At 38.0% G+C, this 63,406-nt stretch overlaps 7 protein-coding genes across 9 annotated transcripts in view; 2 read left to right on the plus strand and 5 right to left on the minus strand.

Annotated features, from left to right (window-relative positions):
• The window catches only part of LOC137179847 (calcium uniporter protein, mitochondrial-like), a 17,654-nt gene extending 17,156 nt beyond the window's left edge, over positions 1-498 (plus strand). Inside the window, exon 8 of the mRNA XM_067584854.1 lies at positions 230-498. Within this exon, the coding sequence (XP_067440955.1) occupies positions 230-307 (78 nt within the window). The 3' untranslated portion in view covers positions 308-498. The remainder of the gene's footprint in view (positions 1-229) is intronic.
• A 200-nt stretch (positions 499-698) lies between these two features.
• On the minus strand, positions 699-5,592 carry LOC137179848 (caspase-6-like). Of its 2 annotated transcripts, none has more exons than XM_067584856.1 (8): positions 5,487-5,592; positions 5,201-5,242; positions 4,046-4,085; positions 3,793-3,945; positions 3,553-3,629; positions 3,173-3,348; positions 2,930-3,083; positions 699-2,811 (listed from the first exon to the last, which is right to left on the minus strand). In XM_067584856.1, the coding sequence occupies exons 1-8, from the start codon at positions 5,515-5,517 to the stop codon at positions 2,576-2,578; spliced, it is 909 nt and encodes a 302-aa protein (XP_067440957.1). In that variant the 5' UTR covers positions 5,518-5,592; the 3' UTR covers positions 699-2,575. The 2 variants fall into 2 exon arrangements, with proteins under 2 accessions (XP_067440957.1, XP_067440956.1); XM_067584855.1 differs by having other exon boundaries at positions 4,046-4,088.
• Positions 5,593-5,993: 401 nt separating this feature from the next.
• On the minus strand, positions 5,994-10,803 carry pla2g12a (phospholipase A2, group XIIA). The gene is made up of 4 exons (XM_067584858.1): positions 10,350-10,803; positions 10,009-10,085; positions 8,595-8,760; positions 5,994-6,898 (listed from the first exon to the last, which is right to left on the minus strand). Exons 1-4 carry the CDS (start codon positions 10,612-10,614, stop codon positions 6,780-6,782), a joined length of 627 nt encoding a protein of 208 aa, XP_067440959.1. The 5' UTR covers positions 10,615-10,803; the 3' UTR covers positions 5,994-6,779.
• A 974-nt stretch (positions 10,804-11,777) lies between these two features.
• On the minus strand, positions 11,778-23,255 carry dnajb14 (DnaJ heat shock protein family (Hsp40) member B14). The gene is made up of 8 exons (XM_067584857.1): positions 23,061-23,255; positions 17,615-17,789; positions 15,982-16,127; positions 15,680-15,868; positions 14,343-14,428; positions 14,070-14,179; positions 13,710-13,882; positions 11,778-13,518 (listed from the first exon to the last, which is right to left on the minus strand). Exons 1-8 carry the CDS (start codon positions 23,191-23,193, stop codon positions 13,394-13,396), a joined length of 1,137 nt encoding a protein of 378 aa, XP_067440958.1. The 5' UTR covers positions 23,194-23,255; the 3' UTR covers positions 11,778-13,393.
• A 1,908-nt stretch (positions 23,256-25,163) lies between these two features.
• LOC137179851 (tetratricopeptide repeat protein 39B-like) lies at positions 25,164-35,036 on the minus strand. Its single transcript, XM_067584859.1, has 18 exons — positions 34,715-35,036; positions 34,184-34,215; positions 31,697-31,801; positions 31,369-31,500; positions 31,113-31,189; positions 30,188-30,317; positions 29,963-30,068; positions 29,716-29,781; positions 29,474-29,582; positions 29,240-29,307; positions 28,848-28,907; positions 28,569-28,730; positions 28,356-28,447; positions 28,147-28,267; positions 27,936-28,047; positions 27,738-27,855; positions 26,373-26,489; positions 25,164-25,744 (listed from the first exon to the last, which is right to left on the minus strand). The coding sequence occupies exons 1-18, from the start codon at positions 34,742-34,744 to the stop codon at positions 25,630-25,632; spliced, it is 1,752 nt and encodes a 583-aa protein (XP_067440960.1). The 5' UTR covers positions 34,745-35,036; the 3' UTR covers positions 25,164-25,629.
• A 3,772-nt stretch (positions 35,037-38,808) lies between these two features.
• snapc3 (small nuclear RNA activating complex, polypeptide 3) lies at positions 38,809-45,884 on the plus strand. Its single transcript, XM_067584861.1, has 9 exons — positions 38,809-39,072; positions 40,031-40,114; positions 40,216-40,294; positions 40,398-40,502; positions 40,619-40,768; positions 41,015-41,097; positions 43,216-43,374; positions 45,392-45,499; positions 45,591-45,884. The coding sequence occupies exons 1-9, from the start codon at positions 38,840-38,842 to the stop codon at positions 45,736-45,738; spliced, it is 1,149 nt and encodes a 382-aa protein (XP_067440962.1). The 5' UTR covers positions 38,809-38,839; the 3' UTR covers positions 45,739-45,884.
• Positions 45,885-46,807: 923 nt separating this feature from the next.
• Positions 46,808-60,063, minus strand: psip1a (PC4 and SFRS1 interacting protein 1a). Of its 2 annotated transcripts, XM_067584862.1 has the most exons (17): positions 59,906-60,063; positions 59,416-59,505; positions 58,049-58,125; positions 57,486-57,624; positions 56,728-56,817; positions 56,246-56,371; positions 54,619-54,678; positions 54,455-54,515; positions 54,273-54,366; positions 53,868-54,051; positions 53,689-53,768; positions 53,076-53,131; positions 51,789-51,859; positions 50,082-50,183; positions 49,764-49,965; positions 48,349-48,445; positions 46,808-47,628 (listed from the first exon to the last, which is right to left on the minus strand). In XM_067584862.1, exons 2-17 carry the CDS (start codon positions 59,485-59,487, stop codon positions 47,598-47,600), a joined length of 1,542 nt encoding a protein of 513 aa, XP_067440963.1. In that variant the 5' UTR covers positions 59,488-59,505; positions 59,906-60,063; the 3' UTR covers positions 46,808-47,597. The 2 variants fall into 2 exon arrangements, with proteins under 2 accessions (XP_067440963.1, XP_067440964.1); XM_067584863.1 differs by lacking the exon at positions 56,246-56,371 and having other exon boundaries at positions 59,906-60,058.
• Positions 60,064-63,406: the final 3,343 nt, after the last annotated feature.

Below are 63,406 nucleotides of genomic sequence, written 5' to 3' on the forward strand. Positions count from 1 at the left end.
AGTGACTCACTTTCCAGCATTCATATCCAGTAATGTGGAAACTTTCTCAAGATAAGAGCTATGTATAAGCAAAAAACAAGTTCTAATGAAACGAGAAGTGTTTTAAAAAAGTGCACCTTCATTCATTCATCATTAAAAGAGGCTATAACAATTATGATCCACCGCCTTCTTGAAATCCTAGTGGATTATTTGTTAATAATGGAGTTCTGTGTGACTGTCTTTCTGTCAGGTGGAGGACGACCTGAAACGTCTGAGGTATCCAACTCAACTTCAGCTACCACTGGAACAGATCCAGCCAAAGCCATGAACGAAGCCAAGCCATGAACACGTCGTCACTCACACGTAGATCTCCAGAGCAAAAACACTTTTTCTGCTTTATTTTAATAATGGCACATTTTTAAACAGGAATCCATATCATTTGGTGTTTTGTTTACAATCTTGATAATGTTGCCAGGTGTATAACACTGAGAACTATTGAAATAAAAAGTATTTCCTGAACACTGGGAGACTCTCCCGTCTGCTTGTCTTATTATGGAAATATCAAAAGGTGTTTTGACTTTACCCTAAGCTGACTGAGAATGATTGAGGTTTGTATCCAGTTTCAAAGCACAATTGAAGTAAAAACATCACATAAATATGTTTGCCAGAAAGAGAATTTTTTTTTTATTTTTAAAAATCACTCCACAGAGAGCAAAACAGGCACTCAAATATCACAAAGATTTTATTGTACAAAGACACAACAGTATGACTACAAAAATACAGGATCAGTGTATGCTGGTAGCTTTGTTTTTCCTGAGTCATGGATCATGTGACACAGTTTACAAGTGTTTTAGGTCCACAGTACATGTTTAAAAAAAAAAGGACACCCCTCCTCCCTGAGGTACTTTCCATACTGGTGTTTGTTGCTGTTTTGGGTGCAAATACGCATTTTTAAATTTAGTACTGTAAACTGCTACATCACAAAGAACAGCACAAACATGAATTCCCTTTTTGATGGAGCCTGAAGACAAACAGCATGTGTGGTGCCTACATTATCTGTTGTGAGAGATGCCTGATCATTGGTGTATTAAACCCTGATGTAAACAAAATCGTTACCTGGTCATCATGCTGTTATGTCACCTGCCTCGCAAAGTACATTGGAAAGTATTTGTCTGGTTTATAAACATACAACTGACTTTAAGACAGACTGGCCTGACAAGGCTACCGGGAAATGTCAAGTTCTATTGTCTTCTTGGCTTGTTAAGGAAAAAGAAAATCAGCTACAGAACAAGAGAACATTTGTGATTTGTGTGGTACCACTGTAGTTTTAACTGGATTAAAAATGACAAAAGGTAATGAAAAGTAGCAAACACAGAATGTGGTCCATGATAATTCTTCAGTTTAAAAGCAATTGCATGAAAGTGCAAAATGTGTACTGATCATCAGTGGTTGAACAAAATAACAGGAACACCTCACAACATAATGTAATCCAATCCAATAACGTAAATTACAGTCAACACCTCTCTGGCACAATTAACAAACATTATACACTATTGTCTTTACAAAGACAGTATTTCATTTTTGGGGGCCAATTCTGGTTATTTAGGAAATTTTAAAAAATGGTAAATATTGGTCTGTTTATTTAAATATGTAGTGTGCATTAACTGTTTAACTGGAGTCCTAAACCACCCAGATCCTGCGTTTCCTCTCATGATCAATTTAGTCAGTAGATGGCTTAAACAATAGTTTATATATTTAACGCTCATTAAATACATGGAATTTGCTGTGTGAAATGGCCCCGCTGCACATTTCCCTTTAAGGGTAATGGCTGACTTAATAAGTAAAGTAACTTTTATGATGTTGCTGAGGTGACTTTTGTTTGTCTTTGGAAAATCTTTTAATGTTCTTGCTATACTACAAATGCTTTGTACCATATTTCATATATCAGTCAATTCATACATATAGATGTAATGAGCTGATACTGACCCTCCACTACACTGGCCTAACTTTGAATTATTGCTGGGCTGTTGTATTGAATTGCATTATAACTTCTGTGCTTACATTCATACATGAAACAGAGTGATTGTGAGAAATCAGGTTGAGGCAGCTAACAGATAAGATAACATGTTAACATGCAGATGGATAGTTATCAGAGTTCCCCTATACCTTTTACTAATTCCAGTCAACTTTCACTGTCCTGATTCTCTGTCATGCAAAAATGCCCAACCGTTAATAAAAAAAAGACTATAAAACATAATTAAGATATTGCTTGGCCAAGAAATCTGGTTTCTCCAGAAGAAACTTACCATGACAAATGAAAACAGGGTTTCGGATTACATTAAGTTTCAGAGAGAAACTGCCTGAAGCCAGAAATAGTCACATTTCCACAACTGCATGTGAATACAGGTTGTCCCTGTTATTTTATAACCACAGACTTTCTGCAAACATTAAGGCTGCCAATTAGCTGATTGTTCAGTGCACATGTAAATTTCTGTTCATGAGCAACAAACTTTTTTTCAAAATCTCCCTTGAACAGCACCAGTTTCCCAAGTATTAATATAAAACCAGCTCATTTAATGACTGAGGTCTGAAACGGTTACTTTTTTTGTCGGAAGTATAGTTTTTTGGTCAGCATTGAAGCAAAGCAAGGTACTTGCTTCTTGCCAATTGCACTCGGGTCCTTACAGTTCCCAACGCTCCTCATTGACACTTTCCTATTGACCAGCGTGAGCAATTCTGTGAATTCAAGGGAATTCCCATACTTTTGAAGCAGCTCACACAGATCCTGGATGTACCAGGAGCCATTGAGGGTCTCCCGGTGGGAATAGTAGCCTTAAGAAACGACACAGGACAGGACAGTTAATATGGACGTGGAGTGTGCAGCAAAAAGGACAATCACAGAGATTAATATATCTGGAATAAAATAGTTTAAACATCCCGGCCGGCTCACCTTCAGCCACAGAGTAGCACATGATGAAATCAGCTCCGGCGGGGAGGGTGTGGATGGCGCTGGCATCCACCACCACCTCATTCGTCTTCAACTCACTGTCCACAGCATCAAAAGCAGCTGTCACTGGGTCATCATGCTTGTCTCCACGGCATGCCTTGTGATGGACATGTCGACAACTACATTTTTAAGAACTATGGATTTCCAAGTAAAGCATTTGACAGGGTTTGAATTTTTTGCACATACCTGTAATACAAAGATCTTCGGTTTTCCTACAAGGCTCTTGCACTTGTCTCCTTTGAACAGAGACGTGATGTCCGGGATGCTGATCTTGCCATCGTAGGTGAAAACGTGGTCATTCTCACCGTGGCTCAGGAAGATGAGCAAAAAGCAGTCCGCATCTGAATGGTCGGCTTCTGCGGCTGGTGGGATATCAGATATTGTTGAATGAGTCAGATTGGACTATACTACAGCATATCATTTGTTGGATCTGGCACAGTTATCTTTGCATATGCAGGACAAAGAAAATATGCAAGAATTTAAACTGTAGTAACGATTCTGTAGTGCTGCTTCCTAAACATACATTTAGTGATTTGAGTGTTGTAGGTGATCATGAATGTGCTTACCTTCACTGATTTTCTCCCAGACTTCCACCTGTTTGTAGTTTTCATACACCCTCACGTCAAAGTTTAGCTCCCTCAGCCTAAAAGAGAGGTGAAATGAGTTGTAATAAAATGTAAATAGAGGAGGATTGAAGCACTGGAAATTCTTAGAAAAGGTTACCAGTCATCGCACAAGTTCTTGAGCTGAGTACATTTATTCCTAATCAAGTGTTGCTCCTAAAGCACCTGAATGGGAGGTGATACCTTTTCTCCAAGTTGTAGCGGTCAGCATTGGTCCCATGCCTGTCGCTCATCCCCAGGCGCCAGAAGAAGCGCTCCTGATTAAAGATGAGAGCAAGACCTCTACGTTTGTTGTTCATCTTGTACTCCTCTGCAGGATCCAAAGATAAATGGCTGCTTTACGGTGAAAAAAAAAGAGCACAGAAACACAGAAGAGAATATTAGCAGGAAGCGAGAATTTCAAACTGATAACCACACAAACAGCACAAAAGCTTACCCTATGAAGGCATCAGTCTCTGTTAGGTTCTCACTGCATTCTACTGAAAAGAAACACATGCATGTACATGAATAACCCATGCAACCTGCAGAATATAATTACTAAATGATAGTAATTGGCAAGTGACTTCACAGGTTTTTTAAAGATCACAAACACTGCCGAAAGGACATAGAAGGATTGAGCTTTTCAGGCCTTTGCTTCTTTGTTAAGCAGTACAACTACAGGTGCATGAGTGGCTCCAACACTGCTAGTAAGAGGTCAAGCAGCCATTGTCCCCTAAGCTTAGAGTCCTCGTGGCCTTCAATAGCTGGTTGACAGCTGGAGAAAGATGGCAAAGGTTGCTAAAAGAACAGAGGCCAAAAGTGACACATCCATGCCCCACCCTACAGATATGTAGGTTAGACTCTGTGCGCTAAGGTAGCGCGATAGCAGGTCAGGGTTTGTCGGCTTGGAAGGTTTTATCTGACTTTTTAAAACTGTTAATCAGTGTGCAAATATATCCTGTGGTGATTTTTTTTGTTTATATACTCAGTTGACAACAGCCCTGTAACAACTTTATGGAGGTTGGAAGGTTCAATTTTTGTTGAAACTGTCTTAGAGAGGTGTTGATTTCACTGTATGGTCATTTTGGAGGCTGTATGTAGTCTATTCTTTTACGTTGGATGGATAAAATGATGGAGACACCTCTCAATAAATTACCACAAAGTTCAATCAACATCTTAAAAAAACAGTTCAAACAAAAATGGAACATTATAATCTTCATGTTGGTAGGATTTCTTGCAGGGTTGCTATATTAGACTGCATTTGTTTTAACTAGTTGCATCTAATAAACTGAATACCTCAGTTTTTACTCAACCTGAAAGCACTGTTATACAGTTCAAAGCTGATAAGTTTCTAAATGACAAAGGATGAGAGGAAATATATCCTGTCTGCATGATACACAGTAACAGTCAAAGCCATTTGAGTTGATGATTAATGTGACCCTGTCTGAGGAACTGACTTCACTGCCATAAAACATAACGTTACAGCTTCATCATTGTTTCACTTTTGCTCTGATGTTAGCTCATATTTTTGCTCCCATTTTCATAAACAACGTTTATAATATTAAACAAGCTTCTTTGAAAAATAGTATTCAACTTAATGTAAAGCACTTACCTGCCCTGTCTGTGGCTGTCATGGTGCGTTTAGCAACACTTTCTGTGAAGGTAAAAGGAAGAGCACTTGAGTCCTGACATTGAAAATAGTTTTAAAAACATTACAAAGCTGCCTCACATCTTATTCTAACTCGGTGACTGACTGAAGAGACAGAAAAGTTCAAGAAAAGGCGTGACAGCTTTCAAATCAGACCATAGTAAACAATAGTAAACATCTCTTTTTTTCATTTAAAATACCATGACTTACAAGTCTGCTTTAAATTAAAACAAACATGTAAACTTGTTACCTGCACAGCTGTCTTCTGCCGTGTTAGACATGTCTACAGGTTGTCTTTACTTCGACCAACACCTCTGAAAAATGAATCTGCTTTGTCAAACCAACAGATATGTCAGGATCTAGCTACGCCCCCTCCTCAATGTCATTGGTTAAATCGTACAACAGGAGCACACGATTGGCTATCCCGTCTGACAATCAAAAGTCAACAATCTGGACTTCCGTGTTTGCCATATTGCAACAGCGGTACGTAAAAACATCGACGTATTCTGATAATTTAAGTCATGAGCAATAAAAGCAAAATACAGCCGAAGAAAAGGCGCATTAAACGTCGGTTTTAGGGGCCTTTTCTTGTGCCGTTAACTTCAAAACACATAATAGAGAAATATGTTTCATGTTTTAGATGAGGGATAACTTTAAGTCCAGTCACAGCTCACTCTGAGGGCTTCTGTGTTAGCACCACTCACAAAAAATACAGTTTGTCCAAAAATGTCTGATGACGACACCAAACGCACAGGTGTACCAATGAATCCATGTTTATTTTTAATGACATTTCAATACAGATTTTCTCCACATTCTTATCACATTTGTATCACTTGAGTATACCAATACATTTTTTTAAATTAAGGATTTACAAAACCAAGACCTGCATCAGGTGCTGTAGAAACAGACAGTATTTACTTGCTTATTGATTTTTCACATATATAGACACAGGGTAGTAATTTTTGGCTTTACTGTTCAAAATTTCCCAATTATTTCCTGGAAAGACTGTAATTTGCTGCTAATTAAGGGAAAATAAAGGCTAAGGTCCCTTTGTTAGTTGTGATGAGTTAGTGGAGTTTCTCTGATTCTCGGGGGAACTTCCTTGGAAGGGAAACTCCATTTCAGCCTAACGTATTTTTATTAGTATTAGTAATTGTAGTGTTGGAAATGCCATGCTTTCTCTTTCAGCTGACTTGTAGTACAAAGGAAACGTTCAGGAAAATGATTAGGAATTTACACTCATAAATCAAAGCATCACAGACTGGATCCTGTCCATGTATGCAAAAGCTGAACACCCTGTTTCCTCTCCTCCACAAACACATCAAAAAATATTAACAAATTCACACATTCACTTTGTCTAACAGATGGATACAGTTCAAAATGTCAATAAATGTGAGATGAGCAGCACAGATTAGTGTCAAACAAGCTCTATTCCTGAGAAAATCTACAAGACTGAACCAAGGAGTTTATTGCTGGCGTCCGTTTGTCAGTTGTGCTTTTAAATTAGTGCAGTCCACAAGTTGGCTTCCTGTGGTGGTGGGTGTCACAGTTCCCTCTTAAGTTCATACTGACACACACAGGAGTCTCGCTGGCTGTCCAGGTATGGCTTACATCCCAAGTGCATGACAGCGTCGAAGAGCAGAGTCACCGCTGACTCACATGCTGACAAGATGGAAAGAAAAGGGAAAAACATGAGCAAACATCTGGCAAGGGAAAGCTAAGTTGGTTTAAAAACAAGTACCTGCAAGAACCTGTTTTTATCATCTTCCTTAAAGTGAATCTAAAATGTTTTGTGTGCAATCACATACATAGTGTACAGTTTTGATAGGCAGGTTTAATAATGCACTTAAAACTTCAAATTTGCACTTAAATACAAATATCTAAGCATTTTCAAAACCTTAATCATGATCAGACTTAAACAGATCTTCTAATCCCTTTTATGAACAAGATTTTTTTTTGAGTCTGTAATTTAAAATAATTTATCAATCTGATCAAGATACCGCAGACTACAAATTCAGATTTTCAGTTTTTAAAATAAAGGTCTATTGCACCCTCTGCTGGATATATCAGCTCTTACACTCATTCAGCTGCCTGCATGAACACACAGGAAACGTCACATATTACCCTTGACCCATGGCAAAAATGTATTATTTCATTTTAGAAGATATAAGTCTAATTTCTTTTTTTTTACAAAGGCCTATGACTGAAACATAGCGTCGTTCATAAATTTTGCTAATTAGATTAGGATTATAAACTACTTTACATGAGTGTAAATGTATTACGTATTATTTGTAAGTACCCAATTAAATCTTGTTCTGATACTGGTAAATTACTGCATATAAATAATGCTATTATCCAAAGTGCTGTAAAATATGCGTCTATTTCACCCACACACACAAACACACACACATACACCCTAAGGGCAGGCACTGGCATAACCCCCCGAGGGAAAACTGAGGATTAGTATCTTGCTCAAGGACACTTCGACATGTCAGACAGGAGAAGTCAGGGATCAAACTGCCAACCCTGCCATTAATGACTAACCCACTCTGACCCCTGGGCCACACTGAAATACACTCAATACAGACCTAAAGTGTACTGTCATGTTTCTGGTTGTCTATATAAATAATTTTAAGCAAATGAGCTGCTGGTGGACTTTTTTTCTCAGCAGACATTTTAACTTGTCATAGTAGGAAAAGCACGGGTGTCGCTAAGAACATTAAGGGTGTTTTATTGACGTTTCCCAGGCTACGTTCACATTACAGGCATTAATGCTCAAGATTTTTTAGTCAGACCTGTTCTTTTTGTGTTTTGGTTCACGTTCATGTTTGTAAGTGACGTGTTTGAGGTCCTCAACTGCCACACATGCACAGATTTAACAGAAATGTGAGTCGCATGCATAAAAGAAAATCTAATATGAAAAAAAATCAGATTTTTTTTGTTCACACTTCTGTGAAAAAATCTGATCTGAGTAATTTGGAGGCAAAATATTTGGTGGATTTGGGCCAGCATGTAATGTGAACGTAACCCCAGTAAGTCATGACAGTGTGAATGTTGAACCGCATGCACAATACCAGGACCCTGAAACTGAGGCAGCTAAATGTATGTCAGCCATGATTAATTTCATTATTTACGCCTGTGCTTTTGCTGCAATGATGTGTTAAAATGTATTTTGTGAAAAATACTATAATACTAATACTAATACCTATTATACTGGGGACACAAAAAAATTATTTAAACATTTTTTAAATTTTTATAATATTCCAAATTAATCTTAGAATAAATATGATTTTGATCACAGGATGTAACCTCCGTCTCATTCTGCATCTAGCCTAAACCCTGCAGCTCAGTCTCTCACCTTGGACACTGTAGGCCAATCCCAGAGTCTTTTGCACATTCCTGCAGATGGTCTCGAGGCAGTCCTGGAACTCCTCATCACAGTCGTGCTTCTCACGTCCACAAGTGTCATAGCAGCGGTCATGTTGGTTACAGCATTTGGTCATGGACGGGATGCCTATGTCAAACTGGAGACAACGGCTCATTTACTCTTTGACTGTTTAGACTGACACTAGAATGATACTGCAGGTGCGAGACATTCATCTCTCCAAATGCAAAATATTATATTAAGGTTCAGAGATAAGTTAGTTGTAAAATGTACATTTCAGACATGACAGAAGATAGCGTACGCTGTGAGTGTTTTAGTCCCGGTAGGTTTCTTTTTTAACTTCTACTATAAACAAAACAACTCTTTCTTCTACCTCACATCGCTCAAATGTATGAATATATTAGAAATTTAAATGGTATTCATTTGTTTATTTGTTAATATTTTTACTAGATCCTAACTGATACTGGATATTTGTTTATAATAAAATTGATATTTGAGAGTTTAAAAAATATCCAATATTCATTTCTTAATGTATCAAACATAACCAAACATTTTTACTAAGAATTCCTTCAATTTACTTTTTGAAGAACTGTGACCAAGAAATGCTGTGAGTGAAATTATACAGTTGAAAAAGTACACTGTTTCTAAATACCTAAAGTATACTTTTGGCTCTGACTGTTGAAATATACAGTACTGTACAAAAGTTTTAGGCACTAATGATGTTTTGATACAACCCTAAACACACAGCCAGAATCATACAGAACCCTTTTCAGTGACAAGAAGAAGAAGGAGTCCTGTAACAGATAGTATGGCCCCCACAGAGCCCCAGTCTCAACATCATGGAGTCAGTCTGGGATTATATGACGAGAACTGAGATAAGATGCTCATAACAACCTACCTGCCAAGTACCTTGAAAAACTTGTATGCAGGTGTACTGAGGAGAAGTGCTGGTGCTTTAAAGAGAAACTGTGGTCACACCAAATACTGATTTTATTTAGGTTTCTTCTGCTTACCGAACTTTGTATAAAGTTAATTGATAAATAAAAAAATATTAATGGCATTAGTTTAGAAAGCATTTTCACTTTACTTTTAGTGCCTAAAATTTCTGCACAGTACTGTATGCTGATACAGATATATCTGAACCTAATATCTACCAATAATATCAGCAGATGCATTGGTTTAGCTCTATACTCTAACATGACGTATAGTGTGTATTATGAACACATATTGTAATTTGCAGTAATAAAAACAATACAAACTGTCACGTTAAAATATGAGGATATTATACACTGTACAGGAGCGGCTTAGTTTGGCATGATGTGTACATGGTGACCCACTTTGTGTACCATATACACAACCTCCAACCTCTGGAGCTCTGTCAGACTACCTGAAATCCAAACAGTGGGGAGCCACACCCATTGGGTGGCGGGTGCTTGTACCCGGGACGAGGCACCGGCTTGTAACCTGTGAAAGAAGAGCAAAGGTGAGGATGTTTACTGTTCTGCCACCGTCAGTTATCTCTAACCACAACAGTACAGACGTTTTAATAGCTTACTGTGCTACTCCAGGGGAGATAATGCGTATCTTCTTTCTCCCAACTGTTACATAAACTACACATTTCATTTGGACTTGGTGTAGCAGGGGAAAGGACAAGTGTGAATAATAAGATGATGTTTAGGTGTGTCAGAGAAAGGTGTTTAAAGAGGAGGAAGAAGAAAGAAAACTCACCATCACTACACTTATAATGACACAGCCCGTCATCGCCCCCAAACAAGTCCAGCGCTGCATTAAGATACGTGTCGATTTTGTGTATTCCGTTACGAATAGTTTTCAGAGTCAACCTCCAGTCTGGAGTCTCTGGTTCTTGTTTGTAAGCAGACACATGTGGGAGACATCCACAGGTGTACAAAGCCAGGAGGAAAACACAGATGTGGCTGCTACAGTGCATAGTCCACCTGACGACGGAGCCAGACACCAGCGTCTCCTGGCGCATTTGTATAACTGAGGCTGAATTATTTGCATAAACGTCGTCTTGATGGCATTTCAAGAGTCACGTCTTGTTTTCATTACACTGTTAAGACGACTGAGAAGATAGCAGCTGCTTACTTGCCCATGAATGTATTAAGAGAGCTCCCGTCGCAGTTGAGGCATTTCGTTTCCGGGTTTGTCGCAGTCATGTGACTCCTGATAAACCAATGAAGATGATGTCACACGTTGCAACGCTAAAACGTAAATATTGAATTGTGTTTTCAGTAGTGTGGTCATATCATTTAATTGTGTACATTCTTGTTGTTTTTCTGTCATTTAGAGAGAAATCAAATTAAAATTAATATTCTTCAAAAATTTGTTCCCCCCAAATTATTTCTGAGGTCAAATTCAAAATATAGTATCTTTAACAGAATAATTGAGAATACATGTTGGAAATTTTGATGTCAGCACTGTAAAAAAACAACAACAAAAAAACACACACACAGCTTCAATGTATTTTTACAGCTATGAAGATTTGGGTTTTATTGAAGGTCATCGTTCCACAGGTCACCTACATACTTGGTCACATTTCCAGGCTCCCCAGACCATCAACAGTACCAAAATATATTTGTTAAATCTTTCTATTCTCAGTCAGATTATATGCATGCAGATGAAGTCAAAATGAATCAATCTCCTTCAGAACAAAAACTGCAGCTATAGACATTTCCATTCATTTGAATGATTATAAAAAAGTTTCATAGTATCTCTCCCTGTGTCTGATTCAACAGCTGTAGTTACTATTTTTAATCTACAGATAAAGATCTTACATTAAAAAACATATGATCATTTTATAAACATGATTTGTTATGGATTAAACTAAGTGGCAAAATATACAGTTGTTATAATACTTCCACCCAGACCTGCTGCAACATTCAAATGCTTACACGTTAAGACACCAGTAATTATAAAGCAATAATATAAACATAACATTATGAAAGGAGCCATTCTACATAATGTGCCTTAAGTACTTTTAGTTTTTATATTTTTAGTACATTTAGTCTAGCTGATAATACTTTTGTACTTTTACTTAAACTAAGGTTTTGAATGCAGGACGTGTACATGTACTGGAGTATATACTGTGGTGATTCTGCTTTTACTTTAGTAGAGGATCTGAGTACTTCTTCCACCAATGGTTGATTAGTAGTAGTTGATGGAGTGCTCATCAATGTGGGCCACACAGTTCTTTTTTTTTTTACTCTAGATTGGTGGGTTGTGGCCATGACCCCAACTCAAGACAAAAATATTCAGTGTCTCCATGCGGTTTCCTGTTTTTGTAAATACACAGGCACAGATGAGGTTCGCTTTTTAAAATGATGATGCCCAGATGCATGACTCACAAAGTAGGATTAAAAAGCTAGCCAGCAAAAATAATTATGCTTTATCACAGTAAACACTTCTAATCTGGTCAGAACATTGGCTATGAACATGGTTCAAAGATAATTATATCTACTGCAGGTATACAGTATGTCTGATATTGCTGCATATTTTTCCATTTTTTAAAAACAACTTCATGTTGGTTAGTGATTTCAAGATTTGTCTTTTTACAACATTCAACATCTGGGTGAGTTTACCAACATTACAAGAAACAGATTTAATAGGCATGCAGTGAGTTAGTGTATTTGTCTGGGGTTTGAAATATCTTTGAGATTTCTGCCATGGAGCTGAATGTTAATTTGTTTGTCGCTCCCCCAGCACTAACAAATCACATTGAACAGGAACCTCACTGTCAGCAGTTTTCATACAAACTACCTTGTACCAAAGAAATATTTCCCATTTCCCAAACATTTCAAAACTTGGCCAAATAAAACCAAAACTATCTGCATGGCTACATACCACTAGATGTAAGTGGGAAAATATGTTTGCCTTTTTGGTAATTTGGGTGAACCAACCCTTTAATGTCTGAATCAGAGAAACAAATGTATCCAGTTTATGGTAATAATTTGACTTTATTTAAATGATTAGGCGAGCATTGAAGAAAATCATTGTTTCTTCTATAGTTACTTAAATAACTGCATAAACTTCAAACATTCAAAAATGAAAATGTACAACTCTTTATGTATAACCGTTTGAATGTCCTTCCACGTTTAGTCCCAACCAACTTCACATTTCAGAGTGGACAACATAAAATGTTCCCTAGTAGCAAAATCACAGGTATCTCTTCATGATCCATTGATCTTCATCCACACTTGGAGGTGAGTAGGAAAGCTTTTATTTCCTTATTTTCTTTCTGTGTTCTTCAAGAAAATGGATTTGGAGAGAGGACAGCACCTCTAGATGAACCTATAAAGTCTCCCATCTGATATTTATGTCAAGCAGATGATGCCGAAGGCTGTTTGTTGATCTTAAAGACAGCGATTTGGATTGTGCGGAATGCCTTTCGGGTTGTCACTTCTCGAAGCAAATGGCTTTACAATCAAGTGTCCTTGTCCTTCTCGTTTCCACAGGAAAACACAAGAAAAGCAGAGTAAAAAAAAAAAAAAAGAAAAAAGAAAAAGTCTGGGGCTTTCTACAATGTGTGTAGATTGGTCCATTAAGATGCAACAAGGTGATTGAAGTGAGAAAGGAGAGAAGTTGGCGGGGTGGGGGTGGGTGGGGGGGATATGAGGAGAGGGACATTTTAAAACTTCAACAATAGAGCTAAATTATTTCAGTAAGTTTTTTGCTCCTAGTGTAAAGACTCTCTCTTTAAAAAAACAACATACACATCTATTCATATACATTTATATGATCTAAAAGCATCCAACTCATCCGCCTCTGAATAGGTTATTTAGTCTGTCCAGCTCCTTGCAGTTATCCATGGTCATGAGATCTGCTTTCTTGCGCATTCGGTCGTCTCTGTATACCTTAGCAGCATACAGCAGATCTGTTTCTGGATGAGACAAGCAGAAAAACAATGTGACTGATAAAGGGAGAAGGTATACACATTATTTATGATTCACTGGAGTCAAATATCAAGGCAAACAAACCTTGAGAAATTAAATAAAAATATGAACTGTTCATGATAATGAGCACTACTGAAAAGATAAAATGTGAAGATGTCTGTTGAACATGTTTACTCACTGGTCTGTCTCTCCTTCCAACAGTTATTTCTGACATTAGATACATAGTCGTCCTCCACATTTTTCTCAATCTGCTGCAGCGCTGAGCCCTTATACTCCGACTTGAAATCTCTAGTGACGTAGTAGTCGACACGCAGGTTTTCTGTCTGCCGTTTTATGGTCTGACCCGTGGACCTGGGAGGGATCGAGAAGGCACAAACTGTTGTGAAAATACTTATAACTTCAGTCATCTCCAACAAATTATTGAAACCTGAAGGTAACTTCAAAGATTAGATAAAGATGGGAAAACAACACCCCAAGTAAGACACCACTAAATATTTGACAAATGTGTGTGTGTGTGTGTGTGTCTGTGTGCACTTACGGTCTAGAGTAGAGGCTGTAGGGTGGAGGGGAAACCATCATCTGGCTCAGTATTGACACTAAAATCAGGACCACAATGGGCATCAGCTGGATAAACATTGAGAAACCACCCTGGAGACAAACACAGTACAATGAATACTTTAGTTTCAACAACACACACACAATACTGTTCAGTCATATCATGTGGTTTCTGTTGCTGCATAACCTTAAATGCAATACAATTATACAATTTTTTGAAAATAAAAAAAGTACAAAATCTGAACCATCTACATACATCTCCCCTTTCTTCTGTTCTCTCTTGTCGGTAATCAGTCTGATGGCTGTAACTCGCCCTGCCGTTGGTGAAGGTGTGTGCGCTCGCTGTAGAGAGAAATATTATGACTGAGGTCAGACACAATGTTATGGAATACGTCACAAAGTACAATTGGATCACTGCTCAAGACTATACATGTATGTTCATCCTGCTCTACCATACAAAACCAAATCTAACTTGATGTGTAATTTAAGGGCTGGTGCAAACAAAAGATGCACCAGTCATTCTAAGAAAATATCTATTGGTCTGATTTTGAACATAGAAATGTTCAACACTAAGAAAATTTGCTATTTTGCTAACATAACTCGACAAAGAGGTGCAAGTGTTTTTTGTCACAAATTAAACTCTTAAGAGTGCATTTAAAGAGAAAGTTTCTACCACCCAATGTCTCTTTAGTCCATGTATACTCAATAGGCAGACTCTGGTCCAGATCTGGACCGAACAACAATTTAATCTGGACCGAGAACAGAATTGATCCACAACCTGAACCGGACTGCTTTTGAGTGACACACCACTATCACGTCACCTCAGCTGTCATCATTCAGTCGCCCACTAGTCACCAGAGTTAGTAAGGTTAATGTGGAATGTAGGAGCTCCAGTTGATAAAAATAAAATGGTTTGTTCAAAACTAGCTGATGCTAAAAAAGAAAGTTTGACAGTGAAAAACACGCATTTAAAATGCATGACTGGACTGAAATACAATGCGTATTTCTCAGTTGATTTTGCCTGAAGGAAGTACAAGACCATTGTGCTAGATTTATAATGAAAACAGTGGCCATTAGGAAGAGTGGGAATGCAACACGCCACAACGACACCAAACATTTTCAGCCATAAATGCAGTGAAGAACTCACTACTGAACATGAGTGCCTCTGCCTGGCCGTCGCATCTTTTTATGCTCAAGTTTAAGGACTTGGTTACACAACAAAGATGTCACATCTCTCATTAATACAGAAATGCTGTTTTTGCACTGAAATCTTATGCAATGCACCCTTACTGGAACTTTAATACAGTGGACATTTGTTAAGTGTATTTTAGTACCCCTGCTTTAGTCTGTTAAATATAATGCCATTCTTTAAAAATTAAAAAAAAGTACATTTTATTTGCAAATGTATTGTTTATGCCTGAGGCTTTGATTGATCCCATGAAAGTCAATGTGCATAAGGATAACATATTAGTCTACTACATGTAATCTGCAGAAAATAAATTAAATTGCTAATAAATGAATTAACTCCTTCAAACAAACAGGACAATTAAAAGTGATACTAATAAATAACTCTGAACACAAGTGCTCACTTACAGGAGGGGAAGCCGCCTCCAAAGAACATGTTAAAGAGGTCCTCGGGAGTGATGTCGGCCTCGAAGCCCCTGTGGAAGTCAAAGCCTCCTCCGTGTGTGTGACCCGGGCTGCTCGGCTCCTCCCCTCCTGTCAGGTCATACTGCCGTCTTTTGTCCGCATTGCTCAGCACTGCATATGCATTACCGATCTCTGGAGGAAGACAGAGTCGAGATGTAAAAGAGAGACAGAGAAGTTGCAGAGAAACCACTTTCTAGATATTAAAATACAAAGCCTAGATATTCAAAGTTGGCAGGTAGGTTTACTTTTAAAGGCCTCTGTTGCTCCAGGTGCGCGGTTTTTATCCGGATGGAACTTAAGCGCTAGTTTTCTGTAGGCTTTCTTGAGCTCATCCTCATTGGCTTCTTTGTTGACACCAAGCACTTCATAGTAGTCCTTACACCGCTTTATTCTAAAAGAGAGGCAGACAAAGTGAGTGGATTGTGAGTGTGGATTATATTTTAGAAGCAGGTGACAAAGTCTGAACATCATGACTGCAGTCTTCTTCCTTAGAGTTTGCCTTCAATGTTTAGTGTCTCATTCCCTGTCACCAACAGATGCATGCATAGACTGTCATTAAAAAGTGATATGTTGATATTCAAGCACGTCACCCAGAAAAAAATAGCTTCATAGCTTTACTAAGCTTCTGATGCCACAGCAGGTGTCTTTACATCTCTGATGGTTTGACTAATTTGGTCTAGCAAAGCCTCTCAACATGTTTACTGTACATCCATCCTACTAATGCTTGTAATATGACCCAATGAGATTGTTATGCATAGTGGACACTGTAAATTTCATTTTTTTTAATTCAATTTGACAATCCACAGAATAAAAATGAAAGCTCCTTATACCATGCCAGTATGTTTTTAAAGAAATGACAACAATCTCTATGAAAGATCAAAAGGAGATTAAACCAGTGTGTTTATTAATTGCACACAGAGCGCGAATGTCTGCAGAGGATCACACACGGGTCTGTTCCACCTGTTCCAACCTTAAACCAGTCATTACTGCTGGGCTGAATTGCTCAAGTAATTTTGTGATATAACACCATAGTTTAAAAAAAAATAAAATCACATAATAGCAAATTCATGAAAAATCACACAGTATAATCAAACTGATGTTCAATTAAATTGACGTTATATATTGCATGAAATGAAAATATCACATGTGTAAAACAAAAACAAAAAAAATCAAGTAACACATTGTTAGTTTTTAATTAAAGCTACCTTGGAGTCATATTTTGCTTTTAAAACTATAACATTATAACGTATGAAGGGAGTAGGGCTACTGATAAGGTCAAAATTGAGACATGAATGTAAACAAAGTACACAACCAGCCTTACTTTTTCCTCAGAAGACATGATGCAATTTTAACACACTGAAGCTTCCCTCAAAGGATTTAGTATCAAGACACCAGGGGAGAGGGTGGATGCCTACGTTGAATTGTAATACACAGGCTGGATTGCGAAACAACCAGTACAGCAGCATGCTTAACCTCTACATGAACTCTAGTTACCATCTGCATATTTTTTATGATCTGATTGGATGGTATATGCTGTAGGTAAAAGGAAAAGACTGCCTTTTTTCTCTGTAGTCTCTTTCTCTGTTGTGGTTTAAAATTAGCACATGTGCTGGTTTCCTGGTTTCTAGCTCACACTGCTAAATGTCACCGTTGTCGCCGTTACGGGTAAGACACCAAGCTCAAGAGGTTCCTATAGTAATAGCTGTGTGTGTGCACAACACTGCGGAGACTACAAAGGTAGAAACAGTGCTGCTGTCATGTGACAAATTGTAGGAAAGCACTGAAACGTTCAACTGAAGAGGAACAGATTACATTACTGACCAGTGGTAAAAGCAACACAGTGAATACGATGAAGACTGAGTACAGTGCAGCTCTCACCTTTGCACACCTTCAACCTGCTCTTTGGTGAAACCTTTCGAAGAGTCGGCTTCTCCAGACTCTCGGCTTTCCCTTTCTGTCTGGGCGCCGGAGCTTTCCGAGCTGTCTGCTGGTCTCCTACGATATGCACCATTACCCGCTGAGCTCCCATTCTTCGTTAATGCATCCAACAAAGCTGAAAAAGAGAGGAGAAAGTCATAAGCTAAAGATAAATTAAATTACAAATTATCACACGGAGCTCCGGTTACACCACGATTTAACGTTTTAAAAACAAGATTTTACTAGCTGATAACTGCAGGAACTGACAGCTGGAGAGTTATAGACGAATTGCGAAGAGGATTTCTGCTGTTTTTGTGGATGCCGGCAGCGTTTCGTCCCGTGGACGTTCACAGACGAGGAAATTTCCTCCAGCAGGTCAGTGCTGCTGTTAGCTGCTGTCAACCGGCATATATTTGAAAATAAGTGCAAGCAGGCTGCACAATTTCACAGACTCAAGGGTGGGGGCTGGGGGATGTGGGCGTTAAAATTCTACCATTTATATACATTTCATGACACAGAGAACTCCCAAACGGTAGACTCTACGTCAGCATTAGTCAATGTGCAGTACCTCTTTAAGTGAAAACTGTCTGAACATTATACACGAAAAAGCTTTAACGTTAGGGTGAAAAGGCTTGAAGAGCACACAAATGGTCAATGATTACCTTAAGTAAATCTGCCGCAAACTATTCTGAAATACACATTAGTGTCTTCATCAGGGCAGCAATTGCTTACAGGTGCAAACTGACAGCAGAAAATCAGACAATATGGTGTTTAAGCATCCAACAATTTTTAATGCAAGGCGTTTAATGAACACACATGTTGCTGGATTTTAAGATCACGATTCAGTTCCATTTCTAATACACCGCCATAAATTTTATAATATATTTATACTGCACAGCTTTACAAAGCGCTAACACCCACAAAGTTTAAAAGATCACAGATTTTCAAGTAGTCTAAAACAGAATCGCAGTGTTTTAACAAACAAGGGCCAGCTGGAACAGTGTCAAATACTTGAAATAGACCTCGATTTAAAGCTTAGTGCATTAAAGACAAAAAAGGCTAAACATGAGCCAGGAGAGCGCCCAACAAAATCGATTTTTCTGTTTATCTGGCATGTGTGCAGAGCCAAATTAAGAACAAGTAAGTGCTTTTTACATCTGGCTTCAATCATCAGATAGAGAAACCTGAGAGTCCACAGTAGAAGACATGACATGTAAGTAGATCTAATCAAGAAGCAAGCAGAGTCGTGCTAAAACTCAACATTGTGGCCCAGTTCCTGGTGAAAGTACTGGGGCACAGAGATCGCATTGGCATCATCATTTTCAGTGGGCCAGTCTGCACACAACACACTAAAGCCAGAAGCAAAAGCATCTCTTTAGGCCTTTGTCGTCTTTCCCCGAGTAGCACACATGACAAATTTGATATTTATTTTCTTTCAATTACTGACATGTTATGTGTTATCGAGACAAGATTGTGTAGCAAATCATGCATCATCCCCATGTAAAGCAACGCAATATGATTGTACAGCAGGGTCCTGCCAGTGAATACCAATGAAGTGAGATCAGTGGATTAACAACTTAACTCTGGATAAAAACCTAGCATAGTAGTGTCATGATGGCAGCTCACTTACAATCAGGGTAATTCAACATGGTGACCTACTGTACGCTGCACAGCCAAGGTCAGAGAACGATATAAACACTTAAGAAAAGCCGAATGTCCCACCAACTAACTTGAGGGCTTTATAACGTGAATTCTAAAAGAGTATAAACCAACACGATTTGTTTTCAGGCCCAGTTTGTCTTCCGTGAACATTTAAAATATCACAGATAAAATAAACGTTGTAGCACGTCTAGTTGCAAACTCCCCACCAGCGGTTAGATAGTTGACCGTTACAAAGTTGTCAATGATCAATAAAATTACTGTTGCATATTAACTACACCACAATTCTTTGACAGTAACTTGTATAATCTAGATTACTGCATTATCCCATCACTGTAGCCATAAGGAATGATGATTGTATAAATACAAAATATGCCCATATACCTTTATGACAGGTAGCAATGACTTTTAATTCATAAAAAACAACACATGAAATGTGCTTAATGTGTTGCTGGAATGTATTTTTTTTTTTCTATTTGCAGTTTCCCGACGGTAGTCTTAAATTCAACTTCAAGGTTACAATCTGTGTAGAAAATATGGTCAGTGATGAAAAAAACAAAACATACTCTAAGTTACTACAGCAACAGAAGCAGCTTTGGCAGCCAGATGCTTTTCACTGTTATAATGTTCTGTATTGTTTATCAATGCATTATCAATCATAACAGTTCGTTCACATGAAACAGAAGCACACAACTAGTCCTTCTTACACAACTATAATCCCTCTTTTCCAATGCGCTCTAGGCTGCTTAACATGTTGATAAAGTCAGCAGTGTATCGTATACACTTAAAGTATTTCTATGGCTCTGCTTTGCAGCTCTTCTCATGCTGAATAGTACATTGTTGAAGCTGCAACAAGCTAATTTGCCCACAGTGATCCATAGTTAAATTTTATATCAAATAAAATCCCTTTGATGCTATATTTTGGTATATTAAGACATTGGAAACTTGTTACAATTTTCCCTCTTTAATGTGAACACATTCACAGTTGAATGGAAACTCGTGGGTTCACTGATGCCAGATAAGTCAAAGACAGTTCGACAAATATGGTCTTGCTCTGTGATACGAGCACAACCCACATATGGCTACTGTGCACTAAGCTTCCATGAGGAATGCTGGTATGCAAGTTTGACCTGCCTGGTCTTGGTAACCCCTTGAATGCAACATCAGGGAATGTAACAAACTCCTTGGTCACTCAATGCAAGACTTATACACATGCAAACCCTCTCTTGGCTAGTTGCCAGCAACTTCCTGCGACCTTGTATATGCAGAAGGCCTGACAAAGCCTGACAGAGTTCTGGTCATACCAGGTACTAACAGACTGCACAACAACTTGTGTTAATGTTTTCCTGTTATTGTTTTCACTGTTTCCTTACTTGCTGACTAAAGGTTCAAATTTCAGTCCGAGGAGTGTTGTTTTTTTTTTTTTGCTATATCAGTGAATTCTTAAATATTAAAAAGTGTGTCAGAACTTCTGGTTGGGAGACATGAGCATATTGCTCTGAGAATTCTTTGTTTCATCCCCCGGGACATTTTTGAATAATTAAAATGCATATAAAGTAAGTTTTACTTGTGTAAATTAAGAAGTCACATCATTCCTTTGTGTTTTCTCTATATGGAATGAACTTGCGCTCCGGAAAAGTTGCTCAGAAGTTTACTAAAAGGACACCAATGCGGCAATGCCACACCAGAGACAGGCACAGAGACATCAAATTACCAAGACAAAGGCAGAGGTGCAAAATTTGATTATCACAATGAAAACTCAGTAGTCTTTTACTCTCGTGACAGCAGCAAACCCAATGATTAAGATAATAAGAATGATAAAGATATGAACAGTTACAAGCAAACCGTTTATGCTCTCTCTTTTGTGTACTGCCTTTTTATACTACATATTTGTGTTGTTTTGCAGTCTTGTGATGCTTGTCACTTCACATTTCATTTCAAGGGACATCCTACAGTCCAGTGTGCATGTGTCTATTAATAAAAACATTTTAAGTCACTTTAGGATTTGCACCAAAAAAAAACAACAGTTATGTAGAATTTGCTTATTTTCACTGAAAACTGGTTGTCATACGTGTGCTCTTCTTGCATGCCATTCTGTTTTTCAAGGTGCAAACTCATCCAACCATAACCTCCTGTGGGCTGCTTGGGTGATTAGTGTTCTTTATACTGTACACACGAACGCCAAAATACATAATCATGCAGAAAAGGGGCACAGAAATCTCGCTAGCTTCCATTTCAACCAATGAGTTAAAATTTTAACAACTGCAGCTGTCAACTACATGCAAGTTAAAGGACTGGTTATATATTAAGTGTCTTAAAACAACAGTCAGGTGCCCAAATGAAAACTGAAAGAGAACGTGGTAATCATTCTTCCTGTTCATACTGGCTATTAAAATATCCACTTTACATGTGCTTTCAATGTAAGTGATGGGGGCCAAAATCCACAGTGTGTCCACACAGTCTCTTTATTAATTTAAAAGTTGATCTGAAGCTTATATGAGGCTTCAGCAGTGTTAGTCATATAAAGTGGATATCTGCCATATTTACAGTCTTTTTAGCATCAAATTCCCTCTTTGTGTTTCCCTGTTGAGCTGCGGTGGAAGAACAGTAACAAAAAGAGGAACTTTGACACTAAAAAGACTGTAAAATTGAAAGATATCCACTTGATTTGACTAAATTGGACAGCTGAAGCTTCATATTAGCGTCAGATAAACTTTTGAATACATTTTTGTACAGGAGGCTTGTAGATTTTGTCCCCCATCACTTACATTGTTTGTGCGTTATGAAGCAATCTTTTAATGGCCAGTATGAACAAGAGGAATGATTATGGCAAGAAAAACCTATTTCAAAGTTCATTTAGGCACTTGACTGTTGTTTTAAGACAGACTTGAAAAATTATTAACTCCTATCTCTGCTCATACACCAGGAATATAATACAGAGCCTTTTAGCACTACTATCCACTACACTTCTGTCAATCCTGTCCTTACTTAACACCTGTTTACTGTAATCTCACAGACAGTTGTGGCTCCAGGATTAGCCTATACTTCAGGTAAATCATTCAATTAAAGGATTGGCAGTAAGGCTGTTTGGCCTGGACAGCATGTACACCTCGCCCTACATCTCTCTCCGGGCTTCACTCTGCCTGCTCTGCCCTCACAGACATCTCTACAAATCCACGGCCTTTTTACACAACATATCTCTTGAAGTTGAAGTAAAATTACAGCTTACAAAAAAGACGCTTCAAGGGTCACCTAGCTTGTCTCTGAGACGTTAAAATGAGCGACGTTACTGAATGAAGGATGGTTTGAGTGGACTGACGTTTAAAAGATGTGGGTAGCTAGCCTTAGTTGTTGGTATTCAGGGGCTTTACAGTGCTTCGCTGATAGCTATTAAAAGTTACAGGCGAACACTCAATCACTTAATTCACCATTTATAACCTCAATTTACTAAGAAAGAAAGTCCACGACATTCAGGAGCGAAGCGCAAGTTATGTTAGCTAACATGACGCTAGGCCTAGCTACAACTTAGCTTACTCGGATGTTTCTCTTACTAGGATTTACTTGCTTCATACCACTATTTCTTGACCCAGTTGTCATACAAATATTTGTAATCGTTCTACAATAATCAACAGGTGACACACAATGAGATTAAACAGCGAGTAATGTTAAGAAACGTTAACTACTGGTTATTCCGCGGTATTACTCCTCCGCTAGGTTAGCTAGCTCTGGTCGGCTAAACAGCTGTTACCTCTGGCTCTGTCAGTTGGGAATAGCTTCTCCGCTTTGTTGAGAAACTTCAACGCTTTCTCTTTATCTCCGGCTTCGAGGGCTTTCGTCGCTATATTTATACATTTTTCTGCTTCGTCTCTATTCCCTTCCATCTTTCTTTCCTCTTCCTCCCCCGGCAGGGTCAGCTGATCACCCAACACACACACCACGTGGTCTCCTTCACTGACAGCAGCAACGTCTAACAAGTTCTACGCTGTGATTTCAGATTTCTAAGAGCTTAATGACCTTTCAAAATTAAAAAATACTCCGAAGAGAAGGAGAAGGAGATAGGGCATATCTTACTGCCCAATATGTATCAACATGCAACAACCTGAGGGACAGTGAATGACATAGACATACACACACACACACACACACACACACACACACAAATACATGCATAGGGTATACTGTATATATATAATTAATATATATCATGTATATTATATATTATATATTATATATTTTTTATTTTATGAGGGGAATTTCATATGCATACAGCTACAAAAAACATTGTGTTTTTCATGCTTATTAACATGAAGGACATTAAGAGTGACTTGATATTGAACAATCTGATACTCCAGGTGAAATTTTTCATCCATGCATCTAAATGGAGGAAAATGAAATCCCTTTGTTTCTGTTTTTAAAAGGGAACTTGTGGATAATCATCTAAGTGCTTTGAGACTAATAAAAAGAAATCGTCTCTCCTCAGAGCTTATGAAGAACTGAAACTATTTTATGACCTCTGGAGAAACTATGAAAGAGTGCAGACTTATTATTCTTAATTTGTTTTTAAAAATGTATTTATTTTCTATTATTATTTATGTTATTATATTATATAATTTAAGTTATCTGTCTAGCTAATGTGCCTTGTATGTTAAGAGGTGGTCATTGTTGAAATGGTTTCTATGCCTTGATGTTTGTAAATAATGTTTATGGTTTATTTGTGCAGTTTTATTATTAAATTCCCTGACTGTATGTTTTTCTTCTTGTTCTTACAAATGCATAAAGTATACACTCACCAAGCACTTTATTAGGAACACTTGTGCAATCTAATGCAATCCAATACAACAGCTCTGCCATTGATTCTACTTTCTGCTAACATTTTGTCCACCCCTTTAACCACCGCAACCTCAATAATAAACACAAAGTAGAATTATCACTTTTCTGATGACATCATCAAATATGTATGAGCTTTGTAAAAGTAGAATCAATGGCAGAGCTGTTGTATTGGATTGCACAGGTGTTCCTAATAAAGTGCTCGGTGAGTGTATATATGATAGTATTTTTGATTGTAAAGGAAAAATATTAAAGTAATTGACATTTATTAAAATATGTGTATGACTAAGACAGGTGAGTTTAGGTCAGGTTTATCTTTTTGCTGTAAATTAGGTTTGTGTGGCAGTTGACCCATAAAACTGACTTTATAGTTACAGGTGTTGCTGTGTGGGCCTGTTTGAAGAAGCATGTTTATTAGCTGGGTAGTTGTGCTGAGTAAACATTGTTCCCTCTAAAATCTGGAACATGGAGAGGAGTAAAAATATTTCCCCCAGGTTTTACTCTCAGCAAGGTTACTCAGAAAACTGCTTCTTGCAACCAACCCTCACATTTTTATCCCAGTTTTAACTAAGAGCACAGTTTCAGCCAGAGACAATACTAATCAGGGAATTTAGTAACAAGTCATCCATGGTACTGTTGCATGTGCCTTATACTTGCATATTCTCACTATCCGACACAGTGATGGATGCTAAGCAGGATGAAAATAACATTTCAGTCACCAGATACAGTACAGCAATATACAATTCCCCAGTGTGCTGAGGCAAATATTAGACTGCCAGTCTAGCTACTCCCACTTACTTGCAGTTTTCATTACATCCCTGCAATAATTTGCATATTTCTCCCTTTAAATAGTATAATCAAGGATGCATTTTGAATCAAGTCTTGTATACATTTGCTTGAACAACATTAATTCATCATTCAATACTGTATAAGTGTTTTGAAAAAGCTGTTGAATTTTGTATTTCAGTTAAGGTTATAAACTAGTACACAAATATCACCATTATATTAATAAAACACATGACAGTTTGATTTATAAGATTTATTCAGTAAATATCTTATTCAGAGCAGACAGATTTACACTGCACTGGAAAAAGAAAATCAAGAGTTATTTACAAGAAGGTTGTTCGATTTAGAACAGGACCATTTTAACAACTGTACCTGACATCATCCTTAAAATATTGAAATGTAGTGAATATCATGAATAAAAACCCAAGCAAGACAAGTGGAGCAGTCTCAAGCTGGATATTATTGAAGATTTTAAAAAGCAAGATGTTTTTAAAATTACATTATTTATTTCATTACAAAATTTCACAGGGCTGCATTTCAGAGCTCTGCTCTGCCATGCTAACAGGTTTTTGGATGTATACTGTTATCAAGGGGCTTATAGCAAGGTGTCCATCTGGGGGATTTCAAGTACAGTCACAGGGCTGAAGGCAGCTAACGGGCTTACCCCCGGGTTTTTATATTTGAGCTTCCAGCCATGGGGTCTTTTAAGCTGGCGTACGTGAAGGTGGAAGTTTGGCTGAAAAGGAACCCATGGTGTTGAGTGCTGCATGGATGCGGAAGTGTAGCCTCGACTCCATGTTGTAGTCTTTGTAGTTCATCCTACAAATTAAATATCACTTGTTAGCTGTTTGTGTAATATGGTAGCAGAGATACCACTATAACCAAAAAGTAGCTTCCTGCATGTGTGGGCACATTCAGTTCCACATTCTTCAAGGAGCACCCCAGTGATAAAATCTGTTGTACACAATAACTGTTCTGCAACAAGGGCAGGGGATCCACAGAAAGTAAAATCTCTAGATGTGCTGGTAAGAGTATTTTTGAGCTTTTGAGAGAGCCAGGTTAGCTGCTCCCAGTCTTTAAACTAGGTTAACTGCCTCCTTTCTCTAGCTCCATACTTAATGAAGACAGGAGTGGAATTGATCTTGTCATTAAGTCAGCAAGAAAGCAAATACGCACATTCCCCATTAAGTCAAACCCTTCCTTTAAGTAACCCAGTTTAAAAAAGGGCTTTTTTTTTTTTTTTTTTTTTTACTACAACTGCCCCACAACACAGCATTGTACATGTTCATTAAAATTGGAACCAAATTTTGCTTTTGGGCAGTCAATATTCATCCAGGCCCTTTGCTTCTAGATGATGTCCTCTCAAAATGAAGTAAGAAATTCAAACATTTTATTATGTGGAACCAACTGTAACTGTAAGGACTCTGGATGGGGTGAAAACACTTACTTGGCATCTTCAATCATGGCGATGGCCTTGTCGATATTGCCTTTTTGCTTGTGCAAAAGGCCCAGCTCATACAATGTAAATGGCACCAGGTAGTTCTCATGCTTAATATAATTTTCACTGAAAAAAATAAATGAAATTTAGTCACTTTAATGGGTTTAACTACTCACAACAACTGTGGTAGAATTCAATTCTGACATTTTGTTTCTATGCCACATTGAGGTGACATCAATGTTAGGCCTAAAAAGTATACGGTAGTAATAATGGAAAAGTACTATAGTCTCAACCATTCATCCTGTCCAGAAAACAGTTCATACAATTCAAATCATGTGTCAACAATGTGACTAAATATTTTGACAGCAAAAATATGCATGATTTACATTTAGACAGGATTTGCTCACATGCTTCAAGAAAGGGATCATTTAACATTGAAGTAGGACGTAAGTTGATAGAATCTGTTTAGATGTGAACTGTGTCCAGACAGAGGAATAGCGGAGAAGGATGGAAATTAAGAGCTCCTTTGACAATATGAACCGGTGAGGCACTCTTAAAAAAAAAAACGGAGTTAACACATTTGGGTTATATTATAAAAATGTGACATTAATTAGATTCAGCTTTTGTCACAGATGCAAAGGGCTATCGCAGTTGACTGGTGTTTGAGAGAAATAAGTTCAGTGTGTCATGTATAGTACATTTTTAAACATGTTCCAGGTTGATTGACGGCCATTATTTGCTGAGAGAAAATGTGGAAAGCAGTTTAGTTTGCAAATTTTTGACCAATCCAAATAAAAATGCAATAGCTGACCTTAAAATTGATGAATAAGTACAAATCCAGAAGGGCAGCCAAAATCAATTACCAAGGCCAGTATTTTCCACATATTCAAGTATTGAGTATTTCACATCTATTAATCATAAGATGGCCCAACTAATGGGAAATACTATGTGCCCAAACAAAGACTAAACTGTACTGTTCTTTGTGTTCAGGTAATCATACATACTGGTTATTTTTCTGAATTAGAAACAAAGTAACTGGTTTGTGTAAGTTATTAGACTGAATACTAAATTAGAATACTTACAAGAGCCCCTAGATTGATGCTATGATGCAAAAATATTAGCTCAACAGTATTTAATTTTTTAAAGAAGTGCATTCATTTAATTATTTAAAAAGAAAGCAATAAAGATGCACTATGCAGAAATAGCTCTAATGACATTTTCTTTGTAGACAGTAAGAAATAAGACATATTCCAGTTGTGATAGCTGTAGCTATTGCTATTATAGATGTAATCAATGCATTAATTTTAAACAACCTCATGTAGTTAACTCCTACTCTATTAAAAAGGTGTTAAGTGATCCATGTTGTGACCTCACCTGGAAATGACTTGATTGAAGCAGAGCTCGGCCTGGACCAGACGCCCCAACTGTCTTAGACACAAGCCCTTCAGCAGCTGGACAACGCACTGGTCATCCAGATGATACTCTGATGGGTCTACACATGACACAACATACTGTAAGTTACATTTAGTAACAAAAAAAAACCCTTAAAATTTTAAAAAGTTATGCTCTCACTTGGATCATCTTTGAGCTGCTCCTCTGCTTTCTCTAAGGTGGTCAAGATGCTTTCAGTCAACTCAGGTCTTTTGCCAACTATTGTGAATCCATTCCACACATACATCATTTCCTGTAACAAAAAAATAAAGATGATTGTTGTTGTTTAAAATTGAGTACTGGTTTGATCACACATGTTTCATTGAAAATATCAGTGTGAACATGTCCTCACCAAAGCAGGGACAACTAGTTTCACAGGGTTAGAGGAAGAGTATCGCTGTGCCTTCTTTGCCGCAAACTTCTCCGTTGGAATCGACTTCCCAGCAATCCTCAGTCTGAGACCATCCACCTTCCTATAAACCACGTTTCAAAGTTAATGGATTAATGCATTTAATTATTGTTTTAACTGATACATTTTTTGTTGTCCTCCGCCTAGCACACCTGAATAATTCCACCACATTTTCTCCCAGTTGAGTTACTTCTTCCTCTGGGAGCATGCTCAAGATGGCGGCTTTCTGGAAAACATAGACGGCCTACAAGAAAAGAGAAAATCAGCTTGTCAGAAGAGGTAAAAACAACAACAAAAAAAAAAAACAACTTAATATATCAGAAATTTGATAACATGGCAAAGGGAGAAAAGGCTAAATTAGCTACCTGGGACCACTTGCTCTCCTTGCAGAGCCGGTCAGCATAACGATACGCCTCCCTCCAGTTTTGTTCGAAAGAGTAGGCCCACATCAGCTCCCAGTAACACAGGTGGTGAATCTGACGCCACTCTTCCTGTGCTTCGATGCATGCCAGGAACTTCTCCTGGGCCTAAAGGAAAACCCAGATGTACGAGCTTTCAGTTTATCTCTACCAAAAACTGCTACATGAACTGAGATTGAATTAAGATGCTACGGACACATTCAGTTACACAGTGGCAGAACTCACAAATGTGAAGTTTCCTTTGAGCAAAGCAATTCTTGCAATGTAGAAAAGGATGAGTGCTCCCTGTGGACAAGATGCAAACAAATTAATTGAAAAGCAGTGCCTTTCACAAAGGGAACCATAAAATGGGGAACTCTGCCTCGGTCAGAATCAATAAAATACAATCAAACTCCTATTGATGCTACATATACAGTTAATCAATGTTTGGAAATTGTTTTGCTGCAGTACTTTAACTGTAAGATTCTGCACACCTCAATCTACAATGTGTCACTACTGAATTTTAAATTAGGCATACCACACATTATTATACAAATATTGCAGCTGTTTAACATCTAAACTGGAATTAAAATGTGTAAGTAGCAGAAATAATACTCTAAAAAAAACACACAGCTTACATTAGGGAACTTTTTAATGTAAGGTTCCAGCAGGGCTTCAGCCTCAGTAAGGTTTCCTTCACCGGTACCTTGAGGAGGAAAATCAAACAGGGAGGGTAGAGAAAAAGAAAAGAAAAAAAAAGATTCTGATCAATACAAACCCCAAAATAATAATAATAATTGCAAATAAAAAAAAAAAAAAAAGAGTGAATTTGGAGGAAAACTTGCAGCATCCGGACAGAATATTGTTCTCACCCAGAATCACAGAAATGTAGAGATGAAACATCAGCAGTGTCAAGACGCTGAGGATAGATCGCAGGCTGTTATTGGCTGCTCCCTCTCTCAGCTCTGACAAACCAAGCTCCTGTGGAATTATTAGGACTTCACATAAGAACATTTACTTGTGCACCAGTACCAAACACCTTTAGTACATGTAAGTTTTTTTACTGAAACAAGGCATGGGTTCCATTTTTTGCATGTAGACTGATGGCACCCACCCTGTCTCCTGAGAAACCCAAAAACTCCATCAGTCTGAGGACTCTGGATGGAAGCAGAGACAGCATCTGATAACACAAAAGGTGACCAGTGGAGGAGTTAATAATGATACAACTTTTTTACAAAACAGTGCTGACATTTCTATTTGAAATAGCTTACATAGCTACATGGCTTTAAGATCTGGTATGATTTTTTTTTTTTTTTTTTTTTTTTTTTTTTAAATCAATGGAGTCCTGTGTGAGCTCTCACCAGATTAAATGATCCAATGCCCATGCTGACACCGCCCCTGAAATGAACATATGTGTTCTTCAGCTTATCCACCTCATTTGTGACACTTGCCATGGCCTGGCAATCCCTAGTTAGAGACACAACATACGATTAAAAAAAAACAAGCAAACAAACACTTAAATGTGCATTCTCATTGACCTATAAATGCATCGTTTCCCCAACAGAAGTCACCTCCAAGCCTCTTACTTGTAAATCTGATAACTGTTTCGGATTCTCATGCCTCCTTTGATGAAGCCGATTATACTCTCGTCTAAGAATGTGAGAGCTGCTTTCTGCAGCAGAACCTCGGCGTAGCACAGCTCTGCATGCATTTCTTCTGTTGAGGCGAATTAAATCACATATTTGGTGAAAAATCATAATTAGTTTTACAAGAAATAGATGAAGGAGCCATCTTGTTAAAGTATTCACAAAACTCAGCTATATAGCTGAACAAACATCAATTCAGAATTGAAAATTTTTTTTTTTTTTTTTTTTTTTTAAAAACAGCCTACATGTTGACATTTATTATAGGCCACAACTAATTGCATTTTCTCTTAGTGTCATTGTGAACTTGAATATTTAAGCAGAAACGATTAATCACTTAGTCAACAGAAAAGTAATCAGCAATTTTTCTGATAATTGTTTGTTTATCATTTTTCAGGCAAAAATTATAAACATTTTCTAGTTTCAGCTTCTCATATGTGACCATTTTCTATGTCTTTCTATGTATTTTTTTCACAGTGTTTAAAATTTCATAGACTAAACAATTGAGAAAATAATCTGCAGATTAAATGGTAATGAAAATAATTATTAATTGCAGCCCTATTAAACAGTTTGTAATCAGTATGCAGGGTAAACCAACATCCACAGTAACAGGAGTAAAAGTTTGTAAGACAATGTAGGATAAATAATACCACTTAGCCAAACAGGACATTGGAAGTATAGCAGGAAAGAGAAGTATAAAAGATATAAAATCTCCCACCCCAAAAAATCTCTCTCATCTCTAAATTCTGGTCATTGGGTTTAAATGCTATTCATGTAATTCATGTAATGTAATTTGCTATTCAGATTCCTTTGAGTTTTCTGTATGTTAGCATGCTGTACAATCAGCAGATAGTGGGAGATTACTCACCTTCTGTCAGGTTGTCACCTGGTTGTCTATACCACAGGTTAGCTAGAGTCTCCACTATTCCAGTTCTTTTTCTAAATCTAAGTTAGCAAAACACAGAGTATAGAGTCAACAACAATCAACATGGTGATCAATGAATTTATCTGCAATTTTCTAACCCAGGATTGTACCACATGTTGTCCCAATGTTGAATTGTAAACTTAAAGGAAACAAGAACCTATACTTGACATGTTGTTACAGTATTGTTGCTCTAACATACCTCTGGCATGTCTGCAGTGATTCTCTCAGTGACGTCATGGCAGCATCCATGTCCTTCAGGTCAAAGGTCATGCCTGCCTGCATCACCAAGATGCTGCTGTATCCCATTGCGTGGTACATGCTCTGACTCTTCCTAAAAGGGGACAAATGCAATGGTTTTTTCTTTTTGTTTGTTTTTTTACACAAAATGCAGATGTCAAGTGATAAAGTAATAAATGATTAGAAAAATAATCGAATTCCTCTAACTAACAGAGAAAAAACAGTTGTGTGAAACAGCTGCACATGGGCATGCACAATCTGGAGATTTTTTATGAGTGTCAGTGACTTACCAGGGTTTTAAAAGAGCCAGTGCATCAGCGAACCTGTTGTTCAGAAAAAGATCGAGGGCGGTGGAGCATTCCTTCAATGCTGTCTCTAAATCCATTTGAGGTGTTCTGGGGGAAACAGTGGCAAATTATTGTTTGGCCCCCACATGAACATCTGACATCAAAAAATATTTAAGATTATAAATCCCAGACAAAGGTCACTCTGGAAAACTTCAGGATTTCCTTCATATTCTTCTATAAAGCTCTGAATTACTGGGTTAAACTGAGTTGGGAAATGTCTCAATTTTAAATTTGCTTGTGCAGATAATTTCATTCTTTCCTCCGTAGCTCATATTTAACTGGATAAAGCAAAGGAGGGTTAAACTATTTACATGCGTTGTTTGAGGAGGGCAACATTGAGACATCTTTACTGACCTCTAGTGTGCATGCATCTACATTACAATGAGTAGATTTTATCATAGTGTAATTTGTGAAGATGTCTCTATAGGATTCTGTTTCTTAAAAACATTGCCTGTTTATTATAAGCATCAACCATGTCCTGTGATATGCTACTTCAGTACACTTTAACAACATATATTACTGGGACCCAGGGGCGTCGCAGCCGTGGGTGTTACGGGTGTTATGACGCTCTCACTTTCACAGAAACATAATTCCACCCCCCCTCCCCCCACTTTTTCCTGTGGTAGTCATTGATGAAACGAAACAGTTTCCCATACATGAAAAACCTATTGGTCAAGTTAGATTAATTGAACTGCCATCCAGCCAATCACAGCTATTTGACCAACCCACCAGGCCAGAGAAGAGTAAACAGTTGAAGTATAGTAAAGTTACTTTGGGCATTCAGCAATGGTGCTTCTGTTACTCGCTGCTGGCTATGATAACAGATTATAGGATAACAGATTAGAGGTATGAAACAGCTGTTTAACTAGTTAGTAATGTAGAATTTTCTTTTGCAACTTTGTCTTGTTATGTGATGTGTCAGCTCAGCTAACATCATTGAACATAAATGAAATAGGCTATCCTAAATGTAAACCAGGTGGCAAATTTGTTTTTTAAAGTCACTTCTATTGTCGTTTTTAAAAAGTCATAGACAAAGGTGAGTAAGAGATGTGTAACATCTGTCTGTGTTATGACAATGTGTTGCCTGCCTTATGGTAAAGTCTTAACGACCAAATAAATGTTTATTATTATGCTAATCGCTAATCGTGAGTTAAGCTAATCGCTAATTAGCCACCATGCTAGGCGGACTTTAGCAAGAATATGTACAAGTTACCTCTGTGTCCAGAATGTAAACTCCCATAGTTCATGCTATTTTAAGCTAAATGTCAAAGGAATGTGTTGCTTTAGATGTCATAGTTTTACTCCTTGTGTTAGGGAGTAATGTGTGTTTTGAATTCAATATAAGTTAAAATGAGCTATAGCTTGTATTGTATATTAAAGCCGGACCACAGTAACATTACTATTTATTATTGAGCTTAAAAAGGGTTCAGATGGTTATAGCTGTGACCTGTGAGAGCTAGTTGCTCACTCTCTGCACTCACTAGCCTCAAATCACTGTGTGATTACAACATGATCTTGATCAGTTGTGATTTTCTCCTGTTAGCTTTGAGGTGGACTTCAGATGAAGAGGGACTGCTTGTTTCCTGTGGCTGTTGGAGAGGAACTGACAGCTGCTGATACAAAACCTCCTGGGCAACTTTTGGTATTTAATTTCCCCAATTAAAGACAATTAAAAGGTCCCCTTTGGATTCCTACTAAAAGAGACACTTTTTTAAAATTGAAGACAGTTTAGGTTGTACTAGTCCACAGACTCAGAAATGACTCTTTACTGATTTGACTCTTTACTGATACTGGTTTGTTACCAGGGTTCAATTTTTTAATGGAAGTGTAAGTTTCCTTTAATTTCATGTCTATAAAGGTATGTAAGAAAGTAGGATAAAGATATTCTGTAATTATCTGAAGTATAATAAGGATATCTATGCTCCAGTACAGTAATTCATACAAATAACTGGATGTAAGTAGTAAACTGCTGCGAGACCCTGAATAAATTCTGCTGAGTTGTTATATGGTTTCAGTAATTATTTTATGGTAAGCTGAAGCAGTGGTTACAACTACAGTAGTAGAAAATTGTTTAAATGCATGGCATTCATTTTGATTTGGCATGTTGAGACTGGAACAGGGCTCGAAGGCAGGGGGTTGCCGTGCTCATGTCCCACCTCTAGAACCCCCACACTTTTAAAATCGCTGCTCCGCCCCTGCTGGGACCACTACAGAAAATTGCAGATGAACATTTAACATCCAGGAATTCATAATATAGACACCACCACTGACTATCCCTTGAACAAATTGGTCACAAGGTGCGTATTGACCATGAACGGTCCAGTCCTATAATAGGTTTTGACCTAGTCTTGTGTGTCAGTTACTAAAAGACATGCACATATTCCTGTAAAAACCCATTATATAAAAGGACTGCATTTTAATGTAACTTACTGTGCACCCTCGCTGGGATGGTTTGGATCCATCTGAAAAAAGAGAAAGAAAAAGAAAGAAAGAAAAACTAAATTTAGACTCAATTTTTTACACAAAACTGGACCATTGAACTAAATGGTGAGGTCACGTTAACCTGCTTAAACCTGTAATTGATTTAGCTTGTTGTTTTCGAGTGTAAACTTGATGTGTAGAAAACGTGACATCCAAGTCAACATGCCCCCATCAGACTTCATGAAGCTTATTGAGGCCGTAGGACTGTCTGATAAACTGCACAGTAAATTAATTGGCCAGTAAGAGAAAACATTTGAGGTTTTTGCAAGTGAACAGTGGACTGACTAAACCTGCTGACCCTGCACTGATAGGATTGGCAACTTTTAACAACTTGCTTTCCTTCAATTATCTTACACCTGAATGATGAAAACAACATGAAAACACAGCTAAAGGATAAAAGCTAACAATAAATAAAATCATATTATTAGAAAACTTAAATGTGGCCATTGCATCAAAGAAGAAGTTGCAGCAAAAAATTACCTGTTGTAATGAACTGTCTTTCGTCTCCATCTGATGTTGGAATTTGTGTCAAATAACAAAAAGTAACGCCACACGTCGCCAAATCAGAGAGTAAATGCTTTTCGTCGGCCTCTGTTTGAAAAGTGCTCTTCACTTGGAGACGAAGCGATCATTTGACCTCCAGCGGCATTTATAAGGTAAGGAGCTGGACGGGGGTGTGTTTAATGTCTCAGAGCCAGCCCACAAATGTGTCTCTTCATAGCACACAACACCACAGAGGTATATATAAAGATATTTTCTCCTCTCAAACTGACAATTTCTGCACTTTCTGAGCAACCTTTACGAGAAATATTATATCCAAGTTTCATTGAGATAAACCCACCTGCAGGCCTCGAATTTATTAATCAAAACAAGCTGACGCAACTGAGTGAAACCAATTAATGAGTGTGAAGAGAACACAGCTGATTTAATAACTGGACACGTGTATTAAATTATCACTGTAGTTCAATAGTCTGAATGTAATTGTCCTGTTAGAAAAGGGAAAATGTATAGAGTTAAAATGCTAGACAGGGTATAACGGTCCAGCAAGACAACTCAGCTGACTAAAGCATGAAAGCGCACATCACATGCTTGGAGATTTTTTAAGATGCAACTGCAGCTGACGAGACGTGCGCACAACACAAGAGTTAACACTGAGGACACCTGGTGGACAGGTGTCAAACAAGCACAGGAGATAGAAGAGCAAGGGGAGGCAGAGGAGGACTAAGGGCTAGATCATCTAGGGACGAATCCCCACAGCTGCTCCACGTCCAGCTGGTAATGGTTTTACTCCACTCCAGCACAAGGAGTGCTTTACTTGGCGATCATTGCCATTTCTGATTATCCGCATGCATGTGATGTTTCTGCATAACTAATTATTCCTGGTGGGTTTTTTCTCATTTCTCCTGCTGAATCGCACTCTACTCTTTGAAGTTTATTTCTGCCTGTTTTTCTTTGAATGCACACTCGTAGAAATGGTCTTAATAGGTGATGTAGCGTAGTAAAGTCTGCACAAACAAAAAGGAGCAGTTCAAGGTCGGTAAAATATATAATCAATTAAAGCTGCAAGCAGCGATGATCGGGCCTCTCGTGCCATACAGATGTGTTATCGGACGTTGCATGAACGACTTATTCGACGTATTCAGGCCTTTTATCAAGCACGTGAAATTTGGGGCAAACTGGACAAAGACTAGTAAAAGGGAAACTCAATATTTCGATAAAGTTTGATTGTAAAGGTCTTTAGATAACACTGACGAAATTTGAAGTCATTCGGGTCAGATCTCTAGGAAGAGGTCGTTAAAATACAACGCCTGCAAATGGCAAAAACTGCTAAATTTACAGTGTATTCAGAATGGCTTACTTCCTGTTGGATTTAGGGTATGGCTCCAAGAGGCTTTTTTTGTACGTCTGGACATGATAAATGTGCCTACCAAATTTCGTTCATCTACGTTAAATTTAAAGATATATATATATATATATATATATATATATATATATATATATATATATATATATATATATATATATATATGTATGTGTGTATATATATATATATGTGTGTATATATACAGTACTGTGCAAAAGTTTTAGGCACCCTAGATGTTTAGATTATGCAATACCATCAGGGAGGTGTCTGATCGGTCCCAAATTTATTCATGACATGACAATGACCCCAAGCATACAGTTAGAGTCATAAAGAACTATTTTCAGCAACAAGAAGAATGATGAGTCCTGCCACAGATGGTATGGTATGGACCCCACAGAGCCCTGATCTCAACATCATGGAGTCAATCTGGGATTACATGAAGAAGCACCTGAGATGGCCTAAATAATAAATCCACAGAAGAACATTCTTTCTCCAGGAAGGTTACAACAACCTATCTGCAAGTTACCATGAAAAACTGTGTTAAAGTGTACTGAGGAGTACTGCTGCTGTTTTAAAGGCAAAGCTGCTCACAGCAAATATTGATTTCATTTAGGTTTCTGCTGTTTACTCAACTTTGTAAGAAGTTAATTGATATATTAAAATAATTTACAGCAATATTTTTGTAAGCATTCATTCTCTTTTGCACAGTACTATATATATATATATATATATATATATATATATATATATATATATATATATACACACACACACATATATTTAATTAAATACCATTTTAGTGGAATCATAGAATGCTTTTAGCATAAAATTAGGATAATTTTAAATTATAATTAGCTTTTAACTAGGTCTTTGTTCATATGTATGTGCATACGCGCGCGCGCGCGTGTGTGTGTGTGTGTGTGTGTGTGTGTGTACATGTGGCTTTATGTGTGTGAGTCTGTATATATACAATATATATATATATATACATAACGTCTGCCTGCATCTATGCTCTACCAGATTCTTTGTTTTGTGTAGCTTTTAATATAAAGTTGTATCATATTTTTAAAAAAAAGTGTTATTGTGGTTGCTTGTTGAAGTGCAGTTGGTACAATTAGGTAGAAAGACGTGAATAAAATAATTAAAACGGTTTCTGTGCACATTTTAGTTGTCAACAAGACATCTATAATATCTATAATAATTAATACATAAATAATAATAATAATCTATAATTAAAGCTGCAAGCAGCATTGGTCGGGACCTCGCAATCTGGCCCGTCGGGATCAGATCATTTTGCTTTTTAAAAATGAGAGATATTTATTGGTGGTGTGGTGTGGTGTGCTTTTATTTTGAAAGATTGATTGACAGGATGAGAATTTTCTGCAGGGTGAGAGATGTCTTGCTCACACCTGTGTCATCAAAATCATGCAAGTTTTGGGCCCATTAACTTGAATTTCAATTAGTAAATTGAAAACTATTGATGAGTTTGTGTGTAAAACAAATTGTTTTCCTAATTTTCATTAAGTCTATTTTTAGAAAATGACTTTTAACCCACATGACCTGGTCAAAGTTTGATTTGAATGGAGAGTGTGAGCGAATCCACACCTTTTTGAACATTTACTGCTTCCACATAGTTTTAGATACAGACTTCATTTGAACTTTAAATGAGTCACGAGACTTTGACCTACAAATCTTGAATTTACATGTTTTTTCTATCGTTTATTGTTTTTGAAATATTAGAGTGTGAGTTTTAAAGTTTTTTCTTGCTCCTCCTGTGATTTTATAATGAGTGTGTATTGAGGAATGTTTCACAGAACTGAGGGAGTGACATCACCAGGAGCAGTTGGAGAGCAGGATTTTAGAGAACACTTCTTGTGAAATATCCTCATAAATCCCATGACTTTGGCCAAATCTTACATTAAAAATCAATAGAGAGTGGGAAATTTCGCGGCGAATCCATTGATACAGGTTTGAAAGTGGTCAGACTTATAGTTTAGACGTCAGAAGCCTCTGTTTGACACAAAGTTCATGCCCATAGATTGCCTCCCCATTGTTTTACATTGTAAGGTGTGATGTGGCACTGCAACTTTCAGGGCTTATTAAATCCAAACCGTTCGAGTTATTACAAAGTTTTTAACAACTTTTTTTTCAGCACAATGTCATAAGTCATGTATCAAAGTTTGAAGCTGATACCATTAAAGCCTTCGGAGGAGATAGCGTTTGTTCGGGGTCCAAAATTGGGGCAAAGTCTTATTTTGAAAGGCTGATTGCGGACTTCCTGTTGGATTCAGGGGAGGGATGTCAGCATATGATTTGTAGGTCTTGATGAGACGAATAATTGAGTTTTGGTTTGATCTCTCTACGAAATTCCTACATTTGTTACATAGGTGGCGCTAGAGAGCACACTTTGGCACTTAAGGGGTTAATTTTTACATTTTATCAAATTTTTCACCAGACCTGATGTGCGTGCCAAATTTGGTGAGTTTTTGAGCATGTTCACGGGGTCAAATTTAGGGTTTAAGTCCCGTAATAATAAAGAAAGAAAGAAACAAACAAACACACGAAAAACAGTAGTACTGTTTTACAGTTTACTGTACTGTTTTACAGTAGTCCTCTGCCTTTTGGGCTCGGTCCCTAATTATTTTGAAGTTTACTCCCACCATTTTCGTAATTTGTTGCGACCTGTCATAAAAACTACATTACCCACTATCCTCAGCGCACAGCGCAGCTTTTCGGGAAACATGATGGCGTCCAAACAAACGACAGACGCTAACACAAATATTCCAGATTATGAATATACTGATGTAAACACTCAACCATTTCATATCGGCTCGTTCAGAAACGAGTGGCTGGACAGACTGAGGCCGAGTGACTTCTCCTACCAGCCGGAGGACGAGGAAACGTTTCATGCTAATTTTGCTAAAGAGATGGGTGTCAGTGCAGAGACGATGACTGAACTGAAAGCCGTCTGCAGGTAGTCACACCAACGTTTAACTAACGTTTAGCTGGTAGATAACATTTGGTAACACAGTTCTTTAAAAAACTAATATTTATTGTGTCTCATACAGATGTTTACCCATACAGGGATAAAAAATTGCAATTTTGTCGTCATTTTCTATTCTATTCACGTGTGTTCAGAAAACATCACTGTTTTATGATGTGTCAGAATCTGAATCAACATTAATGATAAATATATAAGAAATATAATTATGATTTATAGTCAAAGAACAATATAGAGCATAAAGTAGTCTAAAGCACCTTATCAGGCACAACTGAAATACAATATCATGAAATGTAACAGGAGTTTTAGGAAAAAGGGGGTCAAACATAGAGAGAAACACATAAAAGAACAACACAAATCCACTAAGTAAACATACATACAAAGACCAGCAATACTCTTCCAATTTGGAAATATTTTATTTTTATTCAAAGAATGAAAAACAGTATTTAATGAGATTATGAGTCACAGACACTTGTTGAATATGGATGTTGTTGTAGTGCTCTATTAATGTATATTGTAAGAGTCCGATTTACAACAAATATTAGCACCTTTGCCCTTAATCACCATTTACTAACCTTCTGACAGAAGAGAATAATGCCGTCTTTGTCTTATTACCTACTTGTATGGTAAAATGTATGTTTTTTCAAGGTGTTTCATTCACTAACTGACCTAGAATCTATGTATACATACAAAATGGTGTAATGCTTATCTATACATTTGATCAAGGTCATGTTGTAAATAAATTTACCAGCACAAAGCAAGACTTTTAAAAAAAAAATTTCTTTTTTAAATTTCTTGCAAGAACATAGTGGCAAGTTTTTCCAAAAAATAACCTTAATCTATCTGATAGCTAGTGACTTATGATCACTATGATTAATAGTGTGAATACAGTTTGGTGCACATATGATTTTGTGTTTTTTTTCTCTTCAAGTCTTGATTCACTGCGTTGTCATCCTGAGGATCAGCAGCCCGACACAGATGTCGTACCTCCAGACCCGATGCTGACAACACTGGTGTATGTCTCTTCTTCGGTTGCTTCAATCAGCACCATGTGTCATATTAACTAACAGCCTGTGAACAAATTAAAAATTCAATGCTCTGTGATTTTGTTAACAGACAAAGGAAAAAGAGACAAGATTACAGAGCTTCACTAAAAATCAGCAAGAATAGACACGACCTCTACGCAGATGAACTGGTGGGTGCGCTGGAGTATTCTTGAAATGCTCAATAAGACCAAAAGCTTGAATTAGATTTGAACAGTAATGCATCATGTATCTGTTTCTGCGTGTGATTTCCAGGAGCGATTAACTGTCGGTAGGAAATCAGAAGCACCGGATGATATGGTCCCTGAAGGAGAAGTCATTCTAACCATCAACGTCTACTACCCCGCCATTTTTAAGAGAGTGAGCATCCGCCTTTCTCAGGGTTTCTCAGTGCGACAGAACCCATCAAAATCTGTCTTTTACAGGCATTTTTACTGAATGTCACTGTCCATGTCTCCATTTCCCCCCCTGCTCAGTTTACCTACGTCAGACCCCACATGACTCTGCTGATGACGGGCTCCCACAGCTTGGCAGACCTCAGGGACGCCATTTGCTGCGTCAGCGACTTGCAAGTGTGCGGAGAGTTCAGCACCACGCCGGACATGGCTCCAGACTTCATCAGCAAAGTGAGCACATGTACATCTGCGACTCCGAAGCGCTCTGCAAGATCTGAACTTAATCATTTCGTCATACTCTATGTCTTCGCTCAGGGCAAATGATCTCTGTGCATTAACTGTGACTGCATTTCTTCATCTAAGAATTTTATATACTTATGAAGAGTGTTTGCTATGTGATATGCAATTCAGTCAATATTTGCAAAGAAGACTAAGTCGCAAAATGTAGAGGTAATATTTTCATGTGTTCTGTTCCAGGATCACTTCAAGTCAGCTTTCTTTTTCTTCGAAGGAGTTTTCTACAACGACATGCGATTCCCCGAGTGTCAGGACATCAGCATGTAAGTTTTACATCCTGATTAATTGAGTAATGTTAATCTCCTATCTACATGACAGATCATCAGTTATATCATCTTTTCCATGACTGTTTGAAATTCCTCTTTAGCCTCTTTTTTCCTGGAAGACAGATCCCTCTTCTGTTGCTCTTCAAGAGGTTTCTCCTCCTTTTTTTGTGTAGCTTTTCCGTATTCCTTTCCTTATATACAGTGCTGCTTGAAAGTTTGTGAACCCTTTAGAATTTTCTCTATTTCTGCATAAATATGACCTAAAATGTGATCAGATTTTTACACAGGTCCTAAAACTAGATAAAGGGAACCCAATTAAACAAATGAGACAAAAACATTAAACTTATTCATTTATTCATTGAGGAAAATTATCCAGTCTTACATATTTGTGTGAGGCAAAAGTATGTGAACCCTTGCTTTCAGTAACTGGTGTGACCCCCTTTTGCAGCAGTAACTTCAACCAAATGCTGCTCTAATCATTCTTTGATAGAACAACTTGTGTGTTTAGGCGTGTCTTGCTGCATGACCCACTTTCTGTTGAGCTTCAGTTCACAGAAAGATACCTTGACATTTTCCTGTAGAATTTGCTGGTACAACCCAAAACTCATGGCTCCTTCAATGACTGCAAGGTGTCCTGGTCCAGAGGCAGCAAAGCAGCCCAAACTATGATACTGCCACCACCTTGTTTCACAGATGGGTTAAGGTTCTTATGCTGGAATGCAGTGTTTACTCATCAGCAAACAATTGTTGTCATTCAAGCTGAAAAGTTCAATTTTGGTCTCATCCGTCCACAGAACATTTTTCCAGTCGCCTTTTGGATTATCCATGTGGTCTTGAGCAAACCACAGACGGCAGCAATGTTCTTGTTGGAGAGTAGTGGCTTTCTTCTTGCAACTCTGCCATGCACACCATTGATGTTCAATGTTCTCCTGATGGTGAACTTATGAACATTGACTGTAGCCACTGCAAGAGAGGCCGTTTCCTAGACGTTACCCTGGGATCCTTTGTTGCCTCTCAGACTATTACACGCCTGCTCTTGGTGTAATCTTTGTTGTTTGACCACTCCTGGTGAGGATAACAATGGTGTTTGATGTCTTCCATTTGTACACGATCTGCCTGACATTCAACTGGTGGAGTTCAAAGTCTTTAGAAATGGTTTTGTAACCATTTCCAGCCTGCTAAGCATCAACAGCTCTTCTTTTCAGTCGTCAGAAATCTCCTTTGTCCGACCCATGACCCACTTCCACAAACTTGTGTTGTGCTCAGACCCAGATTTCTCTTCTTTAAATAAGGCAGGGCCTCCCAGACTCACACTTGATTGTCATCCCATTGATTGAAACATCCAACTCTAATTTCCCCTTCAAATGAATTGATAATCCTAGAGGTTCACATACTTTTGCCACACACAAATATGTAACATTGGATCATTTTCCTCAATAAATAAACAAACAAGCCAAATGTGGAAGGAGAAACATCACTTTCAGTCCAGCCCAGTTACAACCACTGTAATAAAACAGTTTCTTTGGGCTTACAGCTAATACGCAAACATGTATCACGTGTTGGCCAGTAGTGGAAGTCATTAACAAAATTATTCCTGAATCCTTCACTGTTGTGCTTTTATTAACATCCCAAACAGGCGTCTAAGTCTCTTTTGATGCCTTGTGACTCCTGCTCAGATTAAGATGTCTTCGCCAACTGGAGTTATGCCCACATTTACTAAAGTAATCATGTTCATAATTACACAGAGACAGTGTTTAGAAATATTTGGGGCAGAACATTGTACTTGACCTGCATGCATACCCACAAAGGAAATGACCTAACAACCTGGAAAGATTTGGAGAGTTGATATTGCAGTGTTGCCACAAAACAAAACAGAAAGTGTTCTCAGACATTCTTTAAAGTTCAAACCAAAGTCACACTCTTACAGTTATCTATTCCCTAATTAAAATTATGTACGGGGGTCTCATTCACACAGACGCTCTGTCATCGAAAGTGCATTTCAGTCATCAGTGCAGAAATCTCTTTAGCCTCTTTAAAGAGATGACCATGAAGCTACCTGTAACTTAAGACTGATCTCAGTTTAATGTGATGAATACTTTCTGGGTGTTTCTACAGGACTACGATTGAATGGGCAAAGGCTCGCAACTTCCCACCTTACACACAAGCCAAGATGGAGGAGACACGGTTGGTGGATTTGAGAGTAAAAGTGGGCTTCCCCTACCTCTACTGTCATCAGGGAGACTGCGAACATCTCGTCATCATCACAGACGTCAGGTTGCTGTTCATTTCAAAACCTAATGTACTTCTTACTCGAAGGTGCAATAAGTATGAATGTTACCATCTCAGAGAGATAACTAGAATATCTGTGTGGCTGTTTGATATCGAGTATTGATCAAATCAGAAGCTCTTGACACAGAGTTAAATGGAACATACTTTTGGTCTTAAAAATAGATGTTCGCAAAATTTGAAATCATCTGACACAAGGTGGCTCCACCGATCACACTGACTGCTGGTTGGTTTCTGCACCTGAACTTCCACCTTTTACCCATCTGTCAATTTTCTGGCAGCAAACAACTGACAATGATGGTAGGAAGCAAAATAAATATAAACCCAAAGCTTCAAAATGTTTCCTCAGAGGCCTACAGGTGACATCACAGGCACTACTTCTGTTTTTCTACTTCTGTTTTTAATCTGATCACCTCTCATCTGTCAAATGGGAATGACATGAAACATGTAGAGCTGCATTGATTAGTGTAAAATTAATCGGCAGCTATTTTGATAATCAATTAATTGCTTTGAGTCATTTTTTTTAAAGAAAAACTTATGAAATTCTCTTGTTCCAGCTTCTTAAATGTGAATATTTTCTGGTTTCTTTAGTCCTCTATGATAGTCAACTTAATATCTTTGGGTTGTGGACTGTTTGTCGGTACAAAACAAGACATTTTAGGTTACATCTTGGCCTTTAGGAAACAGCGATCGTCATTTTTCACCATTTTCTGACATTCCATAGACCAAACACCTGATGGATTAATTGAGAAAAGAATCAACTGATGAATCGACAATGCTGCTCCACCAACATGGTTATTCACTGTTAATTTGTCAAACTTTATGCTTGCATTTGTGCACCTAGATTTAGATGTGGGCGATAACGGTACATACCATTAAATGATATAACTTTGTCTGCTGTCAGAGATTTTGCCAATTTATGCACTCAACATGTATAGCTGTAACCAGCATCTAGTATGTGTCACTTTGACAGCTGTTTACTTGTCACAACAATGTCAAAGATTTCTTTTGCTGCGATGAGACACACCTACTGTATACTCGAGGCAAACCTAGAATCTGAGCTTCAGTACTGCGCCATTTAAATGCCCTTTTCAGTAAGTTTGCAGCTAATTATCAATTTTCTTATGAATTAATATAGCAATTAGTTTTTGATTATTTTATCTGCAGAATGTAAAAAAGACGTTAAAAAGGTTTTCCAGAGCCCAAACTGACATCTTCAGATTGCTTGTTTTGTCCAGTTAGCAGTCAAAAACCCAAAGATATTGGGTAAAATAAAATAAACAATAATATGAAGCAGACTAAAGTAGAACATCCTCAAATTTGAGGAGCTGCAACCAGCAAATGAGAATTAAATAGATTACTTAGATGATTCATTGATTTTCTGTTGTTCCACTAATGTTCTAATAGTTTCTGTGATAGTTTTCAGGTTCATGAACTTGAACTTCATCAGTAAAGTACAAATTTGCCACATTAAAATAGCCATATAACAATCCAGGACCATTTCAGCTTGTTGCAACTAATTGTGAATTAGTTGCTTGTTTCAAATCAGAAATTCATGTGCTCTTGAAAATGTTAACCCAGCTCATACCCTTTACCTTAATAAACTCTACTGTTGTACTACAATTATATATGGTGGTTTATTACCACAATGTGTGATTTTTTTTTTTTTTTTTTAAATTTTGTGAAACATGATACTCTCTGATTCTCTGTATTATTACTGCTAAGCCTTGGAAATGAAGCACCTTGTTGTCAGACAGGATTCGAGTGCTCTCACAAGACAGAGCTAAACGAGCGTCCCGCAGACTTGATAGCTGATTTGATTTCATCGCACTTTCTTAGATGATAACTATGAGCTGATGCATTGTTGGCGTAAGCAGGGCAACCACACATGAAAGCAGTTCTTAATATCAAGAATGTGAGACAAATCTGTCATCTCACCATTCACAGCTTCTAAGAAATGGTCTCGATTACCCCCCCCCCCCCTCTTTCTCTCTACACATTGCAGACTGGCCCATAAGAATGATTGCCTGGATAAGAAGCTGTATCCCCTCCTCACTCACAAGCACCGAGTCCTCACCCAGAAATGTTCCGTTTGCCACGTTTACATTGGCAGGTTGGTAAAAATGTTAACAATATGACAGCTTTTCCTTTTTAAAAGCAAATACAAATAACTGACGTCATACCTGATTTTTTTTTTTTCCCAGATGGATCACTACCAACGACCAATTCGCTCCAAGTGTCCCGTGTCTCTTTTGTGACAAGTGTTTCCGAATGCTGCACTACGACGCCAGTGGCAACAAGCTGGGAGATTTCTTCGCCTATCCCTACGTGGACCACGGTGCCTTCAACTAATGTGAACTGCTAAAATCAGTGGTTTCATGTTGTATATTAAATGTTTTATATTTCTAAAGGAATGTATATTTTCTGTTTTTGCACAATGGAGCTTTAATTTTATACTTTTCTGTTTGAAAATAAAGTAAGATTTACTGGAAGATTAATTTTACTGGGTTGTGAATTTTTTTCATGGGAAAGCTTATTCGCATTATTGAACATGGAAACGCACAAGCAATGAACATTCTTAACTTGACTTAAAGGACAGGTTCACAATTTTCCCAAGTCTGCATTAAAAAAATACCCATGTGCCCATATGAACATTGAAAGCAGCTTTGCTTGCTGTAATCATTCTTCCTGTTCATACTGGCCATTTTAAGATCCCTTCTTAAATGGGTGTTTAATGTGATGGGGGCAAAAGTCTTCATTCAACAGTCTTCATTCTGTGCAAAAAAGTATTTAAAGATTTATCTGAAGCTGATGTGAAGCTTCAGCAGTCCAAATCAGTTGGATACATATCTTCCAAAGTTAGAGCCTTTTTTGTACAGAAATCCCTGTTTGTGTTTCCTGGTTGAGCTGCACGAAATGAGGGAAATTTGTACCTAAAATGCTCTCAGTAAGGAAGATACTCACTTGACTAAATTGGATGGCTGGAGCCTCATATTAACTAATAAAAAAATAATTGTATGCCTTATTGACCCAATTGGTTTTCTGTTATTCTTTGATGAACATGAAATGGGAACTAAATTGAATTTTATGTTTATTAAAAAGATATTTAAAAGTCTTAATACTTAATTAGGTGACCACTGCAGACACCCTGTTGATACTGAAAAGTTTTTCATGGAAAATAATCCCCTGGTGCAAAACAGGATGTTATTTTAATGTATTAATAGTTACTGTAGTTCTGTATTAATAGTATCAATAGAGAATTTAAGACTCTTATATTCAGGTGACAATGCAGACAGATCTTTGTGAAGTTCTCTATACAAACAGCAGCGATGTTTGCTTTTCCCCAAAGTCGTTTCCAAGTCTGACATTACCATATGATTTTTTTTGTGTGCAATCATACATGACTAAAGACAACATGGCATACTATATGTACTACTTTATTACTGGATGCTTAAACAGGTCATCAGATAGGCACAAAAATACTCTTATTTACATCTCACGTTTAAAAGAGAAACAGATTTAAAAAGAGACACTTGAACATGGTTGAGAATAAAGCATATCTTGGCAAATGTTTGGCAAACTCCAGATTTTTCCATCTGTGCATCTTATGTGATTATGCATCTAGAAAACATGTTTTAGAGAACGTTCATACAGCCACTATTAGACATGGTAAAGGTGCTCCTAACTACAGCTAATCCTCTGTTCCTCAGATCATCTGTAAGTAAAATGTAGATCAAGCTGATGATTTTGTAAATGTAATTAAAAAAAAAAAACAGTACAATCAAAACCATCTACTCCAATTGAAAAATGGGACCAAATGGTACTAACCCTTTCTGTGTAAGCATGCTCATCAAGATCGAAGTTCACAGTGCTGCAGATTTACACGTAATTACTCTTTACACTCAATTCAACAGATGTGGCGATGTATGTAATATAAGGTGTCTGAAAGGTAAAGGTTACACAAGTAAAAAAAAATAAAATATCAAGTCAGTTTTAAATTTGGGAGTGGAGCAGTTTGACATACTGAAACTTTTGAGCAGCAACACTGGTGAAAAAGTAAGTGAACTAGAAACCAGTGATCGTTATCAGTCATGAAAACATTATCAGTCATGAAAAGCAACTGGACATCCCAGTTGGTGAGCCCAGTTTGGACAAAGGTCGTATGAGTACAGCAGCAAATGTCTTCTCTTCTCTTCGGGCGTGTTGGACACTCAAGTGGACTCCTCCTGAGCTTTTGGAGGACTGCAGTCAAAACAAACAGTAAAACATATTTAATAGATATTTGTGTACTGTGCTAGAATAACTATATTCTGTTTTTTCTTGATGTCAATGATCCCATTAAAAGACCGAACCCAACAATGAATTGATCCTACTAACAGGTGCCATGTAGCTACAGTCTACAACCTATTCCTTTTTGCCATAGATGTCCAGAAACTATTAAAATTGCATCAGTGAGCCACGCTGTTGCCCTTGGTGACAAGCTCTTATATTACAGTGAACATCTACTCTACAACAGTATTAATATAAATGACAAATTCAGATATACTGATTACAAATCAGAAAACGATGAGATTCCACAGGTAGGGAATTATTGAGATGGACTAACACGTTGGTTTTGCTGTTTTTGTTGTTTTGTTTGAGAAAATATAGAATAGTGCCAGTCTTATTCTCATGTTTCAAGCTAAAATTTGTATAATGCGTGTACAATGTATTGAAAAGTATCGTGACATATTTTTTGGGGGGGGAATCACATACAAAACTACAGATAAAATCTAGTTTCATATATTTTTGAGGGCTGATTTTGAATGTCACGAAGCAAGAGTGTGTTTGTGAAACATGCCACTGACAGTGATAGAATCTAAACTGAAAATTATCTTGTTGGGTCAGATAACAGTGACTTATTCCAATGCAAAAACCTATGGATGAACCAGTGTTTGTCTGTGTAGGTGCTAGTTAAACTACCTGTGATTTTCTCCTGCTGAGGCGTCTTCCAGAAGCTTCTCACCCTCGGTCTCTTGCTTCTTCTCTTCAGGGCTAATGTCACCGTTCATCATCTTGTCTGTAGGCAGTTCACAGAGACACTCAGACTCAGACAGAACATTGCTACGCAACCTAAACCACCGCAGAGAGGAGAACTCACAGGAGCATGTGATGACACATGTCTAGCTTCAAACCATACTGAGATAAATACGATTTTCCATCCATTCGGCATGCCTTGCTCTAGAATGAGACCTTTCACAGAGGCAGTCATTTCGGTGGAAGTACAGTATGTTCATCAGTGAAGTGAGTCAATAAAGCAGGGATGTGGCTGCAGACCTCTGATTACAGTCAGTGTTCCTATTGAGAATGCCGACCACAGAGATCCTATGACGTCCTCCTGGAGAGGAGAAACGAGAAGCTGACTGAAAGCACAGAGCTTTAATGTCTCAGTTCTTTGATCGGTTTTGATCAGTGACTCAGCCGATCATAATTGATTTACCAACGACCGGCAGACATGCCTCATGATGTAATTTCAACTGACCGAACCTTCTCTCACGGCCATAACATTTGACATGTGCTGTAGTAGCACCAGCTTAAAAATAACCCACTGGTAACATTTCTTACAGTTATACATCATCTACAGATTTTGAACATTTTTACCTCTTATGCAACAACTGATCATTCACACCACCAACACTACTGCTACTACTACTAATAATAAACATAAATAGTTTATATCTCAGATGGTTTACTGCGATAGATAATGAATCATACATCACTGCCCAGTGATTGCAACAAGAGACGAAAAATTGTGATTTTGGCATGCAGCTGTACATTAATGTGTGTTTGGCTGAAGCAGTAACAGACATATACTGTATATGTAGTTGTTGTTAGTGAAATTATTAGTGGCTGAACAAAAGTGATGTCAAACTTTGTGGTGAAATTGCACTCCAATAAAAAAAAAATCCTGAAAACATCAACAATAGGGTAGAAGCTGCTTCACATATGTCCGCCTTGCGTGTATCTGCCCTTTCCCTTTAACATCCATAGATCTAATCATACCCTGTTAGTACATTGCATACAACCATGACTGTTGCAGACATAAAATGACCATCCAGAACATCTGACAGCAACTTATGTTTGTTATTAGTCAACAGACTTTCAGTTGGGAATAAACTGTTCTTTGATTTATTCTCTGTGCCTTCTCTCTTCTGCAGTCTTCCATGGATATAACGATTACATGACAAATAGTATCTGTTGCATTAAGAGCAAAATAAAATTCGATGTGTGAGACATTTGTGTAGAGATTACAGAATAAATCATATTTGTACAACTAGAAGATAGATAGCTATCAGCTTTAAAAAAAAAAAAGCACTCAAATCTATGATTTCTGGTACCTGAGTTGTTTTCTCTGGCTTGCTCCACTCTCTTCAGTGCTCCTTTCTTGGCTTCTTCGTGCTGTCGTTGCTCTGCCAAAGACTTGTTGAGCACCTGGCTGAGCACACAGTCACCCTCTCCAACCAAGAACATGCTCTTAAACTTGTTATACAACATGGTGGCCTTATCCATGATGTCCTGGCTGGCCTTGAATCTGCGAATCTAGAACAGAAAACATGCATTACTTCTTACTACCTTCACAAGACATAAAAGAACTCTAGTTTTGTTTTAATCGTTAGATTTGAAACCATTTTCTTTATATTGATCGGTGAGTCTACCTTTTTGAGCGTGGCGATGAGTTCACTGTGCTTCTGCAGGTGCTGGGTCGTAACCTGAAGGGCGCCAATCTCATCCAAAGCCTCCAAGCACTTCTTCACATCCTAGTATGGGTGGGAGGGCAGGAAGGGCCACAGGCCGAGCAGGAAGGTGGCAGGGGAGGAAGGATAAATTTAGATGTCAATGTAAGTTTAAAAAAATAAAATAAAACTAACAGATACAATAACGGGGCTGAAGAGACGCATCAAATGATCAAACTTTACCACGGTGTATTAAAAACCATTTGAAAGACAGTGTGTTATCCAACTTAACTACTTAAGTACCATTAAAAAAGAGCTAACTTGCCAACTATTAAATACATTTCCAATTATTTTCACAATCGATTAACTGTTTTGAGTCATTTAAGAAAAAAAACATCCAAATTCTCTGATTCCAGCTTCTCAAATTTGAGTATTTTCTGGTTTATCTGGTCTTCTATGACAGTAAACTGAATATCTTTGGGTTGTGGACTGTTGGTCGGGACGTCATATTGGGCTGTAGGTAACATTGATCAACCTTTTTCACCATTTTCTGACATTTTATGGACCAAACAACTAGTAAAGTTAAGTAGTAAAACCCTTAAGCTGTGTTTACATTTATTGTACATTGTGTTAATCACCCAAACTCATTGTGTGTGTTCCTGCGGTCTAACAAACATATCAAATCCATTTCCTTCCTTTCCTTCCTCATAAATCATTTGTGAAGCTGCTTTGTCTAAAAACCGTTACATAAGTCCTTCCTGCCTTTGGTGGTGCATTACCACTAACCGTAGATCAGTGGAATAGTGTGAAACCATTGACAGAAACATGTATCATGTCACCTGCGCGCATGCACGTCCTCCAATAACCCAACTAGAGGACAAAACTCCACAGGGTACCTTTAAGGTACAAAACAACTTTATTCCCCAGAACAAGTGACAGTCTTAGAGAATCCAGATTTAGCAGTAAAGCATGAATACTATAATACTGGAAATATATTTCTGCTTTTGATCACACATGATGGTCTACATGTAAAGGATGTTGTAATATGGATAATATGTCATAACTATATTTTGCCTTCTTTCTTTCTCTCTTTCTTTTTTTCTCTCTGCAGCCCAAACACTGCTGTCCATGAGTCAGTTTGGGGTCATTAACACTGTGTCAAGGATATAGCGTCTGACTCTCACACTGCTGAGGCCTCTCCATGGCCCAGTTTTAGTAAATTGAAGTCGATAACTAGCTTGTTTAGAAATTGTGTCAATACGGTGTTACTGTGTTTATACTGTTAAGGTCATGCATAAACCTCAGATAATCAAAATACAGGGAGTGGATCTGTGACTAAGTTCAGGGGTTTAGTCGACACATCAAGGTGGGGAGTCGCAAGGTGATTCAGGTTATGATGCTATCACAGTTTTAAACAAATTAAAGACAGTATATGTAAAATACTGCAAGAAAATCATGAAGAGGAAAGTATACTTCTAAAGTTGGAACAGGAATCTACCAGACACTGTGTTATTCACTGGATTGTGAAATGTTTTTAGTTTCATACTTTTTATGGACAACAACTGAGATGTCATCTGTCTTTGTCACTTTAGTATATGAAAGGAAAAATGGACCAACATCAATTTACAAAGCTGTCAGTAGAGAAAGATGGGCTTCTGTCAGATGTGATGTATTCATGATAGAACTTACAGGGTTGTCGATTTTCAGTGAAATCTTGATTTCACTGTGCAGTCTCTGGAGTTTCGAGTCAGTCGACACTTCTGTAGGAAAGAAAAGAGAAAATACAACATTCGAATGGACATGGTTTAGTTTCCATCTCTATGAAAGACACAGTTAGCAACAGAAACTGAAGTGTAACTTCAAAGTCAACCGTTTCATAACTGTGAGGCTGTTTACACTTGGTTTTAAAATGTGTTTCGTTGATCCAAACACAAGTGGACAGCCGAGACAGATCGCTGTTCACACCTGTGTCTATCGTACGTCTCCAAGGGGTCCAGCTGACCACTTGTGTTCAGATTTCGTTACTGCCTACGTCATTTCCGCTAGAAAGTCAAAGGGCCCCGTGCACAGTTGTTACCGTGTTGTTTCGTACGGGCTAGCTAATATAAATATAAACTAATATAAATGTACAGACTATTCCAACTGTTGAGATTGGCAGGTTAGTTATTTGGCATTGGTGCGCTGTCACCAAAACAACCACCACATCCTGCATTGATGATGTATTTTCCTGTTACGTCCTTGCCGGGGATCCATCAGGACACATCAGCGTTTATACTACAAAAGATATGCGGTCAAATGTGTACCAGACCACCTCGGCAAGTGGTTTGAGTGATCGGATCACAATGCGTCTTGGTGGTCGTTTGTATTTAACACTGTGCACTTGTGATCCGATCGCCCAAGATGCATTTTAAAACCAAGCGTAAACAGGGTCTTTAATCTCTTTTTGGGATACGCAACAGCTTTTTATACAACCGCAGATTTGTTTTTAACTGACTGAAGTAACATGCTACCATTTGTTGTCAATGTCAGCTCAAGCCAACATAAGCAAACCATAAAACAATATACAATTACTAACATCTGTGTCAGTGAACAACTGAGAAGCTACATCAAAGCAGCGTTTTTCTAGATGAATATGAGGACACAGTGGTACCTAACAGAGAGAGACCATCTTATATTTAGTCTAGCAGAGAAAAAAAAATTATGAAGGATTAATTATGGGATTGTACCATAACGAGCGCTCATTTTAATTTATGGTCTTAAATGAGATTACCATAGATTAAGTTTAATAGGTCTGATGATCATCTGATCACTTCACATAAACTCACAGCTGGTGAGTTTCTATTCAACTCAACTGCATTGTTGAATTTAATTTTCACAATATCTTTCACATTAATGGCTTCAAATAATAAAACGGGAGACTTTTATGTTGCCTTGGACTGGTACCATGTGAGTACCTCCGTCTTCAACAGTACTCACCCTTTTTCTTGACTCCTGTCCTCTCTTCATTTTTCTTTCCATCATCTTTGTTTGGTCTGCAAGACACCAAATCAGAAATCTATCCATTCCTCTCTTACTGAGTTTGTTCAATTTCAATGTAGTTTATTTATAAAAAAAATGAAAGTATTTATTTTGATAAGTGTAGGCAGTGACCAAAGCACACAAACTTTCAAAGAGGCAGGAGCATTTTGACGGTTATGCAGCACTGAATTTATTGCATAAGCAGACATTTCAGCAACAGTTGGAAACTCTGAAGAAGGCATTCTGTTGCCAAAATGTCAGCTTAAAACATAAAGTCAGCGCTGCATAACCATCAAAGTGCTTCTGCCTCTTTGCAAGTTTCTGTGCTTGTTTGCTGCCTCCACTTATCATGATGTCTTTTACAGTAAAGCAGCAGTTACACAGTGGACTATTTATCTTGATAATCAAGTAATTGTTTAAGTCATTTCTAAAGTGAAACATTTGCTGGTTACTACCTAGCTTTTCTCTGCTACATATCATCTTAAAATAAACACTTTTGTATTTTTGGCTGTTGTTCAGACAGTCATCACTTTGGGTGTTGGCAACTTGTGGCGTTTGTAAGAAAACTTACTCTCTCAATTCTTCTGCTTTCCGCCGCCGCACCTCTTTGTCTATTTCTGAGTTTTGCTGTTTCTTCCTGCCCTTGTTTTTCTGAGATTAAAAGACATGAAAGTGATGTAAATGAAAGCCTGATACAGAATATTCAACATGATGAAAATGTGAAATTATTTGCGTAGACGGGACACCTGCCTCTTCATCATCGGAGCCAGAGGAGCTGTCATCCTTGGACTGCTTTTTCTTCTTGGCTTCAGGCTCCTTCCCCTCTGCATCTTTTACTTTGTTGTCCTCCTTCTTCTTTCTCTTTTCCTCCTCTCCACTCTTGGACTTGTCCTCTGCTGCCCTCTTCCTCTTTCTGTCTGACTCAACAGAGTCCCTAAATAAGAGGGAATGAAAGTACAATATACAGAGAATGTAATTATGATGGTTGTAATAGTATCACCTTGTCTGTCAACTTGGTCTGTCACCTGGTCAACTTGTCTGTGACAGTTTTTAAAAATGTCCTCTGTATCTGAAACACGACTTATGGGAGACATTTCCATTACAGGTGCGTGTGTGTGTGTGTGTGTGTGTGTGTGTGCGTATTCATGTGGTTACATTTCACTTCCTGAGCCTTGGTGGTCCTGCTGCTGAAGCAAAAGCAACTTCTCACTTTTGGGCTTCCTGCCTCTTCGTTTAGGAGCCTCTCCACCTGTTAACACACACACGCAAAGTTCAGTTTGAACTTTTAATCTTCTTCATGACACAACGCCATGAACATCGAGGGGAATAAAGCCTACCTGAAGGACTGACAGGACTAGCAGGAGCATCTTCTTTCTCGGTTTCCTGGTCAGCGTCACTCTGAAGAAATTAAGAAAACTCAGCTCTTTAAAATGCTTCCAATCAACTACTGTTATACATTATTGTCTTGATGAAAGTAAACCCATTAATAGGCACTACCGACCTTTTTCTTTCTTCCTCTCTTGGGTTTAGGAACATCTGTGGACTCTTTCTGGAGTGAGCCCTAAAATGTGACAGCTTTCATTAGTTTTTACAGTTTACAACCCTCGTTTCTAACGGTCTTTCTGGTTCTCTTTAATATATCAGCAAGAGAACGCAATGTAAACTGGGTAAAAATGTCGACAAGTGGACAATTTAGCATATGTTAAGTGCTTCTTGTATGATTTAATCAGTTCCTTTATCCTCCTCACAACAACAATTTGTGTTTTTGGATCATTAGCAACATCTAGTGTATAACTGTGATATAATACTCTGTGCAGTACTAATTGTGCCAGTGTTTCATTAACTATTCCTGTGTCCTACTGCCAGACTACTAGAGCTGAAACAATTGATCAACTAGTCGATCATCGGAAAATTAATCAGCGACTATTGTGATAATCGAATAATCGTTTCAGTCACGTTTCCAGCAAAAAGCCCAAAATTTCACTGTGTATACAATGCTTTTGTTTGTCATATAAAAAAATAAACTTAAAACCTAAGTTAACATTTTTGAATATGTTCACTTAGGTTTTGGAAAATTGTGACGTTTTATAGACTAAAAGATTAATCGATTAACTGAGAAAATAATTGGCTGTTTAATCGATAACAAAATCAACTGTTAGTTGCAGCCCTACAGACTACGTTCTAAATTGTACACACTAAGTACTATGTATTAATTTAATATGTGGTTTTTGCAGTTAGCAGACAATCGTATAGAAATCGTATACTTTACAGTTTCATATTAACAGTTGTCAAGCGTCAATCAAACTATCATTTACGATTAAACAAAGAAGAAGCAAAGTGTCTTCCTAAAGACTGAGTAGTTTCTTGTTTTCCAATATCTTTCTGGAGCCGTTTCACCACCATTTGCAATTAATCTTATGTTTTTCAGCTGTGACTTGCTCCTCAATTTCCTCAATGCATTGCAGGACAACAGTGTACATATGATTTCTATACTTGATTACTCAAAACCTGCTTATATTTTAAGGGAATTTAGTTAGTTCAAATATACAGATAGTGAGGAGACATGTCAAAAATAGAAAAGGAGCCCTTCTCATCCTGAACAAAGTACATAATACATACCTGTACATTAACTTGGTCACAACTTACCTTTCTCCAAAGCACACAGAAAGCCATGCAAAAATAAAATAATGTCAGCTCATTGCACACAGTAGTATTATGCAGTATAGGGACAGGAAGAGGCAGGAAACGGAAAGCACAAGTTGTCAGGGTGGTCTCAGAGCAGTGAAACAGAGAGGAAAAAAAAAAACACTTTCCATTATCTTTGTTGTAATCACACAACACATTAATGTCCCAATAACCTCATATTATTCAAACTTAATCATCTTTATTGACAACACAGGGACTTCTTTCTATCCATAAATCATCACCTCAGCGGCATGAACACAGCAAACCCAGACACTCTAATCAAGATATCAGTCACCAACATCAGTTTGTGGCCGCCAACAGAAATCTGACTCAAACAGAAACAAACCACCAATTCAACACCACCAAGTGTCACATGCTTTCCCACAAAGAGGGGATGAGACGACCTACACCGCTTGTGATATCCCAGCATGCAAAGTACGTACATCCTGGTTCTGAGGACCCTGCTCAGAGATCAGAGACCCTTCCTCCTCCTCCTCCTCCTCCTCCTCATCCTCCTCCTCCTCCTCCTCCTCATTCTCAGTCTCCTGCTCAGCCTCACTTCCTGGAACCTGAATGCACCCAAGACACAGCATAGGATGCAGTGTGGTGGGGATAAACAAGTCTTAAAAGGGAGAAAAGTTAGGGAGTATCCTTCTGTTTGAGATACTACTCTCAGCATACAAACCTTTAAATATTATTTCCATCTATCAATACAGAAGGACAGTTAATTTATAAACTATGGCCTGCATTGATAATTCAGTATGAAGCAGACAAACATTAGACAGAGATTAGAGAAGGGACAGCAAAAGAAGAAAGAAGCTGACAACACAGGTACAAACCACTAGCATGTCGATGCAGTGAAGCACCGAGACTGTTTACTGCAATATTTACTTGTAATTGACAGATTTGAAAAGCAAAAACTTACTTTGGATTTGATCTCTTTGTCGTCCACGTCCTCCTCACCTTCTGGACTGGTGTCAGAATCCTTTTCAGTGAAAGATTCTGGAGGAATCGGCTTTAAACAAAAAATGAACAAATAAATAAATTGATTAAATGAAACAACTTGTCAAAAATACAATAACCAGGGAAAATAGCATAAAGTGATGCTGGACAAGGATGAAAAAGGTTCTTCCTGGTAAATATTTTATGTTAAGAAATGTGCTAAAGTGAACAAGTGTAACAATTTCAACACTGATGAAAAAGGCAACTGAAGCCCTGGGCTTTTGGCTTGAAGACGGCCATTTTTACGTAAAGTGTTAAATGTTCTTCCTATTTTTTGACTCCCTCACAAATATCTGCTTTGGACAAATCACTTAAATTTTTTCCCATTTCTTGTTAATTTCTTCACTGTCAACTTTGTTCACCACTGCTGAATATTGTGGAGAACACTATAAAGTTTAAAAACTCCAGTAAATAGCTGCAATCTAGTGAAATAAAGTTCCATTTTATTATCAAAAATTAAGTTTTTGTTTTCATAAACTCAGCTGAAAAAATAAAATACTTAGGTGGTCCACCTTAACTTTAGGGTGGTAAATGGGAATAAAAGTAAACACAAGTTCACTCAGATATAAAAACTGTAAAACTCAGGGAGTTATAACATCTGAGGTGCAGGGAATCCAAGTCTAAGGCCAACTTATTGAGGATAAATACTAAAAAATGTCTTTGGTGAGGAAGAGGATGTACCTTGGGTGCAGTGAGCTCAACCTTTGGGTTGTTCTCAATCTCCCACAATCCTTCGTTGAAGCCTTTCCTCTTGTTGGGTTTGGCGTACTTCTCTTTGTTGGGCAGGTACGGAAAGATATCTTTTGGGCCAAGAAATGCACTGTTGGAAGATAATCAAGAATGTTTTGTCCATTTAATACTTTCGACCCATCAAAAATGTAGCGTGTGTTTACTTTGAGATGGTTCAACAGTACAAACAGGTAACTTTGTTCAGCCACATTTATGTATTTAAAAAGAAGACTTCCAATTAATCCAATGAATGACAGCTCAATACACATTCAGTGCGTACAATCTAAAAACTTTTGCTGAGCAAGTAAAGTAAAATCTTATCAGTAAATTGAAAAACTAGAATAAGTAAGTAAATCTGGCAATACAGTTTTCTGTATCACAGATTTATTTGACAATATAACCACTGATATCAAGTTTGTCCTACAATATTTTCAATGGTTTTTGCTCAACTGGATGAACTCAAACTCCATCAATGTAAAGGAGATAACAAAGGCTGTTAGTGGTCAGTTACTAACGTTTCATGGGTGCCAAAGAAGAAGATGGGGAACTTGATGTTGGACGGCTTCACAGCACCATCTGGGACTTCATCAATCTGTCAGAGAGATAAGATAAACCAGATTTTAAGTAAACAATAAAGGCTGATAATTTGATAATTGATTGTTAAAGTTCTTGTTGGCTCCAGCTTCTCAAACGTGAGGTTTTCTCCTTTGTCTTATATGATTGTAAACTGAATATGTTTGGGTTTTGGACTGCTGGTCTGTCCAAACAAGCTTTCTGAGGACGTCACATTTGGCTCTGGGAAAAGTTTTTCTCTAGTTTCAGAAGTTTCACAGAAAGCCCACAGTCAAAAGCAAACAGGAAACCCTTTGCTTTCTCAGGCTGATAATGAGCTTCTGTATGTGTCTGTGGTCAGGTAGGTGTGAGGTTATCTGCTGACTTTGGGTTAGGTGGGTGTTTGCATAAACAGTCACCGAGCACTTCATTTTGTCTACTTCATTAACACACATGGGGGGGCAAAATATTCGGAATACTTTTCAATTCAATGCACTCCAGTACACCACCACAACCCACTGCAACCTCAATAATGTCTGACAATGTCAACAATAACTGAAAATGTATGAGCTTCGTAAAAGTAGAATTTATGGCAGAGCTGCTGTATTGGATTACATTAGATTGCACAGGTGTTCCTCATAAAGTGACACACTGAGTTTACTTGTCATGATATTTGCTGTATAAATAATTTTGTCTTTCTCTGCCCTAAATTACAGGGTTAAGGGAGGGGTTCACAATTTTTTAAGTCTGTCTTAAAACAACAGTGAGGTGCCTGAATGAACAGTGAAAGAGGTTTTCTTCGCTATAATTATTCCTCTTGTTCATGTTGAACATTAGACGATCTTCAAATGTGCTTTCAATGTAAGTGATGGGGGGCAAAATCCACAGCGTGTCCACGCATTTCAAAGTTGATCTGAAGCTTGTATGAGGTTTCAGCAGTCTGAGTTAGTCATATCAAGTGGATATCTGCCACATTTACAGTCTTTTTAGCATAAAATTCCCTCTTTGTGTAGTAATCAAAATGGGAATTTGGCACTAAAAAGACTGTAACGTTTAAAGATATCTATTTGATTTGACTCATTTGGATGGCTGAAGCTTCATATTAGCTTTAGATTAACTTTTAAATACATTTTTGCACAAAAGGAGGCCTGTGGATTTTGTCCCCCATGACTTACATGGGAAGTGCATGATGAAGGGATCATCTAATGGCCAGTATGAACAGGAGGAATGATTATGGCAAGAAAAACCATTTCAGTGTTCATTTGTTCACCTGACTGTTTTTAAGACAGACTTGAAAATTGTGAACCAGTCCTTTAATCTATAGACTTACTCTTGCTGGCCAGTGAGGATATCCCTTCATCTTGGCGAAAATCAGATCACCAGGTTTCCAATCTCGAGCCATGTTGAATGTGTAAGAAGCCTGGAAAATAAAGACAAGTAAGAAAACACACACACACACACACACACACACACACACACACACACACACACACACACGTTAACACAGCTATTTGCTCGTCTAGTCACATAAACTGCACTGTCTGGAGTGCATCTGCGCAGGTGCCCCTCCCCCTAACCACCACCTACATCCTCCAGAGTCCACAGTTCATTCAAACATGACAGTCACGTTCAATATGACAAAAATACTCCTGCACAACACACAATCACTACATGTACTACGGCTTATTTCAATAGCACCCACCAAAACCTCAAAGCTAAAAGTTAACAGGACGTGAGCAGAGCAGAGCGCCTCATCAACAAACACACAAGCTAACCGGCTGTTTAATGCTAACGCAGCTAAAACAACCGTCTTCACTGACCTGTGGTGTGTTCAGACGTCTGTATGGAGACTGAATATTAATATTTCTTTAGTAAAGCGTTGATGTAGCACTATATTTCCCAGGACAACACACAGCTTCTTTTCCGCACAGTCTGAAGCACGTTTTCCGCTCCCGCGCAGGACGTCGGCAGGCTGTACCATTATTTGATAGGACGGGGGGGCGTAGATAGTTGATTTCAACCCATGTCGCACAAATAATCCAAAAAATACCTACTAGTGTTTTTCATGGTGAAGCGGAAACTATGACTTTAACAAAAGAAGTTGTTTTGATGACTAATGATTGCGCTAAATGTGTTTTTAGTTAAAGGGGCGAGTATCTGTGAAAGTAAACACGCCGAGCATCACGCAGTTACAAAGATCGAGTATTTTGATATATGGGCCGCAAAAAGTGGGCGTCAACTTCTACGCATGCGCTCTCACCCTATAATTTAACGAAAATAAACAGTCACGCACAATATCGTTGCCGTAGAAGCTTGTTAGGAACACACCACAAACGTCATTTCTCTACTAAAGATATTTGACCAATAAAATGTAAGTTTACTGATGTGTCCGGTTGTGGTTGTGAGATGTTCTTGGTAACTGAAAATAAGATCAGAGTGGGAGCTCTGCTGCTGCCCGTCTCTCCTGCCTGGTACTGATGCTGAGGCTGCCACTCACTATGAGGCTGTCTATAATTATAACACAGATTATCCTTGATCTAATGCAGGTCTACATTTATGTTTGTGGTGATCAGTGAGCAAAACAACATGGCTAACAGCTCTGTCAGAGAAACTGATCTTGTTTGTTCTTTTTTTTTCTTTCTTTTTTTTTTTTTTTTTTTACACATGTCAGGTCTGTAAGCAAATTTCAATAAAATGTATGTGTATGCGTGACTTCATTATTAACATATTTTTCTTGTAAGATTTCTTAATCACTTAAAAAATATGGACATCTTTTGAAAAAGAGACGTCTGCATCTGTTTGCTTATCATTTAGGGACCTCTAGTGGCAGAATCAGGCCTCACAAATGAACTACAACAGCACAAGTAATGGGTTCTTATCCTGGTTGTCTTATTTTATATTTGCTCAATAAACTCAAGAGCAAGCCTAATTATGTTTTGCCCATTTAAAAAAATGATGTTTTAGGGAAATCAGTAGCATTTAGCACACTGTATATAGTGTAATGTATCTACAATAGCTCTTTCCACAGCTGATCAACTATATTGCTTTATCTATGGGTCCATATCTTCACAAACTCCTGTTATATGACTACTACTACTACTTCTGTTATAACCTGCAGAAAATCTAATTTCAATCAAGACTCAATATTCTTCTATACATCTTTTTTTTTTATCTTTATTGAAATTAACATTTTTTAGGGGAAATGTAAAGGAACATTAACGTCAAGAAGTTTTCTTTGTCTTTTTAGTAACTTTAATGTTATAAACATTTTGTTTTTCCACACTATCTGACAGTTACATATATATTATCAGCTTGTTACAACTTTTAATTAAAGCTATATGATGAAAGCACTGGACTAAAGATTAAAAATCCACAATTACCATATTTTTATGGCTGCACCTTTCCATTAAACTAAAATATTTGACATGTCTTGTTCATCATTTTAGACACATTCCCCCAAAATGCAGTCTGACAGATTTGATGTCTTTTGAAAATGTGGGATCTCCGCCAGAATTTGAAATACAAATCTGTGGGTTTGAGTAAAGTTTTGCTTCACAGCACGAGTTATTGGCAGGTCAGTGAAGTTTCAAGACAAAAAAAACCTTTACATATGTCAGCTAACAGGTTCTGAAGTTTGATATACTAATAAAACAGTGCAGATGGTGGAAGTATATGAAGGTGACCTCAACAATTGTGGCCACACAGATACATGAGCAAGCTTACATAAATGCAGGTCTATGTGTGTGTGTGTGTGTGTGTGTGTGTGTGTAAGTGTTAAAGACAACGGATGATGCTGATAGTTGAAGGACAGGCTCCTCAGCCACAGGGTCCCAGAGAGGGGGATAAGGGAAAAGAGGAGGCCAGGATGGGCCAGAGGAGAACGGATGAGACAAAAGGAGACGAGAGAGGTGGAACCCAGGTCCGTGCCCAGGAATAACTCACAGGAGCTACCAGGGCCCCCTGCCCAGCCTGTGAGGTGAGAGACCTTGGTGTTGGACCCCAGCCAGCTTAGTGGGGTTCCTGCTCAGACACGCGGCCAGCGGAGGCCAGGGATGCAGCTACAGAGAGATGACAGTGTGTGTGTGTGGACATGGAAGTGAGTGTGTATCCTTCACCCTGGCAGACGAGGTGTTGGCAGAACATCCCAGCTCACTCTGTCTCTAAGGGCCACAAAGTCCTGCTATCCTTCCTCACTCATTTGTTAACCTGCCTCTCTTCTTTGCGGCATCCTCTCTCACACACTGAGAGAGGCAACTTTATATATGACCAGCACCATTCAAAATCACCTCCCTACTTTACAGCTGCCCTCTGGCCATCATGGCAATGAGACTTCTCAGATGGGTAACAGTCAGAGCTGCTGCACAGACAAATATAGTAGCCTCCTGCAATTTTAATTTGCAATTTCAATATGCTGTTAAGAAACAACCTTTAAGTCATGTCAAGTCAATTTTATTTATATAGCTCAAAAATCTGTTCCAGTAAGGAAAATCTCCCCCCAAAAACTCTTTAACTGGGAAAAAAAGGGAAGAAACCTCATCATTAAGTAACCTCCTCTGATATTTCTCAGTCTAAATATTAATGCTGATGAAAATCTAAAAAGAATTTTTCCAGTTCAAATTTCATTGATTTTGTTTTTTTTGCACTCTCCTGTGTGGCATCATTTGAAGGGCACCTTCCCGGACTTGAATGAGCGATGGTGTCCTTGAGCTCGTGTGTGTTTTATGTGTGTGTCATACACATGGACTGGCATCTTTCCCCTTACTGCTGGCAACCCTTCAGCATGTTAGGGGAATGGACGGGGGTGCCACTGGAGAATGATAAAGTAGTCGCAAGACAGGTCAGTACATTCATTAACACCATAGCAATATTTATTAATAAATACTGCTTAATTTGCCAGAGACTTGGCAAAGCAGAAGCTAATTTTCTTCTGTATAGATGTTTGTTAAAGATGATCCTTATAAAGTAAATTTTGTTGGGTTAGAATATGACAAAAGTAATATATATTTGAACCTTTTACAACAGCCTTTTTTCAACAAATTTACCAGCACAGTCGTATATATAATAGAAATCTGGGCTCACGCTGAGGGCTTTAATGCGTTAAGCAAAGGGTGGGAAAAGGTATAGTGTATGGGATTTCTAAAGGAGGCGTCCAAGAGCTTCTCACAGTCACCAAGAAAGCTCATGGAGGCAGGTAGGAGGAGAGAAAGTGAAGGAGGAAGATAGAAAGAGTCAGGCCCTCGGACAGCAGGTGAGTGTGTGAAGGCAGGGGATGACAGATGCTTCTGTCAGCGTTCCAACAGTCGCCGCTTTGTGGGAGCAGC

This window comes from Thunnus thynnus, chromosome 3 (assembly GCF_963924715.1).
Source record: "Thunnus thynnus chromosome 3, fThuThy2.1, whole genome shotgun sequence".
Classification (NCBI taxonomy): Eukaryota; Metazoa; Chordata; class Actinopteri; order Scombriformes; family Scombridae; genus Thunnus; species Thunnus thynnus.

Excerpts from the sequence above, each read along its gene's own strand:
- psip1a (XM_067584862.1), bottom strand. The coding sequence starts at position 59,487 with ATGGCTCGAGATTGGAAACCTGGTGATCTGATTTTCGCCAAGATGAAG. Across the intron at positions 54,679-56,245 it reads AGGGTCCTCAGAACCAGGAT|GGCTCACTCCAGAAAGAGTC; the intron begins GTACGTACTTTG and ends GTCACATTTTAG. Across the intron at positions 54,052-54,272 it reads CAAGGCTCAGGAAGTGAAAT|GGACTCTGTTGAGTCAGACA; the intron begins GTAACCACATGA and ends CCTCTTATTTAG.
- dnajb14 (XM_067584857.1), bottom strand. The coding sequence starts at position 23,193 with ATGGAAGGGAATAGAGACGAAGCAGAAAAATGTATAAATATAGCGACG. Across the intron at positions 15,869-15,981 it reads AGCAACAGAGGCCTTTAAAA|AGATCGGTAATGCATATGCA; the intron begins GTAAACCTACCT and ends GTCTTCCTCCAG. Across the intron at positions 14,180-14,342 it reads GAACAGAAGAAAGGGGAGAT|GGTGGTTTCTCAATGTTTAT; the intron begins GTATGTAGATGG and ends GTTTGTCTCCAG.
- pla2g12a (XM_067584858.1), bottom strand. The coding sequence starts at position 10,614 with ATGCGCCAGGAGACGCTGGTGTCTGGCTCCGTCGTCAGGTGGACTATG. Across the intron at positions 8,761-10,008 it reads CCCCACTGTTTGGATTTCAG|TTTGACATAGGCATCCCGTC; the intron begins GTAGTCTGACAG and ends CGTTGTCTCCAG. Across the intron at positions 6,899-8,594 it reads ATTGGCCTACAGTGTCCAAG|CATGTGAGTCAGCGGTGACT; the intron begins GTGAGAGACTGA and ends CCATCTTGTCAG.
- LOC137179848 (XM_067584855.1), bottom strand. The coding sequence starts at position 5,517 with ATGTCTAACACGGCAGAAGACAGCTGTGCAG. Across the intron at positions 3,630-3,792 it reads CGCTACAACTTGGAGAAAAG|GCTGAGGGAGCTAAACTTTG; the intron begins GTATCACCTCCC and ends CCTCTCTTTTAG. Across the intron at positions 3,349-3,552 it reads CTGGGAGAAAATCAGTGAAG|CCGCAGAAGCCGACCATTCA; the intron begins GTAAGCACATTC and ends ATATCCCACCAG.
- snapc3 (XM_067584861.1), top strand. The coding sequence starts at position 38,840 with ATGATGGCGTCCAAACAAACGACAGACGCTAACACAAATATTCCAGAT. Across the intron at positions 39,073-40,030 it reads GAACTGAAAGCCGTCTGCAG|TCTTGATTCACTGCGTTGTC; the intron begins GTAGTCACACCA and ends TTTCTCTTCAAG. Across the intron at positions 45,500-45,590 it reads TGCCACGTTTACATTGGCAG|ATGGATCACTACCAACGACC; the intron begins GTTGGTAAAAAT and ends TTTTTTTCCCAG.
- LOC137179851 (XM_067584859.1), bottom strand. The coding sequence starts at position 34,744 with ATGGAGACGAAAGACAGTTCATTACAACAG. Across the intron at positions 29,583-29,715 it reads TGGGTTTCTCAGGAGACAGG|GAGCTTGGTTTGTCAGAGCT; the intron begins GTGGGTGCCATC and ends ATAATTCCACAG. Across the intron at positions 28,448-28,568 it reads AGGAGAGCAAGTGGTCCCAG|GCCGTCTATGTTTTCCAGAA; the intron begins GTAGCTAATTTA and ends CTTTTCTTGTAG.